This window comes from Canis lupus, chromosome 3 (genome assembly GCF_048164855.1).
Source record: "Canis lupus baileyi chromosome 3, mCanLup2.hap1, whole genome shotgun sequence".
Classification (NCBI taxonomy): Eukaryota; Metazoa; Chordata; class Mammalia; order Carnivora; family Canidae; genus Canis; species Canis lupus.
In genome coordinates this window covers 37,680,875-37,741,822 of record NC_132840.1, presented here as the reverse complement: position 1 = coordinate 37,741,822, position 60,948 = coordinate 37,680,875, and the positions used below count along the sequence as shown (strand labels likewise).

At 42.9% G+C, this 60,948-nt stretch overlaps 2 long non-coding RNA genes across 5 annotated transcripts; one reads left to right on the top strand and one right to left on the bottom strand.

Moving 5' to 3' along the window:
• Positions 1-1,372: 1,372 nt before the first annotated feature.
• Positions 1,373-52,985, top strand: LOC140630380 (uncharacterized). Its single transcript, XR_012028147.1, has 4 exons — positions 1,373-1,546; positions 39,467-39,571; positions 40,709-40,770; positions 52,786-52,985. It is a non-coding gene; the product is annotated as an uncharacterized lncRNA (long non-coding RNA).
• Positions 6,962-25,556, bottom strand: LOC140630378 (uncharacterized). Of its 4 annotated transcripts, XR_012028144.1 has the most exons (7): positions 25,417-25,556; positions 21,473-21,695; positions 13,669-13,800; positions 11,006-11,381; positions 10,323-10,413; positions 9,054-9,175; positions 6,962-7,254 (listed from the first exon to the last, which is right to left on the bottom strand). It is a non-coding gene; the product is annotated as an uncharacterized lncRNA (long non-coding RNA). The 4 variants fall into 4 exon arrangements; XR_012028143.1 differs by lacking the exon at positions 10,323-10,413; XR_012028145.1 differs by lacking the exon at positions 10,323-10,413 and having other exon boundaries at positions 21,539-21,695.
• Positions 52,986-60,948: the final 7,963 nt, after the last annotated feature.

Here is a 60,948-nt window from a genome sequence, read left to right as displayed (position 1 = left end):
GATTTGGTATTAGGGCAGTAGAATGATAAGTGACTTTTCTTCTATGGTCAAAACTTTCACACTCTTGTAACGTTAACTATAAGGGAATAGTTATTACATGAAGTCTCTCGCACCATGGGCGTTTGGTACTGTCTGGTGCAAATCAGATTGTAGATTAGAAAAGTCCTTCAATTATCTACTGGCCCCATGGAGTAAGGGAGAAGCATGTATGTTTGTGTTGGGGGAGCCAGGTGATAGGGAAGCTGAACCACCATCATTGTCACAAGAAGGAGGGAACAGAAAGGGGGAGGGGCTGGATGCTTTTAAATTCTGCTGGGGGAGGCGACGGGGGGCGGGGCATAATCCAGTGGTTGGTCAATCTAGGGGAGTGGCTTCAAAGGCTTTTTGGGTTTTGTTTGTCTTTTTTTTTTAATTTAAGCTTCTGCAATTCTTCAAACAAAAGTCTATTAATTATCTATAGTGTGGCAGTCCCTCTGTTGGCTGCTTTACCTACACTTTCCATACCTATACTCCTTTTTTTTTTTTATTGAAGTTCAATTTGCCAACATATATATAGCATAACACCCAGTGCTCATCCTGCCAAGTGCCCCCCTCAGTGCCCATCACCCAGTCACCCCAACCCCCCCGCCCATTTCCCCTTCCACTACTCCATACCTATACTCCTTAAAACAAGATGCTCTTATTCCCATTTTAAGGATCAAAAGGGTGGGGTCAGAGAGGCTAAGTGATTTTCCCAAAGACATAGTCTGTCAGTGTTTGGATTAGAACCCAGGTCTGTGTGACATTATTGTTCTTATGCCCTAAATTGTACTCCTTTGACATCCTCTTTAAAAAAAAAAAAGCCTCTTTGGAGTTTGGCATCAAAGGAGGAACCTTCTATTCTGCTGAGTATTTGGTTAAGAGGCCTGAAGGAATACCAGAAAGTTTAGTGGGATTGTGTGCATATGTGTTACCAGTGGGGTTGCTGGGTGTAAACCATTGCTTGAAGCAGAGATATCAACCTCTCCTTCCTCTTTTCCTCAATTGATCAATCACTAGGAATCTTGTGTCTGCTCTTGGTTAAAACTAGCATTTTGGAGGTTTTGGAAGCGGGCCAGCAGTGATGAATGAGTATGGCCCAGTCAGTGTCCAGATCCATCTGGGGTTCCCTTGGGACAGGCCAACTTGAGTTTTCTGGGCCAGATGCTTGGGAAACCTCCAACTTGGCTTTGGGGGTACACAAAACCAAAATAAATGAAGTGGAATAAAAAAGGCTGGAGGCACCCCAGCATGCCCTATTTACAAAGTGCTTTAGTTCCTTTTGGGTTGTATTTGATTTTCTCCTTCACTGAGAAATGGGGAGACATCACAATGACTTATGTGCCAAAGAGAGGACTCCCAACCATCCTTCAGCCTCCCTCACCCCCTCGGCCCCTTTTGTGTGACAGGATGCCCTCAATTACTCTCTTTAGGGGGGGGTCCCAGTCAGAAGAAGATGGAGCCAACCATCTGTTACCGACTCCAGTGAGCAATTTAATTTTCTCTTGTTCCCAACAAGGAGGATTTTGTAAGTACATAAATTACCGTCAGTCCTGGTTAATCAGGAGCTTGCTGTCTGAAGGGGCGGGGATGGTCAAGTTGGATACACCCACTGACCTGGACTTACCAAGAGGAAAGGCACCCTGCACTTTGGGGGAAAAGTCATTTGAAGGAAGTAAAGAATGTCAGACAGAGAAACTTCCTTAGAGATCATCCAATCTGACACTTCTTTTATAAATGAGGAAATCAGGGCCAGAGAGGGTAAATGATCTGTCTAGCTAGGCAGAGCACAGTTAGGGCTTGAACTAAGGAGCTCCAATTCCCAAACTCTATCTTTCCAACACAACACAAGGTAAAACAAATGACCTACTTGCCCCTGCCATTTAATCTCTAGAGGTGGGACCAAAGGATAATAATCATGACAATGACGACCACCACAGGAGCTACACCTCATGTGACCAGCAATGTAGGAGAGGCAGTTTAGTGCAGAGTTAACAGAATGGGCTCTGGAGCCAGATAGCCTGGTTCAAACCCCCAGTTCCATCACTTAATAGCTGTGTGATCTTGGGTAAGTTACTTAACCTCTGGAGCCTAGGCCAACAATGTCAGTTTTTGAGGCCTGTCCCTTCACATCCCCTTAGTGTCCTCACCCTTTCCAGCCCAACTTTCCATGTTCAGCATCTGCATCTTTGTTGGAGAGCTATCCTTGGGCCCCCAGAGTCTGCTCTGTCAATGACCATTGCAGGCCCAGAGTCTCCTAGGGATGGCCTTTGACCAACAACTGACAGATGTGGGGGGATAAATGCCCCAGCTTCCTTACTTCTTGCTCAGGATAGTTCCCAGGCATGGGTTTTATACCATTCTCCAGAGTTCCCTGCAGGATTAGGCTCTATTCACCCACCACAGTGGCTGGCTTAATAATGCCTGTGTTATTGCTCACTGGTACTGTGTCCTTTGCATCTCTTCATTAACTGTTTGCATTCAAATCCTTGTCTTAGCATCTGCAAATGGTTTGTTAATCCAAACTAAGACAGTGCCTCCACTTTCTCATTTATAAAATGATGTCAATGATAGTTTCTATATCAAAGAGTAGCTGTTAGGGGTAAATGGGCTGAAGTTGCAAAGAACAGTGCCTGATGCACAGTGAAAATTCAACAAATAGCTATGTAGCTGACACATGCTTATCTCATTATCTTATTAATTCCACACTGTATACACACAATTATTCCCATTATACAAATAAGATAATCCAAGCTCAGAGAGGCTAAGTAATTTTCCCAAAGTCATGAAGCTTAATAAGAAGTAATGTCAAGACCCAAACACAGATTCATCTTTGAAGTTCCTTCCATTTTTACCTCTGCCAAGCGGTTTTCCCTGATCCTTCCAATCTGGGCCAAGGTCAAGGGTCCTTCCTCTTGTGCTCCTACTACTTCAGTCACAGGACTTGTCCCAGTGTATTGCTTGTCAGACTTTCCCTCTAGGCTTCTAGCTCTGGGAAGCCCAGTACCTTCCCTCAGACATTTCTGGGAGCTCAGCTTTTAGCCTGGTGTCCTGTGCATAGTAGGCTTCCAGTGAGTGCTGAATAAATAAGCACACAACTTGAAACCAGAAGAGGCAGCCAGCAAGGTTGGCGGGGCGGGGGGGCGGCGCCCAGAGTAAACTCCAGGGCACAAGTCCATGTTTGTGTCTCACAGTCTTCAGATTTCAACTGGAAGCATCTTGGAAATCTTCCCAGGAAATACTCTTCTCCTCCCATTCCTGCTGCAGACAGGATTTATATATGTGGTTGATGGGCCTCTTGGGTATTCCAAAATTTCATCAAGGCATCTAGTCGCTCTTAAAATCTTGTCAGGGAGACAAGGATCTCACATGTTACCACATAGAGACACATGAGCATCCAATCCCAGTAATTGTTCCATTGTGAGGTAACACTGGAGCAGCAAAGCTTTCAAGGACTGTTAAGGAGTGTGAGAAAAAGCAGGAAGGAGATGAACTGTGGATCAACATGACTGGAAGGATGCCCACTGGAGCAGGAGGAGACCAAAATTAGGCTAGAAGTGCAAGGGTCTTATAACGATACTGATAACTGATAATCATACCCACCTCTTTAAAGCGTGTGCTATATATTGGCTTCAACACATTGTTTAAGAACCTAAGTTCCTCTTAGGAATCCTTGAGGATTGAATCCTCTGTCATTTATTAGCTGTATGATCTTGGGTGAACTATTTAGTCTCTCTGTGCCTCAGTCTGTTGTCGGATTTGTAAAATGGGGATAACACATACTTTCCTCACAGGACTGTCAGAAATAAAATAGCATGTGATGTGCTTGGGAAAGTGTTTTACCACATGGTAAGCAAGTAGGCAAATGCTAGTTTTTAGTAGGCACTGAATAAGACTTTAAGGAGTAAAAGGTAGACTATTTTTGTTCTCAGGAAGCTCAGAACATACAGTCAACGTTGCTAAGCTCACTTGCCCACGTATAGAGAAATGTTTGAGCAGGTTCCCCCAATTACCATTTGTTTGTTGAAAAGAGCTGAATGATAAAAAATAGGAAGAGGATGCTGGGGGAGCATAGAGAAGCAGCGTCTAGTTCAGAGCTGGGTAGGAGTGGTTACTGGTGGAAGTCAGGGAAGGCTTCCCCAAGAGGCAGTACTTGAAATAAGTCTCATGGACACATCAGAGTTATCTGAGAAGGTAGGAGAGGGCTTTCCAGGGAAAAGAACACCCTAGGTCAACACTGACAGATGGGCTTGGAAAAAAAAGTGAGCTATTTGAGAAATGTTGAAAAGTTTGGCTCTATAGCACTGAGTGGGAGAGTAGGGAAGCGTTCTGCTACTACTCAAAATCCTTCAGTGGTATCTCATGGCTCTTGGGCTCTAGACCAGGGTCCTATACATGACCCATTGAAGTCCAATGCGCTGTTCCCTACCGACCACCCTCAATCCCACCTTCTGCTGCTTTAGCCACATTGGCTGGCTTAGTGGGCTCTCTGCAAAACCGGCTCTGAGTCCAAGATTCAGATACAGATGGTTTCTTCTATGAGTATTCCCAAGAGGAACCCAGGAAGAAGTGGTGGAAGCCAAGAAAGAGTGTGATTTCAGGTGCAGTTTCAAACTGTTCCTGATTCCACAGGAAGCCGTAGACTTTCTCCACCTTCAATTCATCCATATCAATTGGTTATTGTCACTGGGCACCCGAGGAGGACATAAACTCCCAGGCACCTCTGGGGCTTGGTACAGGTGAGGTGCCTCCAGCCTGTGAAGATCACAGGGGTTAAGGTAAGTGGCTAGCCACAAAACACAGGAACAGAAGTGATCCCAGGGCATGAGGGCAGGCGTGGAGACCAACAGTGCCCATCACATTGGCCTGCTTTCGGTAACCTGAATGCTCCCAGCGCTCTCCCTTCCTTAATCTGGCTAACTTTTCTCATCCTGCGAGCTGCAGCTAAATGCTGTTCATCGAGGAGACAGTCTGACCCTTTAGACTGGATTAGGCCTGCCAACTGTTTTCAAGGCACCCTACATTTTTTCTTCCCAGCACTTCAAAACAAACTGTAACCAATTACATATCCAATCAGTTCTTCCGTATGGGGCAAAACTCCGTCAACTGCCAAAGACAGAAAAACAAGTCATATGAACTGAAGCAAAAACAGGGGAGTGCCTTCTGCAGCTGGAAAGGGTGTGAGGTGTGACTGGAGAACAGGACCCACACTGCCCACAGCCCACAAGACCGCCGGGCTTGGACCTGCAGCCTCCACATAGCTGGGCTCTTCTCTTTTCTAAACTCGGCTTCTTCCTCTGGGCCTCCTTTCTTTCTGCTATTGCAGATGTGGAGGGAATGTGGGCTCAGGCAGCTCCAAATTCTCATCCTAGTCACTACCGCAAGACACCCCACCTGACCCAAGAGAGCACAAGCCCACCTGTAGAACCATCACCGCAGCCCAAGTGGACATGGGCCAACGTGATTGGCCAGGCCTTGGTCATGTGCTTGCCCAGCTGCGGAGGGAGGACAGGGCAGTGCCCTGACAGGCCCCTCAGAGTCGCATGATTGGCAAGGGCCATGCTCACTTCTCGAAGAACGTGCAGGAGAGGAGCTGGGGGTGCCACGTCTCTGCCTCGTTGGATGGTGTGTCTCCCACAGATGTTTACAGCCATTGCCTTTCACGTGTCAGCCATTCTTATAGGTAATAAGAAATATAGGAAATAAATATATTAAGCCTTGCTTGCACCACAGCTTTTGCTCTTTTGGGGGAAGAAGGAAAATAAGCACGCTGATAATCAAAAACGTGTCAGGTAGTCAGATTTGTTCTGGGAAAAAAGCAGAGAGTACAGATGATAGCACATGCTGAGGAGACACTGTTTTCCTCGGGTGGTCAGAGAGGGCAACTTGGAAGACCGTGCAGGCAGGTGCCCGATGGTGACGAATCAACTACGCCATTCTGAGGGACATGAACTAAGTCCTCATGCCTCGTCTGCTTGTCTGCCTGCCCGCCTTTCTTCCTCCCTCCCTCCCTGAGTTCCTTCCTTCCTTTCTAGGTTTTCTTAAAATGTACTGTTCAGACTGCCCCAGCAGGGGTAGGGCATTTATTTAAAAATGCAGTTTTCCAGACTTCTCTGAAGACCCAGAGATTGAGAAGTCTCTAGGGTGATGCCTAAGCATCTAGATTTTTAATAAGCTCTCCAGGGGATTCTTATGCACATTCAAGTTTGAAAACTAATATTTGAGGCAGCGGAGAGATAAGAGAGGCTCTGAACAGGGAAGAAAGTGGACCTCAGTTGTGTTATGGAAGAGTAAGTCTTAGAGGCTACTGCATTGAGGATGGGCTGGAGGCTGGCCAGGTGTAAAGGTCTTGGAGACAGGGAGAGAACACATAGCCAGGTGGTAGATCAAAAAGTTTAGGTGGTGGTGGACAGACAGAGTTTGTGCCTGGTACAGTGTGTGGGTGAAGGAGAGGGAGCTGTTTAAAGGCTCCCTGTGCTCTGACTGGGGTGCTGGGGGGTACTGGGACCATTTACCTAGGAACAATTACCTATAGGCATCATTGGCATTGCATCTCTTTCTTTACCTATTCTGTATCCAGGGAGTGATTTTACTTACTTACTTACTTATTTATTTTAAAAAGATTTTATTTATTTATTTATTTATTTATTTATTTATTTATTTATTTATTTATTTATTCAAGCAGGGGGGAAAGTGCAGAGGGAGAGGGAGAAACAGACTCCCCGCTGAGCAGGGAGCCCAGCACTGGGCTTGATCCCAGGACCCCAGGATCATGACCTGAGCCGAAGGCAGATGCTTACCTGACTGAGCCACTCAGGCACCCCCCAAGGAGTGATTTTAGAGTCATATATTATAATGGTGTCATTTTATTATTCAACAAATGATTAAAGACTTTTTAATTGTTTCTTTTTCTTCTCTTCTAGTATTTCCTCCTTTTTTTTTTTTTTTTTTTGAGTTTCTGGAATTTTACTTGAAAGGGGTTGATAGTAACTGCTTGCCATTTTTAATTTTGTCTCTTGTATAATTCATTTGCCAAGGGAAACCATTAAGGAGCAAGCTTTATTTTGTGGCATGGGAAGGAGAGATAGTGAATGATATTGAGGAGCCAAGACATCTGACGGACTAAGAATACAGTGCCTAGGACTTTTGGTTGTTCCAGTTGGATGTCTTGGGTGAAGCCGGTCACTCCAGGGGGCGGGGGGGATGCTTCCCATTTGCTCACCCCTGTTCAGAATCCTAAGAGATAAATAATAAAGTTATCTCCACTTAACTACTCTTCTGCAAATCTTCAGTGGGTGTGCCCTAGGTCTAACTAGATGATTGGGTGTGAGGACCACATGAGATAATGTTGGTGAGATTCATGGCATTCAGTAGAATCCATAGTATTTTCTCAATGAAGGAGACTGGGCGGGTATTATTGGCCCAACTTATATGCTTAGAGAAGTAAAATGACTTACCTGATATCACACAACCAAAATGAAGATCTGGCTTTAAATCCTTGCCATTTGGATTCTACAGTTTGTGTATTTTTCACCCCCAGGCAGGTGAAGGCTGGGCAGGGTGCCAGGACCTCAGTTTAACTGCTAGAGTTGGGGATGTGCTCCATTCCGGGGTGGAGGACCATATTAGTTTGAGAAGCTGAGGTAGCAGTCTGATCTTCTCCCCCCATGGTGGCCCTGCCCAGGCCACAGATGGCAGATCCTGTGCTCGTCAGAGACCAGATCTAAATTCCCACTGATATTTGTTCAATAGCTCAGACATGCTAAGGCTAGCTGTCTTATAAATTATGGAACAGATTAACTGAGTTAGGCCTGAGACATAAATAACAAAGCCTCTCCACCCAGTGACAGGACACAAGGCTAAAGGCAAAAACACAGGAATTGTGGCAGAGAAGCAGACTGTTTTCCTCCTTTAGGGAAAGGCTGATGGAGAAGAGGGCCAGGATAAAAATAGAGGACAAGGGATGAGGTCAGAGGGAATTCTAGGCAGAAGGGATGACAGAACCAAGGAAAATAGGCCCCAGGGAGCAATCTCATTGACTCGTAAGGTTTTGTGGAGGAGAAAGCAGAGGAAAAAAACAAACTCTGACTTCTCTGTCCTTGTGCCCACCAATCTCCCATTGGATGAACCCAATCTGAAGTCCCAGCAAGGGGTCCTGAGTAATGCCATCCACAGGGGCAAACTCTCAAAGATAAGAGTCCTTGTGGCCATCTGTGATTACCTATATCTATTCTGGAGAGGAGAGCTTCGGGAAGGTAGGAGTGCTCATGAAACAGTGTCAGGTGATTCTGAGGTTCTGGTGGGTCATAATATAGTGAGTATAGGTGGAGAAAAGACTTTAGTTCTCCACGCTCAGCACCCTGGTCCTTCCTCTTGTTTTCTTCTGCGGCCATGGAGTCATCCATGGTATTTCCCCTTCTCTCAAAGCCTGTTTCCAATACCTCAGGGAGTCCTGTTGGCTCTACCCTCCATATCCAGAAGGCTACTACTTCTCACCGTCTTCACTTCTGTTACCCTCCTTCAAGCTGTCATCCTTGCTTGGATTAGTTCAATAGCCTTCTACACTACTGCTGCCTTTCCTTGCCCCCTTGTAGTCCATTACTGACACAGCAGCAAGATCGATCCTTCAATCCTTCAGAAATACAAGTCAGATTCTATCACTCCTCTGCTCAAAACCCTGCCATGGACCCTGTTCACGCAGTCAAAGCCAGAGTCCTTCAGGGGCCTGCATAATCTGCACCCCCAACTTTTTCTCTGAAATCACCTCTTACTACCCTTGCTTACACCCCCACTCTCCCTCCAACCTCACTGACCTCCTTGCTGTTCTTCAAAAACTCTAGAGAGCTCTCACCCTGGGGCTTTTGCATTGGCTCTCCCTTTTGCCTAGAATGCTTTTCCACCAGTTGTTTATGGGGTTGACACCCTCACTTCCTTAAAATCTCTTCTCGAATGTCACCTTCCCTGTGAGTACCCTGTTCACTCTATTTAAAATTGCAACCTATCCAAGCTTCCCCTTCCCTTTGCTCCTGACTCACCTTATCCTCCCTGCTTTGTTCTCATTGGGCTGTTTGTTAGGAGGAGTTGAGACCACCCCATGCGAGGTGCCGGCCAAATGTGCAATTCTGCACCTACTGCACCTTCCAGTCGGGTGGGCCCCCTGGGTGAGAATAGAAAAGGTGGGGATGTGGGAGGCCCCTTGTGACTGCTCAAGCTCTGCTTCTTCACACAGCCTACAACCTCATTATCCACACACAGGAGCACAGGCAATTGCCTCAGGGTATGAGAGTCAGCTTGCAAAGAGAAGTGCCTGTGCGGCAGACAGGATGCTGAGGCAGAGCTGGCAGCCAGCAGGAGGGGCCAGCCCTTCTTTCCTGATGTCCTCAACCAGAAGGGAGCTGAGGCCACAGAGCACTGGGTGGGAGGGGATGTGTGGGGTGAGGTGTGTTTGGAGGGACTCACAGAAAGTTCCTAACTTCCTCCTACTCCCCCGGAAAATGGTCCTGTTATTGGGAAAAGTCTCAGTTCAACCTATGCATGTGCCAGGTTCAGGGGGAGCTCTTGGTTGGGAGCTGTGGGGGGAGGAGAGCAGGCAAGTAAATGCTTTCAGTTCTGTGTTATCAAAAAGACCTGTGATGATGTAAACACAGGCACTAGGAAATGCACATGGCAAAGGGATACTCCTCTTCCAAACTGAGTCTTGACTCATTCATGCATTCATTCAAATGGTATTTGTGGAGGATCAGCTGTAGGCAAAGAGGCACTTCTTCAGCTGCAGGGGATACAGTAATGAATCAAAAAAAGCTTCCTCTGATTTCCAGGAACTTAGTTTAGAGTCCAGGCCAGAGGACAGATATAATAAGTAAACTAAAAAATAAATGTAACATTAAAATTGTGTTTTGGTGAAAGGCTATGAAGAAACGTAGGAGAAGCTTTAGAGGAAGTGTTAGTGGGAGGGTCTCTCCTGTCCCCAGGGAAGCCCTACAAAAAATGGGTAGGGAAGGAGAGACCCTGAGGCTTGAAGAGCCAGGGAATGGGAGGATCAGGTGAGGGCAGCCTGGAGGAGGCATTCTGGGCATGGCAGCGTTGTGAGCACCCAGTGCAGGCCCTTCTACTCCTATTCTGAACCCACCCATCCTGAGCTTGTGCAGACTCCATGTTTAAGCCACATTCAACTTGGCTCCTCTCCTCAGGCCACTGGCATATAGTCCCACATGTCACACCTCACTTGTCCTTCAGGGCTGTGCCCAAATAGCACCCCTCAAGGCTCTTCCCTAAAGCCTGCAGGCCAGGGTATTCATACTCACCTCCGAGTTTCTGGCCTGGGAGTGTAACTCATCTGTCCACATGTCTATCTCCCCAGCCAGGCTGTCAGACTTGAGAGCTGGGGTGCAGCCCCTGTGTGCAGAGCCCGTGGCTTAGACTAGGTAGGGGCTCAGTTAATGTGTATGAATAAGGGATGAGAGTAGGAAGAGAAAAAAGAAAAAAGGAAGGGAGGAAGGAAGGAGGAGGAGAGAAAGGAAGGTGTAAACTTAGAAAACAGTGTAAATATTTAACCCTCACAAAGGATAATTCAGAAACCCTTATAAATCCAGATATTTGCAAATGTCAATCTGGAATATATTATTTTTGCCACAAAACTTTTCCCAAGAGCCATTGCTTTCTAGTCTTTATTACTTTTTCTTCACTTCCATCACCAGCATTAGCTCTTGGCTTTCTGCTTTAGAACTACGATTCACAGAGAAATCATTTTTTTGTACATTTTTAGAATTCAGTTCATGAGCCTTGCCTTGTAAACCTCAAAAGCCATGCTGAGATATGAATGTTGGGGTTCTCAGACCTACTCACTGGCAAAGCAAATGACTCTCAGAAACCAAATTAATGATGCTGCAAAATGACAAATTACTACGTGTCATAGACCTCAGGGATCTCCAGAGAATAGTGCAAACAGAGAAAGTTAAAGCGGAATGCTAATGGTGACCGTGCTCACCTGGAAGGCATGGGGGGGCCCTCTGGAAAAGACTTGGCAACTAGTTCTCCTCTCCAGATGCGGCTGGCTCCCGCTCACACTGGGCCACAGGTTTAGCTAAGTACTCGGTTACTAAGGAAACCCAAGTTGTCAGTCCTGAGCCATATGGGAATAATGGTGATTTATTTAGGAAAAGCAAGGTTTGTCACTTTAAGCTTACTGCTACAAAATTGCTTTTTGATTACCTCCCTCCTTATTGCATTGTCTTGTCACAATAAACTACAGAAACAAGTGGCAAGGTTAATAATTATGGGCTTCGTTCTTGTCACTCTCAGGGCCCAGCAAGGTCACGGTTGCAGCCTGAGTGTGGCAGGCAGGCTTGTTCTTCAAACCCCTCCTGTGGAGAAGAGGAAAGCTGCTTGCGATGGTGGTTGTGTGTGTGTGTGTGTGTGTGTGTGTGTGGCGCGGGGGTGCTGTGAACACCCAGCTCTCTCCAGGAAGCTCTTACTGCCCACTCTCCCTGATGCCTGGGTGCTTCTGGAGCCACAGAGTTCCTAAAATTCAGTCCTCCCAGACTGTATTCAACCCATCTTTCAAACACAATCCAAAGACCATCTCCTCTGTGGCTGAAATCATTCATTCCTATCTTTGCCATTCAAAGCTCACAGTTTGTGCCCTCAGTCAGGAGAGCTTATTGAATAACTGCTAGGTGCCATGCACAGTGCTAGACTTTCCATGTGGCTTTTTTCATTTTGCTCTCACAACCACATACAAGATGGACATCATTACTGTATTAGTTATGCTTTGCCTTTCAGGTTGGCACCACTCTCTTAGGCTGGGTTCTCCATGATTTTCTGGATGCCCATATCTCTAGGCTCAACTTTTTTTAAAATAAAAATGGAATAAAGAGCCTCTCTTGACCTGGTTAGAAAGTCCTGGTGAAGAATCCAGATGGGCTTGCCTTGGTTCAGGGGCCTATCTCTTAATTTAGTCAGGCAAGCAGAATCTCAGACAAACATATCAGTTTCCATTCAGGTTGATTATTTAGAACAATATCTGTAAATAGGGAGGCTGCTGTTTCTGTCAGGAATAGGGTCTGGGATACGAAATTATAAATATTCATTACAGAGCTGTATACTTCATTATCTATTAGATACCAACTAAGAGTCCTCCAAAACTAGTCAGCTCTGGTTTTCTGATTACTGGGTGACCTCAACATCTGCGCAGCGCTCAAACCCCAGGTAGAACTTACTGTGTCTGTCTCTTCTTCTTCCCTCATGTTTAGTATGAGACTGCTGACCATGTCCTGCTATCCTATTTCTAAAATCCTTCCTGATTGTCATTCTCTCTCCTTCACCCTCACTGCTAATATAATAACCCCATCCTTCTATCTCAAGACACAAGCCATAGCTCCCAACTGGCCTCTTTATCTCCGTTTTTCCTCTCTAGGTCAGTCAGGGTCAGCTAGAAAACAGAAACTACTCTAGGTTTTTCTCTAGCTTCTGTGAACAAAAGGAATGTGATTGGGGAAATACATCCAATGGTAAAGATTGCATGTTTGCCTTAGAGCATCCTTGCCCCCATTTTTCTAGAGGATCTCATTATGCTGAGAAATTGCTAGATAGGGTGCATGCACAACAGAACACAGAGAATCCCAATAATGGGTAGTTATTCCACTTTAGACTGCTTACCCTCCTTTTAACTTCCTTCTCTGGGGCCTGGTGAAACATACACAATGTTACTCTTATGGTTTAGCAGCATTTTTCATTAAAAGCTTCCAGGATTTGCTCAATTGTGATGCACCAGGGGTGTGTCTTTGGGCTGTGCATAGATCCTATATGGTATCAAGAAGAATCTATTTCCCCCAAAAGGGAGATTAGAGACCTCTTCCATTGAGACTGAGGACACTGATGATGTAGGCAAAATATAACATATGTAGGAAATGAAGATCCAGAACCCAAAGTCATGGAGATAGGGAGTAGCTACCTTCCACTGTTGGCAAAAGTCAAGCCCCGAAGAGCTCAACAGATAGTAGATCTTGCATCTGAGGATTATACTTGGAGTGAGCCCATACACAAAGCCTATTTACCAGAAGGAATGTGAGGGAGAAATGTGTAAGGTGGTCTTCATAGACTTCACAATGGTTCTCTTGTTTGATCCTCTCGACAACCTATGATGAAGATATTATAGAATCTACTTTTTTTTTTAAATATGGGAGAACTGAGGGTTCCTGGTAGTTATGTAACTTAAGTAGGATAGTGGCTACCAAGTGGTAGACTGAGGTATAAGTCCAGGTCATCCTTGACCCTTTCCTTATTGAGGGGGAGAGAGTATTGAGGAGAGGGATACTGGTGTCCACTGTGTCTCCTTATATACACAGGTATGTAATTCTCTTTTCAGGCTGGGGGTTTATTATTTTCTTAGCTCATTCTTTTAGCATATTTTGAATGTTAAGGATTTAAAAAACCCTTCTAGGAATTGCTCTATAATTAATTCCTGGACTACGTGGACCCTTCTTTTCCATTAAAGGCAAAATTGTGTCTAGAGTATTAAAACCTGATAAATACCCTTCCCTTCCCCAGAATGTGGTTTCACAACCACTCTGGAAAACAGTGTGGAGGTTCCTCAAAGAGTTAAAAATAGAACTACTCTATGACCCAGCAATTGCACTACTGGGTACTTACCTCAAAGATACAGATGCAGTGAAATAACGAGACACCTGCACCCCAATGTTTATAGCAGCAAGTCCATAATAGCCAAATTGTGGAAGGAACCTCGGTGTCCATCAACAGACGAATGGATAAAGAAGATGTGCTCTATATATACAATGGAATATTTCTCAGCCATTAGAAAGGACGAATACCCACCATTTGCTTTGACATGGATGGAACTGAAGGGTATCATGCTGAGTGAAATAAGTCAATGGGAGGAGGACAATCATTATATGGTTTCACTCATATGTGGAATATAAGAAATAGTGAAAGCGACCAAAAGGGAAAGGAGGGAAACTGAGTGGGGAAAAATTAGAGGGTGACAAAATATGAGAGACTCCTCTCTGGGAAACAAACAAAGGGTAATGGAAGGAGAAGTGGGTGAGGGGATGGGGTAACTGGGTGACGAGAACTGAGGAGGGCACTTGATGGGATGAACACTGGATGTTATACTATATGTTGACAAATCGAACTTCAATAAAAAAAAAGACTGTGGTTTTAAAATGCTTTCTGTCTTATCACGCAAATTGTTCAAATTAAAATACCAATAATTTTTGAACACCCATTCTGTGTCAAATTCTTAATATGCATTTACTCATTTAATCCTTACAATGATCTTAAATACAGATATTACTATTATCACCATTATTTTTATTTAAAAATTTTTTAATTAAAAAAATTTTTTTTAATCATCATTATTTTTAGATGGGAAATTGAGGCATAGAGTGGTAATTGCCCATCATCACAGACTATAGAGCTAGGTTTTAGATTCAGGTCCTTTGTTTACAGAGTTCATTGTTTAATCATGTGCCATTCTGTCTATGATTGTCTGATTTCTGGATTGGGGGACAAGGGAAAAAATGAAAGGGTCAGGGAACTTCATTTACTGAATATTACTAGGTGTTAGAACTCTGTAAAAGATGCAACGTATGTTGTCTCACTTTATTTTTTTTTAATATTTTATTTATTTATTCCTGAGAGACACAGAGAGAGGCAGAGACACAGGCAGAAGGAGAAGCAGGCTCCCTGTGAGGCAACTTATGCAGGACTCCATCCAGGATCCCAGGATCACGACCTCAGCCGAAGGCAGACACTCAACCACTGAGCCACTCAGAAGCCCCTCACTTTATTCCTCTAACCACATGTTGCCTGAACACTCTAACTTCCAAGGAAAGCTAAGACATCTTCCTTCTGACCTCTCATTTCTCTGCTAAGAGAGAATACTTCTGATATGACTCAAGAACACATCAGAGCTCCTTTAGGAGGGAATGTGGAATCTAGTGGGTGGAATAAAGGGAATATAAATGAAATAAGTCTTGAAAAAAGGGTAAATGCTCTGCTTTAGATAGTCCTTCCTCAAGGCCAGTGTTAGTCAGGAGCCATACAGGAAATAGTGTTTCACCAAAGAGAATTTAATGATGGAATTGAATAGATGTATGGGCAGGGTTAAATGAACCAGCAAGTGATCTTGATGTACTTGGGGGCAGCAGATTCACCACTTTCCTTAGGATTTCAAGTGAAAAGGGAAGAAGATGTTACTGGAGTTTAGGAAGTAGGGTTTCCTGGCAGGAACTATAGTCATAGAGGGACACAGACACTGCCAGAACTTCAGGACTGAACTATGGAGGAAGTGAAGAAGAAATACCCTCCTCTCTTTCCTCTTGCTTTGCATTTTCAGCCAGTGCCCCTCATTGACCAAGCTCAACTGGAATCTTAAGGGTAGGGAGCTCTGGGATGCTGTCCTTGTGGCAGAATGATAGTGCATAATGGGTCTGTGTGAGTGTAATTGACCAATGGAGAATAACCTGCATGGGGCGGGGGTTATAAGATGGACCTAAGTCTGCCTCCACTGGGAGATTCCCTTTTCTCTTTCCCTCTCTTGGAGCACAAACAGATCACAAAAGGAGGAGCTGATGTTATGCTTAGGTGATCAGCTCAATGCTTTAGGGAGAAGTGCTCTCTCTTTTGGGGTCGAACTTGGCAAGGTTCTTCCCACTGTGGAAGTGATAAGACCTAGAGGTCTAAGATTGGGATGTGGTCAAGGAAAAGGCCCAAGGAGCAGTTATCTGCCCAAATTCCTATCTGGTTCTTAAGACAAAAGAACAGAAGAGATTTTATATAGACAGCCAGAGAGATCTCTGGGATTGAAGTCCTGGTTAGTAATGGACAGTATGTTTCCCTAGAAGGTTGCCTATTCACCTTGGAACAGGGCGGAGGTAGAATGACAGATAAGTTGAAAAAACTCTTAACGTCCAGAGGGGAGGTGGGTGAGGGATGGGTGAAATAGGTGAAGGAGATTAAGAGGTATAAACTTCCAGTTATAAAGTAAATAACTCATGGAGATGGAAAGCTATAACATAGGGAATATAGCAGAACAAACAAACAAAAAACCCAATATCCATTCCACCCTCCTTATAGTGTGCTTTCCTGTGTGGCAGCATTTTGAATGATGTCCTTAAACACTCCTTTCCCAGACTCCCTTGCAGTTGGGGTTCTAGATGCCTTTGGAGTCCAGCCAATCAGGATTGGCTCATATGAGATTTAGAAGTGAGGAGAGCCTTGCTTCTGCTACTTCTGGAAACCATGGTTGCAGAAGCTTATTTATTTATTTTTCTGAAGCAGCATTAGCAGAAGCCTCACTGTCCACGAACAAGCTTCATGGGTGTTAAGAAGCAGGGTGTCTGGCAGTGATGCAGATGGTAGAGATTGTAATAGGCACCACATGGCTCCACAGTAGCAGCAGTAGAAATAGCCACCACACAGTAGTAATGTCCTGATTACAGTGACTTCCTGATCATGGCCCTAAGGGTGGATTTGGAGCTGGTGGCTTCTGTATGGTGTAAGAGGCAGAAGCTCTCTTGGGGCATGTGGCATGATTTTGGGAGTTTATTCCTGAAAATTCAATTTTGAGCTTGTCCTTAGCACTCAGCAACTCTCTTAGACATTTAATCTCTGTAATAAATTCCATTTCTGCCTCAACTAGGTAGGGTGGATATTTTTCTTCTGAAGCTGAAACTTGAGCAAAATAGATGGTCTTAGTAATAATACTAACACTTAAGTGCTTACTATGCGCTGAGTACTCTAAACACTTTACATGAATTATTTTATTCATTCAATTCTCTTGACAATCCTATGAACTAGGTGTGATATTGATCCTCATCTTATAGGTGAGAAATCTGAGGACTCCAGGGACCCAATAACTTGCCCCATGTTACCAGATTTTAAGTGGTGAGAGGAGATATGCAGTGCAGTGACTGCTTCTCGTGTTTGGGCTATTGAACGTTTGTTTGATGAGACAGGCTGAGGATTCTGGGATATCAGATCTCAGGCATCATCTCCCATTTTGAAGATATAATTAAGACAACCCAAAGAGGCAACAGAGGCCTAGACACATTGTATATTTGGCCCAAGGTCACGTGAATAGTGGGCGGTCAAGCTGTGATTCAAACACATCTTCTTGACTTCAAAATCTATGCTATTGTCCACTTAAATTTATTCCTGCTGCCCCATGACAGCCCTTCAAATCTGAGAAGACAGCTCTCATATCTCAGCAAATCTTTGCTGCAAGTCAAACATGCTGAGTACTTTCAGCTGTACCTCTCTGAGCTCTCTCTCCACCTGGATCACCCTCCCCCAGTTTGTGACTGTCCCTCTTCAAGTCTGTCATCTTGGACAGATCACAGAGCTCTCTGTGTGGTCTGACAAGCACAGAAAAACCCCCAGCATGAAAGCTCTTAATCTCGGTCAGACTCTTGAAGTTGAGAGGAGCAAATCTCTCTCTTGCCACCATCTTCCCCCAAATGCCTTCCCGGTGGAACCAATTCACTTTGCCTTTGAGGAAGACGTGACATATGTATTTCCACACAAATTAAGAGCTTTTTTTTTTCACCAGGCCCTTCTAAGCAGGAGGGTGCATTCACTCTCCCTCTGCGGAACTGGAGTGGACTTTTGAGGAGTTATTTATGGGCAGAATGCTAATTACTTAACTACAAATATGTAAATACTTTGAGAATAAATTCATCACAATATATTAGGCATCACATTGTAATTAAGCTCAATTAGGTATTATTAGCAGTATTAATGTCATGTAGCTCGTGCCTGTTCCTAATGAATATATTAACCCAGCCTTGCTGCCACCATCCATGTGGGTGCATTATGATGATGACGATAATAGACACATAATTAGAGCATTATTGCTTTGCTTGCAAATTGTGGAGAGAAATGTCTGTCTTTGGAATCTGAATGATTGGCCTGACGAGATATGTTAGATGTGGCCAGGAGATTATGTAGTCTAGAAATGAGACTTAACATCTTGGCATCTCTGTTTGTAGCTCTTCAAAGAGAGAGGTTTCTGATTTTCTTTCAGAGATTAGAATAAATTCAATAGAAATGGAGTGTGGGATGGAAGCCACCAGAAAGACATTTGGTATACCAGAGTGGTGAGTTTATTGTTCCAAATCACAGCAGAGGAGAGGAGCGAAGTCTGGACATGGAAACAAGGAAGGGCTGAAGCTAAGGTCAGCATGAGTCTGCATGGAATTCAGGGTTCAAGGAAGTGGGAAGAAAGTGGCCCTCAACTCCATCTATCCTTAGAACAACCCCCCGGGGAAGATACTAGTTCCCTAAATTTGCAGAAGAGGCAACATCTCAAAGACATCAACTAAAGTTGTCCAAGGTCATATAAAAATAAGTGGCAGAATCAGGATTTGAACTCAGTTTGTCTGACAGTAGTTAATAAAAGAATTCAAGGTAGGCCACTCTAAAAATTTAGGGCCAAGCAGACCATAATGTAGCAAGTACTTATTTACCAAACTTTAGTTAGTACCTTCTGTGAGCCCCTGCTCTGGGCTAGATCATTTCGATAGATTCTACAAACACACTTATCTGAGCTGCTTACCATCAGCCTTAGGAGGATGAGAGAAAGATCAGATGGGCCAACACAGAACAAAGGGAATGATACAGTTAAGTCTTTTACTCAAAAGACTGCGGTGGGAGCACGTTGGTGTTATACAGCCAAGTTTTTAATATTGGCAGGAAGGTTGGATATTAACTCTGATTTGGAGCAGGTTGATGAAGCCAGAGATATGGCTGTAGATGGAGAGAAAGAAACTTTCAGGAGATTCAGGTGTGTTCAATTGTGAAATTCTTTGACAAAAAAATTACTTGAATGTCAAAAGTGGAAGATGTCTTAGAGATCATCCCGAGGCTTCATTTTACTGCTGAAATAACTTACCCAGGGTCTCAGTCAGGATCCAGATAGTCAAACCACTGTAGGAATGTCTTTCAATACAGCAAACAGTCTCATGGGAAAGAACCCAGAAGCCGGATCCCTGGGTGGCGCAGCGGTTTGGCGCCTGCCTTTGGCCCAGGGCGCGATCCTGGAGACCCGGGATCGAATCCCACATCGGGCTCCCGGTGCATGGAGCCTGCTTCTCCCTCTGCCTATGTCTCTGCCTCTCTCTCTCTCTCTCTCTCTGTGACTATCACAAATAAATAAAAATAAAATAAAAAATAAATAAATAAATCAAATTTAAAAAAAAAAAAAAAAAAAAAAGAACCCAGAAGCCAATTGAGATAGAGAGGCAATCTAGAGACTGTCAAAAGCTGCTACTTTCCTTAGGGTGGAAGGACCAATAGGAAGAGGTGGAGTTATCAGAGGTCAGAAGCCAGGCCCATCTGGTAGGAGCTAGAACATTAGGACTCTGGGAATCTTAGAAGTACTGGAACCCAGTGAGATGTGTGGCTAGGCTGGTTATACAGCATCTGTAAGATACAGCACCTGAGGTAAGTTGAGAGAAGAAATACCTGGCTTTCTCCTCTTTCCCACCCTCCTGTCTTCTATGAGAGCATCTCAATGGCTACACTAACCAGGAAGCCAGTAGTTTAAAAAAAGCCAGGAAAATGTAATTCCAGACATAGAGAAAGGAGCAGAAAAAGGGCTGGGGAGGGAGTCTGAGGCAGAAGCAGGAATAGAATCCAGGAATAGAATCCAGGTTTTCTGATTTCCAGTATGGTGTGTTTCATATTGAAATGAGAGTGTGGTTTATTTATGGGAGATTCTTACCAACTAAGAGGGAAATATGGGTGGTGATGAAGATGACCTTAGAAATATTTGCTTATTTCCCATAGTATTTTATGACTAGGTTTTTCAAGACCTTTCTCATAAAATATTTCATCTAATCCTTACAAATTTTGTGAGATAGACATTGCTAATCCTACTTTATAGATGAAGAAATAGAATTTAGGAGAGACTAAGAGAGTCTTACAGTTTCACACCTGATAAACACCAGACCAGCATTTGGCCCTGGTTAGATCTTACTCTCAACCCAAGGAGCTCATGGAAAGGATGGAGGAGATGCTGAAATACAGAGGCTCCTGGATTTGCATAAGCATAGAGACACAGAGCTCGTAAAGATGAAAGCACACCGCCTGCTCTTCTTCCAAAGGAAGCTCTCTGCATGGCTGACGAGCTCCTCTTCTTTACATGGGGCCACTAGGGCACTCTATGAACTCACTATAACACCAGTATCCATGATTCACTACAGTTTTCAAAGGATGCTTGCAAAGAATTGTATTTCATTTTTCCAACCATTCTCAGAGGTAGTAATGTTGGGGACAAATGGTAAGAGAGAGTCACGAAAGATGAAGTAACTTAACTTGGAGCTTACCACCCCATCATGCAGTTTATGCTTCAGCCAAATGTAGTTCTACTCTCCGAGCAGATAATGTACATTATGACTTTGCATTTACTATTTCATCTGTCTGGAATGATCTCCTTCCACATAGAACTTTACTTGATTGAATTAGTTGGCTCCTTCTCTAGCTCTTGAAACAATTTGATCTTGCCTCTGTTGTATTGCTTTGTGATTATTTGCTCACTCACCCATCTCTAGTAGACACTAGTAGATTATGAGCTCCTGGGTTACAAAGAGTATGTCTTAATCACTTCTGTTTCCCTACATTGTGCTGAATAAATGAATGCATGCATGGATGCATAACTGAGACTCAAACCCAGGTCTCCTGGGTCCTTCTTGCCACTGGTCTCTTTACCAAAGCGGCACTTTTGCACAGTGGAAGGAAGAAGCTGCTGACCAGAGAGCATAATTGGGGCTGATATAATGGGTCTGTGTAAAGCTCTAAGCCATCTTTTCCTTGTTTTTAACAGGAGAGTTCATGCAAAGAATTAAGTTCTCTTTCTGAGACTAGTTTTGCTGAATTAGCAATCCCTGATCAATTAGACTAAAGGGTTTTCTCTGAGCATGCCAGCTCTTGATTTTTTATTTTGCTGCAAAACAAAAAGGGGGTAAGAGAGCAAGGAGGTGGCAGAGGGTCACAGGCACGCAAGGGAGAGAGGCAGAATTACAGTGCCCTGTGGGGGCTGGAGGCAGATGGGAGGGTGGACTGCAGCCCAAACTGAGTCTTCCTTCCCCTTCCAACAGGGTGCAAAGCTCAGTTAGTTTCTTCAGGTGAGGTCCACCTCAGAGACAAGCAGGATTGAAGCAACTGGGACAGTTTCACAGTGGGAGGGAATCCAGCATGTACACACTTCTCCCATTTTCTGGCTTAGCAAATGGGGCCTAAAGAGGCAGAGTAACTCATCCAAGGTGCCAGTGACTCAGTATCAGAGCAGAGATTCTCCCATTTACCTTTCTTTTGTTTGTTTCAGGTGTAGTTTTCAACAATTTATCTGTTGCATATAACACCCAGTGCTCATCACACCATGTGTCCTCCTTAATGCCCCTCACCCAGTTACCCCATTTACCTCTTAAGCATTTACCTGCATGCAGGCCTCTGTGCTAAGTGGCATCTGTGGTTCTTGCCTGCCCAGGATCCATTTTCTCACCTCTCACAGCAGCGCCCCAATCTCCTCTGAGGGGCTGGTCATTCTGCACTAAGTACCATCTTAGTTGGTCTGTCATTCCAAGGGCTCTTCCATCCCCCAGCCATCCCCAGCCAAGGAGTTGACAAGTGAATCAAACAGGCAACTGGATTTCTTTTCCCTAGAATGTGGAGTATTGTGATATGATGATTAAAAAGAGTTAGAGATCTGCATCCAGGAGGCAGGGACCATCTTTGCATCCTACACCCTAGGTCTGCCCTGGGTCCTTTCCTAGGCCTGTTGCTTAAGTTTTTCTATAGAGCCTGTGAGTATTCTCATATCCTTCTTTATTTGGTTACTATAACCAGGCCTGATTCCTACTAGTTGTGACCAAAGAATCCTAAATGGTCCATTTTCCCAACCAGTATTTTTAAGAACAGCCAGAAGGCAAGGAGAGGAAGAAGGATAATAATCCTGCCAAGTGTGTGGACCGTTCTTCATGTTGTCCAGTAGGTATATCATGTGAGCTAATAGGACATTTAAACTGTCCTAGTAACCACATTAAGAAAGTACAAAGAAACAGATGAAATTCATCTTAAAAATAAATTTTATTTAACTTAATATAATCAAAGGATTATCGTTTGCACATGTTACTAGGATAAAAATTGAAATACTTTATATTCTTTTTTACACTAAGTCTTTGAAATCCTGCCTGTATTTTATACTTTTACATTTCAATTTGAATGCTAATTTTTCATCAGAAACATTTGATCTGTATTAAGATTTCATAAAATAGTTGAAAAAAATAGATTCACACAACCAAATTGTGAATACTTGGATGCTTTCCAATAACTGAATTGAGTATTAGCTTTTAAATTTAAGTTGAATTTAACTAAAATTTAAGGTTTTCTTCCTCAGCCACATTAGCCACATTTCAAGTGCTCATGGACGCTAGGTAGTGGCTACTGTCTTGGACAGAGTAGCCCTTTACAGTTACTACACCCATATCACACTTATAGTAAACTCCTCCAACTGCGGGGGAATAATTGTTACTATAATTAACACTATCATCATCAACATCATTATCCTCCTCATTGGTAGCATTATCATGCCCATTCTCCAGATGGGAAAAACAGAGATTCAGAGATTAAATAACCTGCCTAGGGTAACAGAACTGGGAAGAACTAGGTTTAGGGCTTGAATTCAGGTCTGTGTGACTAGCAGTGCTAGCCCAGGGTCTCTGAGTCCTCCACATTAGGGATGGCCTTAAATCAGAGTACAAATGAAGTTGACACCAATATGCTGTGACCTGGAACACATTGCTTGTCTTCTCTGAGATGACATTTCCCTGTCTGTAAAACAAGAGCATGGGACTGCCTCCTCTCTGACTTCTAGCTTTATCATTCTGTCTCTGAGGGCATGCAGGTAGAAAATAGAAGCTAGTGTTTATTGAGGCTAAGCACATGCCACCCATGGTTCTAGGCACTTATATTGCTTCATTTAGTCCTCACAATAACACTATGAGGAGGAATCTAATTGTACCCCCATTTAATACACCAAGACGTCAAGCTACTTGCCCAAATTCAACAGGAAGTTGGTGGCAGAGTTGATATTGGAACCCAGGCTATCTGGCTGCAGTGGCAGGTATTTAATCAATGGCAACATGGCATTTGAAATGGACTCTCAATGAGTACGGGAGTTCTGCTATAGTCACCACTGGGATTCTAGTCCCTAGAATGTAGTTGGTACTCGATTAATAATTGTTGAATGAAGAAATGAATGAATAAATGGGAGGAAGAGAGAGCCCAATGTTGCATGAATTTAGTTCTTGAATTTTTTGGTGTCTGGGGTGTTTCACAAGCGCAAGCAGGTATTTGGTATTCTAAATAAACAAATTCCTGAATACATTCATCTTTTCAGATGAATTGGAGATGTGATTTCTGTAGCTACTCCCTTCATTTTTGCCTTTTCTCTAGCTTATGTTTGTGCCTCTTGGGCAACCAGTGACTGTGAGAAAGCCTAGTAGAGCCCATACCTAAGTGGAAAATGGATCTTTTTTCTTTTATTAGAACCTAGATGAGGAAAATCATAAAAGTTGTGATGTCAAATATTACAACCCGGGCAACTTTGAGACAAAATTTTTACCCAAATTATTTCTGATATTAACATATAAAATTTTTTGACAGCCATTTCCCATAGCCTAGATCTTTGCCTATAAATCGGTAAATATTTTACCATATTATGTAACAGTGCTTCACGTGGGATTGAAAGACCTCTTTTCTTTCCTAAACTTTCATATACTTGCTGTATGGGCTTGGGCAAGTTTCCTCACTTCTTTGGTGCTCTTTTTTTCCTTACTTTTTAAAATGAAAAGAAAGTCTAAAAGGTGTCTCCTCCATAATTGTGACCCTCCATAATTCTGTGGAATTATAGCTAGTCATAGAAATAAAATCTTACTAAAAAAAAAAAAAATAAAATCTTACTGCTTGTAGACAATTCTTTGAATATGTCTTCCTTCCTTCCGTCCATCCATCCATCCATCCACCCATCCATCCATCCACCCATCCATTTATATAAGAAACACGGAATACTCTATACAGGCATCATTCTAGGCATTGGAGACATAGAAATAAAAACAACAACAAAAAAAGAAAACAAAACAGAGTCCTTGCCCTTAAGTGTTCCTAATTTTTATGGGGAGACTGAGAAGAAAATAAATTAGGACACAGTGGGGTGAATTTTCTGCTAGAAGATGCTGAAGAAGCACTAATTAGTAGTAACCAGCCCAGTTTGGGGGTCAGGGAAGTCTTTTGGGGGATGATGGCATATGAGCTGCTCCTGAAGGACGCATGTGAGTTAAGGAAGATGTGAAAGGAAAGCATTTCAGGTAGAGAGGGCAGCATGCACAAATGTGGAGAGAAATGAGAGATTCCAGAATCTGCACAGATACTTCAGAATGCCTGGAACATGGGGACATGGAACAAGCATCAGGAGGTGAGGTCAGGATAAAGAGCGAAGGCCAGATTGCCAAGGTTCAGTGTGCTGAGCAAAGGTGCTTGCATTCAGCAATGAGCAGCCACTGAAAGATTTTAAGCAAGGATAGAACATGGTCAGATTTGCATCCCGGGATGATTCCTTCAACTATAGTGTAGAGGATGACCCACAGAGTATCTTGGGAGGCCAAGAGACCAGTTGGAAAGTTGTAAAAATAGAGTAGGGGAGAGATGATAGTTTCTGAAATAGGAAAGAAGCAGTGCAATTGGAGTGGTTGGGGCAGCTCTGAGAGGTAAGGTCTGCAGGATGTGGGGATAAGGGCTGGAGAGCATCAAGTTCAGGTGTGGACTATGGGTGGACAATATATTTTCCACTAAGATGGGAAACGTGATGTTGAGGTTTTATGATTCCATAATGTCAAGAGACAGGTTCTTAGCAGCTCTGACTGTTCTGTTTGAGGGGTGTTTCCATTCCGTTTAGCTCCAGAATATGTTCTATATTAAATACTGTCAGTGTAATTACAGAATGCGATACACTGTAATTATGCTCTATAATTACATTTTCTTCCATTAGCACCATGGCATTCTGGCTCAGTGTAGGCCCCCGGCACCCTGGACTGTCAGCATGGCCCAGACTGCAGGGGCCGCCTGAAGCAGATACAGAATTTTCCTTCTCAGCCTTTTTCAGGTGATACGATGGCAATCACAGGGAGACCGTGCAAAACAATGGTTAAGAACATGGGCTTTGGAAGAGGCTTCCCAGGATTGAATGACAGCATTAACTCTTATCAGCTTTGGGGCTCAGGCAAGTCACTTAATATTTCTGTGCCTCAGTTTCTATGTTTTTAGAAAGGAGAGAATAGATTCTATCTCACAATTTTTAAGAATAAATGAGATAATGGTAATTACCTTTCCTGGTTTTTGTCAAATTTAAGCCCTCAATACAATATTACACTGATGAGAAGTAATGACAAAAGGGGATCCTGCTCATCTTCAGATTCCTGGAATAGTATCTAGCCTCCTTGGGGAAGTTTTAAGATGCCAAGTGTTAAGGTGTTAGGAATGACATTATTACATCATAGAATTGTAGAATGTTCCTGAAACTAACCTAGTCCTCTCCTTTCTGACATCATTATATAAATGACTAAATAGAGGTCCAGAAAAGATAACCAACTTGTCACATAATTCATTAGTCTCCGAGATGTCTTGAACTCAGAATCCAGAACACTTTATTCCTTGACTGAAGTTTTGACTTTCTTAAGTGTGCCTCTACATTTTACAAAGCATGTGACATGCATTCCTTTTTAAAAATCTTTGAATAGCATTTAACATTTTATTATTTTTAAGATGTTATTTATTTTTCTAAGAGATATTTGAGGTTTACAATGAAATTGAGAGGAGAGTAAAGAGATTTCCCATTACCCTTGCCCCCACACATGCATAGCCTCTACAATTGTCAACATTACTCACCAGAATGGTCTATTTTTTTGTTTTGTTTTGTTTTGTTTTACTGAGGATGAACCTACATTGACACATCATAATCACCTAAAGTCCATAATTTATATTAGGGTTCATTCTTGGTGTTGTACATTTATGGGTTGGGACAAATGTCTAACGACATATATCCATCATTATAATACCATGCAGAGTATTTTCACTGCCCTGAAAATCCTGTGTTACACCTATTCATCTCTCCACTCTCCACACCTGCTTAGAATCACTAATCTTTTTAAGGTCTCTATAGTTTTGCCTTTTTCAGAATGCCATATAATTGGAATCATGCAGTCTACAGCCTTTCAGATTGGCTTTTTTCACTTAGTAATCTGTATTTAAGTTTCCTCTATGTCTTTTCATGGCTTGATAATTCATTTATTTTTAACATTAGATAATATTCATTCTCTGGATGGACCACAGTTTTTATATTCACCTACTGCAGGACATCTTGGTTGCTTCTAATTTTTGGCAGTTATGAATATGTAACATGCATTCTTTTAGTCTATCCTGAAATGACTTTAAAATATCTCATTTTATATGTGAATTAAAGAGGTGTAGAAACTGAGTCTAAAGGAGATAAATGGCTTCTTCAAGGATACCCATTTAGGAGAGAATAGACCTGGAGCTTGAATCACCATGTCAGTGGTCCTCCTTCATATTTCTTTTCCTTTTCTCCACAAACATGCACTGAGCATCTCTGTAGTGGATACTGTAATTCCCTCCATGGGGATACAAGGCTACTTGCCTACAGGTGCTAGTAAATAGGATATATGTACCTAATTCTAACAGGGAAGGTAGGATATAATAAAGGCCAATTGGTTACTGCAAATCTGAGTGTCTATGAGTAAAAAGAACATGGTGAGGTGGAGAGGAAGATGGACATTGCTCCTGGATGAGATAATTATGGAAAAGTTGGTGACTATGCTAAGGTATGACAGGTAACAAAGGGGCCAGATAGTGAATTAGTCAGAACCCTTCTTGGTTTGAAGTGACAAAAACCTAATACAAAGGAGTTTAAGAAAAAAGATAATTTATTGGATCACACGACCTGGAAGTCCAGTGATGCAGCTGGTTCTAGGCAGTTGTCCATCCAGTGGCTCAGATGAACTTACCTCTCCCTCTATTGCCATCTTATGACCCTGTGTTTCCCTATTCAACATTATTCATGAGAATCATTTCTTTTCTAAAAAGTTTTTTTTATTTAAATTCAATTAGCCAACATATAGTAGTACATCATTAGTTCCAGATATAGTGTTCCATAATTTATTGGTTGCATGTTACACCTGGTTTTCATCACATCATGTGCCCTCCTTAATGCCCATCGACCAGTTATTCCATCCCCCACCCACTTCCCATCCAGCAACCCTCAGTTTAGAATGATTCCTTTTGAGGGGCAGGCAAGATGGCCTGGCAGCCCCAAACTCATGTCCTCCCAGTTGAGCAACACCAAGAGAATAGCAACCCCAGTGGAAAACTCAAGGGAAAACTCTTGATAGTTTCACCTGGGTTATTGCCCATCTCTGAAGCCACTGCTGTGGCCAGACAGTGGGTCATTCTTTGTGGACAAGCCTAGAGATAGAGGTAGATTAAGGTGAGCTCACCTTAATCACATGGAATGGGTGCCCTATAAGAAAGAAATATTCTATAAGTAAAAGATAAGACGGTGTGAAGGGAGCTTGAGAAAATCTGGATCCCAAATGCCCACTTCTTGGGAAGGGAAAAAGCATAAGCAAAGGCCTATATGTGGAAAGGTGTAATTCTTGTTGATAGACATGTGAACAGAACATAACTGAGAGATAAATTTGCAAAAGTAAATTGAGGCCAAACTGCAGAAGTCTTTTAAGTGCTATGCCAGGGATCCAGTCATTGAGGATTTTCCCATGATCAAGCTCTCCCAAGAGGAAATGGTTAGCTCATATCCCTGTCTTGCTCTCTCTGCTCCAGATATGCTGAACTCATAATTCTTTGAATACTCTGTGTTTTCTATTCCAGGACAGTGTCTGCAGTTCCATTTCCTCTTCCTGAAATCCTTTTCTTCTTTTTTCTTCTCCTTCTCTTCTTCAACTCCTGCTTGGCTATACTGTGTTATTTAGAGGTCACTGCCTTTAGGAAGCCTTCCCAGGCTATCACCCCAATGGATGCTCCCACAGCTTTCTGCCTACATACTTCATCGTGGATGCTTATTTACATATCTATGTTGCTAGTTCCCATGTATTCAGTGCTTACAAGGTGCTTATCCTCCTTTTACATACAAGGGAATTGAACCAAAGAGAAGTTAAGTAATTACCCAGGGTATGTAGCAACAAAGTGACAGAGCTGGAATTTGAACCCAGGCAGTCTGCCTTCAGAACTTTTTGCTTATCCGCAAAAAGTTTGAGTATGTCCTATTCAGGATTAATGCCATGCCTGTCCAGGAAATATCTGTTATTTGGATAAAAGAAGGCAAGTAAATGAAAGACTGAATGGAATAGGAAGGGGTGATGAGATCCCTATCAGTAGAGTTATTCTAGCAGAGGCCTGGGGGATATAGGTGTGTTTAGTAGAGCACATTATTGCATAATTTGGCGTGTAGGATTAGACGGTTCTCAAGTTTCCTTTCAACTCTGTACATTTTCCCTTAAAGCAAAAAGAAACTGAAGGCTTTTGTGCAATCAAGTGACTCAATCACACTCATCCTTGGAAGAAATAACTCTGGCAGTGGCATGTAAGGTGGATTAAAGAAGATTGCAAATGTTTGGTTAATAGGTTATCACCTCAATCTTCTCCTGGCTGTAGGATTGGGAAGGAGGACAATTCTTCCCTATCATCAAAGACAATTAGTCTTTGATTCTTGGCCTATCATTTGGGAAGTTCAGTCCTTCCCCTTCTGAACTCAGGAATAGAAATGAGGCCACATGGCAGTTAGGAGGTCATCAGGTTGTGTCGGAAAGGGTCTTGGACTTGGAATCAGAAGAAGTGAGTTTGATTCCTGTCTATATTGGGAACCTCAGTGTTCTTATCTGGAAAATGGGACCAGGAATATCCGTTCAGCCTATTTTCAGCCTCTTCATGAGGATGAAACAACATGAGTGATGTTAAAGTACTTCTAGGATACAAAGCACAATATGTGTAGAGGAGTTGCACACAAAGGTGGTGGCAGTAATCAGCTCAGATTCCTCTCCTCCTGCCCACCACCGCTTTCCTGGATCTTCCAAGAAGAGGGTAGGGGCAGAGGAAGACAGAAGAAAGGGCCATATCAGAATGAAGGAGCAATGCCCCAGAATCATAAAATCTACCTCAGGCCCTTAACAGACTGTAAAATTGTTATCTGAAGACTGAAAGTGATTTATCGAAAAATAAAAACTCCCCCTCCACTGCAGAAAGCATCCTTAAAGATCTTATATATGATTTCATAAAGCTGCATGGCATCTTTTCAATTCCTTCCCAGGGCCGGGTAGGCCCAGAGCCCAGCATGCTGATGAAGTGGAGGGGCGGCTGAGGCTTAGGAGGAGAAAAATCCAATTACTCTTGCCCTGGGATAAAGGAATTCTGGGGATTTGAGATCACTGGAGCATAATTGGAATTCTAATAAAGTGAATTTTTTGGGGGGTGATGTGGGGATGGAGGTGGTGTGTGGGGAAGTACAAGTTCCCAATCCAGCTGTGGGAATGATTCCAAAACACTTTGTCATCAGACCTGTATTTTGCTGCCTGGAATCTTCCACAATATGGATTTGCTTGTGGGCAGCTGGAGGCAAAATTGGGAAGGAAGGAATGATTCAAAGCTCCCAGCTCCCTTGGCTGGGCAGGACTCTCCCTGAAGGTTGCCAAAAACCTGGCCAGAGTTCAGTGAACCTGGCCTCCATGTCTGGTTTTTAAAACCAAGAACCTTTGAATGCCTTTGAAGGTCTGGAAGGAGTCTGAATCGTCATATAATCTCATGAGAGGAAAATGAGATCTATGGAGAAGGACTGTCCCAAAGCCGTGTATATAAGAATAGAATCATGGGATCTTACATCCAGAAGCTTAGAAGTCATAGGTGTAATATCCCTCTATTCACAGCAAACACTACATTATCCCAGACAAATTAATGTCTAGTTTCTGTTTGGATGCGTATACCAAAAAAGAGCTCACTATCTCATAAGCTAACCCACTGCATCATCAGATAGCCATAGTATTTGGCAATTTCTTCCTTGTATAAAGCTGAAAATGGTCTCTGCAGGACATGCATTGGGAATAGGAGTCCATAGTTTTTTTTTTTGCTTTTTTTTTTTTTTTCTTTTGAGCAGAGGTGTTCTATCACCTTGTGCAAATCACTTCGGCTCTCTGAGGCTTAATTTTCTTGTCGGTGCAAAGGAGACCATGATATAAATACTTCCTAGGAGAGCAGTGAGAATTCAATGAAACTTCCTAGAAAGCATTTAGCTTAAAACTGACCTGAAGCTCAATGAATGTTATTCTTTTTACGAGCATCTGTAGAATGGGGATACTTACATTTTGTGGGTATCACATGAAATACTTTACATAAAGCACCAAGGAGATGCTTTCTCTTTTCCTACCATTTCCTCTGTGCATGTTTTGGCCCCATATTACACTTTAAGCTTCTTGAAGACAGGGTTCATGTCTAATTCTTTTCTGTGTTGTCCCTCCCAGGACTTGGCTTTTGGAGAGATTTCTCTGATGTGTGGAATGAGTGCAGGAGGTTCATGAATAAACCCCTTCAAGTCCCAAGGCCCTTCCTCACCTCTGTGTGGGGCCACATTCCACAGCGTACAGGGTACAGGTGGGAGGCTACTCAGGAGCTGAGTCTTTGTGTGTGTCTTGCAGCATCTGCAGCAAGATTTCTCAAAACTCCCTTTTCTCCATGTCCCTACTCCTTCCACCTCTCCAGAACCAAAATTCTTAAATGTCCTAGTTTGAATATTGTTTCTCTGTTCTCCACTTCTCATTACAATATAAACTGGTAGCTTCAAAAAAAAAATACATTGGTAGCTTCTTTTGTTTCTCTTTGAGTTTCTCTTCTGCTCAGCATAACTAGATCTTCCACTTACTTATTCATTCCTTTAATAAACATTTTGACAGGCACTGCTTGGAGCACTAGAGATGGAGCAAAGAACAAGACAAAGTTCCTGCTCTCCAATGGAGCCTGCTTTTAGTGAGGGAGAGAGAGAAATAAATAGAAATAAATGACCATTACAATTTAATAAAGTAATGCCCATAATGAAGTAATGTAATATTCATTTGGGTTTGAGGCCAACTCTTTATAGAATGTTCAGGGAAGTCTTATGTTAGGAAGTATCAATTGAATTGAGACCTGAATGACAAAGATTTAATCACATGAAGATATGGGGGAAGAACATTCTAGATAAAGAGAGGAGCAAGAGCAAAGGTCCTGAGGTAGGGGTAATCCTCTCTGTTAGGTCATTGGATCTGAGACTGAAGAATGCATCAGAATCACCTGGAGGACTATCCCTGGAGTTTCTGATCAGGTGGTAGGTATGAGGGGAGGACTGGAGACATTGCACATATGACCACTTTCTGGTGCTTCTGCTGCTGCTAGACTGAGGGTCCATACTTTGAGAACCACCAGTCAGAGAGAAGAACATCAGTGTGGATGGACCTGAGTGAGGAGGCGAATAGTAGAATTTAGGACTGAGAAGCAGGTGGAGGCCAGATCATGCAGGGTTTCATAAAACACAGTAAGGAGTTTGGATTTTCTTCACAGGGCAATGAGAAGCCAAAGGTTTCTTGGGAAATTGACTTGATTTTTAAAACATTACTTTGGCTGCTCTGTGGAGAGCAGAGTGGATTTCGGTGGACAAGAGTAGAAATGGAGATGTGACAGGATAACTAGTGGAAAATAACAGTGTCTTGGCCTAGGGTGGTTACCAAGGATGTTGGATAGATTTCTGGCTGGACTTGGGGTGGGGCAGGCTTCTCAACGGTGACACTATGGACATTGGGGCTGCGTAATTCTTCACTGTAGGGGCTGTCCTGTGTACTGTCTGTGCTTAGTAGCATCCCTGGCCTCTACCCACTAGATGCCCCCTTCCAGATGTGACATCCAAAAATATTTTCAAACAAGGCCAAATATCCCTTGGAGAAAGGGGCAAAACTATCCCTGGTTGAGAGCCACTGGTGTTAGGGATTCATTCACCTTTCTTTCATTTATTTAACAAACATCTATTGATGCTAACAAATAGGTACGTGATGAGATTGTAGTAGGTGTCAGTATCTGGCTGTGAACAAAGCAGACCATATCCCTATCATGCTTCTGGAGTCAGAAAAGAGGTGTGTGTGTGTCAGGAGGGTGGGGATGGTGAGTAAAGGCCACCAGGGGTGGGGGGCATTGGGGGGGGTGGAGCCAGGGAGAAGTTAAATGTACAAAGACAACATCATCTTTAGCTGGTAGGAGATGCGGCTGGGGGAGGTGGGAGAGGACAGGAGGAAGAACATTTACATATTAATAATTTTGTCATGCAGGCAGGCGTGAATGAATTTCTGGAGACCAGAAATATATAATAGCACTAGGTCAAAATGTCACATCTCTCTTGCTCTGCCGCTAGCAGTGATAACATTAGCTCACCTGCCCTGCGCCAGGCACTGTCACCGGCATTCTAGATGGACCATCAGATAGCTCTCATTTGATATTTTTTTGCTCCAGCTGAGAACATGGGTCCAGAGAGGTTAAGTAACTTGTTGAAGGTCACACAGCTGGTGAGGAGCATGGTCAATCTTCCCACTCCTGAACCCATTGTATTTTCATGAAACTTGGCCACTAAGAATCATTTTTCTTCGGCAGCTTCATTGTGGTGGGTGGTAGGGATCTGTGAGATGGTGGTGAGGGGGATTATACTATCTTTCATAATTATCTTGGAGCAGAGAGTCAGAGAGAATCAGAGCAGGTGTTAGAGGAGCTGACCTCGAAGGCCACGTCTCCTGAAGAGCCCAGGGCCAGTGGGCCATTGTCGTCGGTGGTGTATATTTCTAGTGCAATTATCCCGTCCTCCTCTTACAACTCTCTCAGAAGTTCCTTCCGTGATCATTAAAACTGGCTCTGGGCTGCAGCTTTGAAAGCGGCCGGAACCGCCCAGGGCTGGATCGTGTCCTCGTTAAGCAGGGACGGCCTTCCAGGGACTTCAACGGGATTTCTGCCTTGTTACAAATTGAGGGAGATGCGACCGGGCTGTGCCAATTACAGGTGGGCACCTCTCCAAAGCGGTTGTTCTCCTTTGCTTTCAGAGATTCTAAGATTTCTGGCTCCATTTAACTCAAAGACAATCCTGTGTCTCCTCTGGTATGTCGCTAGCCTGCAGGTCACAGGAGCCAGAGCTGGGAGAGGACAAAGGAGAGAGCAGGCTTGGAGAGAGGAGGCGGCACCACACAGTGGTTCACTGGCTTAGGTCTTGATGGTCTTGGGTCTGCAGAGCTGCTCTGCCATGACTTTGCACGGGCACTTGACCTCTCTGTTCCTCTGTTTCCTTTTCTGAGACGAATGGCACAGTACCTGGCACTTGGTAGCACTAAAAGTACTGTCTGTGTTCCTGGGGCTCTGGGCTAGGGATGCTCTCCTGAGATGTGATCTATTCTTTCTCAGAGTCATGGTCAGTCAGCAGCCTCCTAGAGCAAAGCAAGAGGGACACAGGGTGATTAGAAGAGAGCTACACAGTCCTATGAGAGATGGCGCAAGTCTCCCCTGAGCCTCAGTTTCCTCATCCATAAAGTGGGATAATAATGACAGCATTCATGCATTCCCTCATTCACCATCCTCTAAGTGTGCTCACTCTGCTAGGCTCTGGAAAACAGCAATTAGCAAGTGATGGCCCTTCTTTCAGGGAGTTTATACTCTGAAAGGGTGCCTTACAATAAACAAACAAGTAGACACAGAATAGATTTATAAATTATGCTTAGTGCTCTGAGAGACTTAACATAGCATGATGCAACAAAGACTACTTGGGAGGAATCTTCTTTAACTAGAGTGGTCAGGGAAGGCCCCTTGGAGGTGACATGTGAGTGAGCTCCCATGATGACAAGGAGCCAGCTACAAGGAGAAAGGGGGGTTAGGGAGAGTATCCTGAACAAAGAGAACAACAAGTATAAAGACTTGAGATGATGGAAGGGCCTGGCATGTTGGAGAGTAGAGGGCAGTGGGTATTACCAGGAGTGCAGTAAGTGCAAGAGGCAGTGGTGTGAAATGATCCTGTAGGACTAAATGTGGCCAAGTGTGTGAATGGGGCTTTATAGGTGGTTAGGATGACCAATATGGCAAGCGAGCCTGCTAGGCCTAGCTGGGACCACCAACCCAATAGGAACTGGAGGAAGAGGGAAAAACAAGCAAAAACAGATGAGGAGAAGGGTGGGTGGGGATGCAGGGTGGATGGGCAGCTGCTCCCTGGGCATCCACTATCCTCCAGGCATCGTGCTAAAGGGTGTTTCTTTACACTTCATCCACCCAGCCACTCTGGGTGCTGCAGATGAGGAACTTAACAGTGGAGAGCTTTAATGACTTGGCTTGGATCATAGACAAAATTCAATTTGAAACCAGATTCTTAAGATCCCTGAGATCCTAAGGGATCCTAAGAGGTTTGCAACTTTCACAATATACTGTTACCTACTCAAAGCTATAGCTCTTGGTCAAAAGGAGGGAGGCTGTCTCTTTCTGACAGTCTGCTTGGGCCAGGTACTCTTCTAGGAGGCCTGTGGAGGAGACAAATCAATCCAGGTGGCCCTCGGGGCTATCAAGGGACATTGGTCATGCTTGTCCCCAGCTACTTTGGGGGACCATGTAATGATCATACAGTTGGTCTCAGTTATTAGAAAGATGAGGCATGAGGAATCCAGGACTCAAGTCAAATACAACAAATGGCCCAACCTCCCCACTTCATCTTGGAACAGTCCAGTAAAGCCTTGTTCTTTCCACAGGAACCTACTGCTTGTGAGATTTGATCCCCGAGACATGGTGTCTTGTTATGCAATCTCAATGGTACACCTTGTACCCAAAGAGGCTCTTAGAATCTCAAGGCCTGGGGGACTTTATGTCTCATGCATGCATTCTGTTGACATACCTTCCAAGTAGGTCACTCCACCAACTCACTCAGTGCCAGTGATGGGGATCTCACCACCTCTCTGGGAGGCTGCCTGTGTTGGCCCTGAGAAAGTTCTTTATATTAAGCAGAAATCTGGTAATATCACCTGTTGGCCCTAGTTCTGTTTCTGAGAATTCACAGACCAAGTCTGGTTGCTGTTCCCTGTGATGACCCTTCAAATGTTCTTTTAAGTCTTCTCTAGACTAGATAAGTCCAAGTTTTTTTTGTTTTTATTTTTTATTTTTTTTTTATTTTTTATAATGTAGACAAACTTGGGTGTAGTAAAAGGAGTGGAGATTCTGGAGTCAGAAAACCAAGATTCAAAACCCTGTTTAGTCACTTGTGCCTATTCAAGTCATTGAAGTGTGTGTGTGTCTCTGTCTGTGTGTGTGTGTGGCGTGCATGCACGCACATATGTACATGTGAATGCACATTTGCAAACATACATGGAGTGTATGAGGGTAGTGACAGCAGATTCTGAGCATCTGGGCAGCTATCAAAGGCCAAGTCTATGTTCAGAGGTTCACATCCACAATCTGATTTCATCCTCACAACTCTGCAGAAGTGATATAACTGCCTCTCCCTATTTTACCCTTGAGGAAACAGAGACCCACAGAGTTTAAACATCTTGCTCAAATCATACATCCAGTGACAGCACTTGAGTTTAAAATGAAGCCCCTCTACTCTCAAACCTCTAAAATAATAGTTAACATTACCAAGGGTAGGATTCTGTATCTGTAGATGAGAGTAAATAATGATGCCTTCTTCCTATTTTATGTTCTTTCTTTTGTTTCTGTTGGTCTCAATTCTCCAGAGAGTTGAGAAAAAATTTTTGCTTTAGTGAAGCCTCTTTTGGTTACAAAAATAGATCCCCATTTTGGTTAGCTCAAGCAAAATTGGAAATGTACTTAGGGGTTCAGGGGAAGTTTACAGAATCCAAAAGAATCAACCAGCCAAGCCTCAGAATGGACAAGGATCAGGGACAGTCTTTGGACCTCAGCAGTGAGAATTCTTAAAGTTTGTTCTAAAAGTTTGACTTTGACACAACTCAACCGCAGTGAATCCCAGTCTGTGTCTAAGGTCAAAATTCCCAGTTCCTGCTGGAGAGAGATGGAATGTCTCAGCATAGGCCAAAGTGTGGGCTCACATGGAATAGACATCATCACTGGAAACTGGAGACAGGTTGCATGGCTAAGCAATAATTGTGAACTGGGGAACTTGTGCCCAAGAGGCCCAGGACATGAGTGGTCTCATTGTCTTCCAAGGCCTTCCTCATGGAAGAATTTGACTTACGGTAAGCCTGAATTATTTTGTTTGTTGTTTACCTTCTCCACTAGCATATAAGCTCCTTTAGGACAGGAAACATGCCAGTCTGTTCACTATTTTCGTATCAGCTCCCAGCAGAGTGTGTAGCATGTGGTGCTGACTCCATAAATAAATGCAGAACAAAATGAGTAAGTGTTTGAATCTGGACACAAATGAAGTCACCAGTTCTCTTTCTCTCCTCCTCCTCTTCAATAGTCCATTTGACAAATATTTATTGAGCACTTTCTGTGTGTCAGTAGGTGTTCTAAGTTTTGAGATACAGGAGGTTTTGCTTTTGTTCACACACTCTCTATTTCTCTCTCTCTGAGTTTTTCTTCTTCCATTGCAGATAGACTTTCTTTGTGCTGCAGAAAAGATGGCTATTTGTGGCCATTGGTACAAATTTTTTTATTTCATTGCTAAAAGAAACCCAAATAACAACAACAAAAGTAGAAACCCCTCCCCAAAACCCTAGGCCCCTACCTGCCAGTTAAATATATATATATTTTTTTAGGGGGCAAAGGACTTTGATTGGGCAACCACAGTATCACTCACTGGGCCAGAGGAAAGGAACACTGTAATTGGCTGATTAAGGTATCAAAGTAGAGGGCAGGAGGCAGAGCTGGTCCAAAATTGACAGCTCTGCTGGAATGATATGACTGCGGTGGGGAGTAGTAGCTCTTTTAAGGGAGCTGACAGACCAAAACAACAGATGTCCACTCCAGGAACATATGAATACAGGGTCTTTCTCATGCCTGATGCCAGAGTATATGCTCATCTTCATTCTTTCTCAGTATACGGATTCCTCAGTGTAATCAAGACTCCATCAAGAATTGATCATTACAAGTGTTGCCAGCTGTGGGCAGAACATTTATTTCCTTTTCTAGGGCTTAGATATGTGAGTCAATTCAGCAGATATTTATGGAGCACCTTCTATGTCCATGCAACATGTAAAAAAAAAAAGCAAGGATGGAAATACGGAAGAGAGAAAAACCCCTGTCATACTGGTAGCCTGAATATGGGATATGCTATATGGGTTTAAAGAAAACGTCAGTTACTGTCTTACTAAGACTGGAGGAAAAGCAATCATTTTAGAAGATGTGGAAGGAAAGAAGGAAGTGATCATTGAGTACCTACTCTGTGCTGGGTTTTGTTCTAGGTGCTTTCATGTATTCATTCCCTCACTGAATGAATCTCTTGAGTTGCCTACTATGTGCTAGGCACTGTTTCAGATGCTGAGATACTCTAGGCAGTGAACTGAACAGATTAGAAATCCATGCTTTTATAAAGACTGCAGACTGGTGGGGAAAGCCAGGCAGTAAGTAAAATAAATAAGGAAACCACCTGGTCAATTAAAGGCCACACATACCAGAGAAAAAGCCAGCAAGGGAGATAGGACATGCTGGGGGGAGGGGTTGCAGTTTTAAACAGGGTGGTCAGAGAAGGTGATGTTTGAGCGAAGAGTTGGGGAATGTGAGGGGTGAGTCTTCAAGATGTCAAGGGGAAGGGCTTCCAGGCAGAGGGAACAGCAGGTGTCAGCCCATGGAGTGTTTGAGAGACAGTATGGAAGTGATTGTCACTGTAGGGGACTCAAAGAGGGAATGAGGTGGAGCAGAGAATGAGGGCAGATATAGAATGGCACAGGGTGGGCAGTGGGAAGATCATGCTGGGATTTCCAGGACATGGGAAGCCTTGGAGGCTTCTGAGCAGAGGAGTGACATGTGCTGACTCCCACTGATCATGCCATTCAGTAATCTCAAGGACCCTACAAGTGGTATCACTGGCCGCGATTTATGATGAGGAATGAGGAGTAGAGAGGGTATATAACTTCCACAGCATCACACTGATAATACATTTCAGAGATGGGCTTCAAGGCACATGTTTCTGATAAAAGCAGTCTTTCCATGAGATCACACTGCCTCCCTAATCCTGGCAGCCTTGCAACCTTATTTTATCATAGTTACAAAATTAAAAATCTACCTGGCCTGTCTTCATTTTGAATTTTACACATTAATTTTGCATAGCAAAATTTTATTATTCTCTCAACTGTATCTGAATAATATTCCTCAATTGTGAATATCAAAGAATTATACCTCTATTTCATAATATAAAATTATAATTAAGAGCTTAAAGGCTTTGCTATATATATATATATACACACACACACACACAAATACATATACATATATAAATTATACATATATACATACATACATACAATATGTATCATTTAAAACTACCTCTGAGGTTCAAGGGAACCTGGGTGGTGGTTCAGTTGGTGAAGTCTGCCTTCAGCTCTGGTCATGATCCCGGGATCCTGGAATCGAGTCCCATATAGGGCTCCCTGCTCAGTGGGGAATCTGCTTCTCCCTCTGCTCTCTCCCTATGCTTGTGTTTTCTCTCTCAAATAAAAAAATAAAATTAAAAAAATAATTGTTAGAGCTTGGGTTCCAGCACCTGACTACAAGAGAGCTTGGTTCTCCGACGGACCATTACCAGCTACACAAGGCTGGGCAAGTTACTTGACTCATAAAAAGTCTTGGTTTCCCCATCTGCAAATGGAGACAGTTACCCTTTTCTCATCTTTGGCACTGAAAGCACATAGACCTTAACCCATTCTGACTCTCAAATGGTCAAATTGGCCTAAGAGGTAGAAAGCCCTGGTTTCATCACTGGCTGTGTAAACCTGAGCAAGTCATAGGATCTCTGTGGACCTGAGGTAGGAAAGTGCTTATCTGAAAAACATATTGAATCTCTGTTCTGCCTGCCTCACGAGGTTATTAAGGATCAAAAGGAATCTATACCATTTTGTGTACTGTAAAGCATTTTATGAATGCAAATGAAATTTTAAGTATTTAGATGCATGTCTGTCTTCCATGCCAACCTTACTTTCCTCATCTGTAAAATGGTACTAATAATGCCAATGCTGCGCGGTTGTGATTATTTAAGACAATGTATGAAAACACAATCCCAGTGCCTGGCACTTAATTGTGAACCAACACATGACCATCCTCCTTTCTTCTTGGTTTTACAAAACAGCTCACTACCTTTCTTTTCCTACTTGGTCTTTAGCCTGCTCTTGGAATTATTTCACAGGTGAGAAGGTTGAGGCTTGGAGATACCGAGTGACTCAGCACAGTTTTGCAAGCAGTGGCAGAGACAGACCTGGAAACCTGCTCTCCGATCATCCCTTCACAGCAGGTCAGGAAGTCTGCTTGGAAGCTGGCCTGCCTATGTTTTCTATCCTTGCTTCCTGCATGGTAACTTGTATGAGTCACTCAACCTCTCTGTGCCTTGGTTGCTTGATTGAAAAGGAGAGTAATTATCTCTACAAAATAGCACCTGCTTCATAGGGTAATTGGGAGGATTCACTAAGGTAATGCATGTGGCGCTTAGCAGGTGGCTAAGACATGGTACTTGTTCTATGAGTGTGGGCTGTTCTTTTTTTACTACCTGCTGACAATGTGGCACAGTGAGTACAGACATGAGGTCAGAGGGCCCTGGGGTTAAAACAAGGCTCCACCCCTCTTACAGCAGCTGTGTGACTTACTCCGTGGAGCCTCCCTGCCTTCTATACAGAAGAGTGACAATGCCTATCTTGGGAAGAGTAGAAATTATAAACATATATAAAGTGCTCAGCATATGTGGATACTTAAATGGATCAAGTAGGGAGCTGGGAGGAGGAGAGATTTTCCAGGAGGCAGCAGCAGCAAGAACAATAGCAGGGAGGTTGAGACCAGCCTGGTGTGCTCAAATGTGTCTTTAGGAGGGCAAGGTATGGCGGGAATGACAAGGAGAGATGTAGAAAGGTCCAAATCACAAAGGACCCTGATCCCCATCCTGTGTCTGTGTGGAGCCCCAGAATGCTCTTACGCAGGGAAGGTGGGAACAGAGTTGTCTTGTTGCACTGTCATCCTGGTGGCTGTGGAGGATGGGATGGCATCTGCACGCCTAGAGGCAGGGCTCAGCTAGGGAGAGCTACGGGTGAGAGTTGATGGTGGGTGATGGAGGCCAATGCAGTGGAATGGGAAGAATGGAATGACTTCTTTTTTTTTTTTTTTTCCTTTTTTTCCTCACTTTATTTAGATATAGATATTTGACATTGTGTGAGTCGAAGGTATACAACAAAATGACTTGATACATATATATATTGTAACACAATGACCCCTGACCCCAAATATGGTTAATAGCTTCTGTGACCACTAACCACTAGCTGATATTTCCTGAGGGTTTACTGTAGGCCGGGATCTTACTGCTTCGTGGGCTTTGCATATATTAGCTCATTTAACTATCTAACAACCCAGTACAGTAGAGAATAGTATTATCTCTCTATTATAGGTGCAGAGATGGAGGCACAGAGAGGCTAAGGAAGCCTCAGGAGACAGACTTCATGGGACAAGGTGCAGGATCTGACATGGAGTGAAGGAGTCGGTGGCCTGCAGAGCTCTGGCTGGGATGACGGGCTGGAGCCAAAGGGTCTGGGAGAAAGAGCGGGCTAGAGAAGGGGGCAGGAGCTGTGTCTGTGTTGAAGGCACCAGGGGCCTGTATGGGAGGCTGTGGGGTATTGGGGGGAGGCGGGGACCAGCATGTGGGAGCACAGGTGTGTGAAACTCAGAGGGCTCTGGTGCTTGTGGAGGTTACTTGGGGAGTCCTGAAGCTGCGGGAGGGAGAGAAATGTCTCTGGGAAATCTGAGAGGTGGTGAGAGAAGTAAGGCCTGCATTCCGGGGCATGGGACCTTCACAGGTCTTTTCTGTCTCCCACGTCCAAGGTGTGCATGGGTCCCATTGCTGGGACCTAGAGTGCCAGGAAGGGTGTGGCTGCAGGCAGTTTGTGTATGCTTCTCAGAAGCTCTGATTTCCTCTTGACAGGGGTTAGCACAGGTTCACAGGTGAGATGGCCAAACAACCAGCCCAGCAATTCACATACATGTTGTGGCCGGGCTGTGTCTGGGGCACCCCGCCAGTGGCTCCTCTCTACCCCTGAACCTTGGATGCTGCTGCTGGTGGCTCAATCTCTCAGCCCCTCCTCTCCTCCCTCCCTCCCTCCTGTTCTCTTTCCCTATTTCTCTCATTTACACTTTCTCTGTTTCTGTGCTGCTTTGTTTTGGCCTTTGTCCTACTGTTGTCTCTCCTCCTCCCTCTCTCTCTACTTCTCTCTCTTCTCCCTGTCTCTGTCTCTCTGTCTCTGTCTCTGTCTCTCTCTCTCTATCCCCCCTCTCTCTTTCCCTCTCACTGGATCTGCTGCTGTCTCCTTCTCAACTCTTTTTCTGCCTCTATTTGCCTTCCTCTATCTCTCCCTCAGTCTCTTGAGTCTCTCTGCTCCTTCTATTTGTCTCTGTGTGCTGGTTTTCTTCTCTCTCTGTCTCTATATCCCTTTTTCTTTACATCTGTGTCTCTCCCTTTGTCTGTCTCAATCTCTGTGCTTTGTTGTCTGTGCCTCTCCCCCTCCTCACTACCTCCATGTTTTCTTTCTCTCCTTTCCCTCTCCCTCCCCCTCTCCTGCCTCTAGGAAGAGGGCAGAGATCACTGGGTAGGATTGGAAGTCATTAAAAGCAAAAAAAGGAGAAAGGGCTCCTTTTCTCCTGCTTGCCCCTGGGGAATGCCTAACAATGAGAGACACTTTGGTGGGTAATCGATAGGAACAAGATGCAACTAGATGTCTTTGTTGGGCAGTGGCAGCCGGCAGTTTCCTTTGACCGGAGCCCCTGGGAATGGCTGGCCCCTCGACCAGGCTCAAACAGAGTGTATCACAGTGGAGCGGACCTGAAGTGTGAGCCCAGCACACCCTGACCCCTGGGGCGCCTCATTTCCATCACCTCCTCTCCCTCCCTCCCTGGCCCTCCTCCCCTTTGGTACTACTTCTGGAATATCATTAATAGAAAGAATCTCCAGAATGGACAGGGGAGAGATTGTAGCCAGCACACGTGTGGGGTTGGCTAATAATCAGTCTTGAGCTGGAGCAAGAATCTTCATCCTGCTAAGCCCAAATTTCCTCATGGGTAAATGAGGGAGACTCATACCTGAAATCCATTCTGAGCAAGGCAGCCAGTTTTCTTTTTCAACAACAAATCTGATCAGTGCTTCCTGCACTTAAACTCCCACAGCAAGGATCACATGTTTTTCTCACTGCTGCATCCTAGCACCAAGCTCATGGGAGGTGCTTAATAAACATATGTAGCATCACACACAGTGGGTAACCTATACGTGTTTGTCAAATGAATGGACCTGACTGCTTCTACACCTGAAGTACCTGGCTGACTTCTTTCTTTCTCTGCCTTCCCAAGGTGCCAGCTCTGGTTAAGATTCCAGATCTTCCTGCCCAGCTCTGTCATCCTTTCCTTGTTTCTTTCCCCTTGTTTCCCTGTGTGTGACCCTCAGATGTTAGGGGGATAAAGAGAAAAGGCGGGAAGTCACAGGGAGGAAAAATAGAACACTGACCTCTGGGACATAACAAAACCAGCAGAAGAATGCACATAACAGCAGCAGCCTGGACTTGGGCTGGAATGTTAAGGAAGGACCTCAGAGATCCTCAGGTCTGCTCCTCTACCTCCCATTTCACAGATGACAAACTTCTAGAGAAAGGGAATGCTTGCCCAGAGTAGCATGTCCCTGTGGTGGAGATGGGCAGAAAGATGGGTTCTGCAATCTCTCAAAGCTTTTCAAACATTATCTTTGGTCTTTATATCTACATACCCCTATGCCTCGGTCAGTATAAGCCCCACAGAACCCCATTCTCCATTCCAGTCTTTTTTTTTTTTAATTTATTTATTCAGAGAGAGAGAGAGAGAGAGAGAGAGAGAGAGACTGAGAGGCAGAGACACAGGCAGAGGGAGAAGCAGGCTCCATGCAGGGAGCCCGACGTGGGACTTAATCCTGGGTCTCCAGGATCAGACCCCAGACCCCGAGCTGCAGGCGGTGCTAAACCGCTGCGCCACCGGGGGTGCCCTCCATTCCAGTCTTAAGAACAGAGAACCAAATCTTCCCCATCCTTCTAAATACAGTCTAATGGTGGGACGCACTCCTAATCCTTGGCCGACAGGCAAACAGGCTCTCACTTTTGCAGAATCAGCCACAAGGAACTGCTTGCTGCCTGGTTCATGCCTACTTATTCTTCAAGAGTCAACCTTCCCTGAAGCCTCCCATTCTAAGGCATGCCCCCTGTTTTCTGCTTCCTCCATATTTTATACATATCTCTTCTTTGGACTTCTCATATTGTTTCCTTTTAATCAGGCTTATGATGTATAATTTATATGTAATAAAGTTAATCAATTTTGTGTATATAACTCAATGAGTTTTGACAGATGTGTGCAGGAGTATGACTACCACCACAATCAAGATACAGAATACTTTCATTCCTGCCCCTAAATTAAGCCCATATCCTGCACTTAATTCTCTACCATAGCCAGCGCTAGGCAACCGTCAATTTGATTTCAGCTGCTATAGTTTTGCCTTTTCTAGAAGCTCTTATTATTAAGAATTATTTTGTATCTGGTTGCTTTCACTTAGCATAATGTTTTTGTGATTTATTAATGGTGTTACATATATCAGCAATTCTTTCCATTTTATTTCATTAAAATGAAATTTTATTTATAAAATTATATATAAAATGAAATTTATTTCATTCTAGCAATACTTAATTAAGATAGCATTCTGTCCCTGTTGTGTGGATACACTACAATTTGTTTAACCATCAGATGATGGGCATTTGGATTGTTTACATTTTTTGACTTGTAAATACTCTTATTCTGCTATTGACTCTTACTTTGCTATGCATTTATGTTTAGTTCTTGTTTTATTTCCATATGTTCTCATTTCTCTTGAGAAAATTCTCAGGGGTAAGATTACTAGATCTTTTTTTTTTTTTTTTTTTTTAGATTACTAGATCTTATGATAAGTGCACGTTTAGTTTTCTAAGAAACTCTCAAATAGTTTCCTAAAGTGCTGGACCATTCATTCTCCACTAGCACCAGTAATGCACGAGAGTTATAGTTTTTCTACATCTCTGCCAACACTTGATATTATTAATCTTTTTATTTTTAATCATAGTAGGGTGAGTACTCATTGTAGTTTTAATTTGCATTTCACTAATGATGTTGAGAATCTTTTCCTTGGTGCTATATCTATTCAAATATTTTGCCCACTTTCATTAGGTTGTTTTTATTCTTATTATTGAGTTGCAGGTATGCTTTTCATATTTCCAATGCAAGAGTTTAATGATAAGTATGTTTTACAAATATTTTCTCCCACCCTATGGTTAGTTTTTTTGAGACATGTCCAATACCATTTACTTCATCATGGCTGGACCTGAGGTTCATTTATTATCCCTCTGAGCCTTAGTTTTCTTACCTGAATATGCTTATTATCTAAATATTCTTATCTGAATACTTGTAAGAGTAAAATGCTCCTAAAATGTATCTGCTTCTTAAAAGTTTTGAGGATTCAAAGAGAGAGTGAATATATAACTCTTAGCATAATGCCTAGAGCTTGAAAACCCTCAGCTAATTATTATTTGATTTTTATTCATTCCATCTTTGCTCACTCAAATAGTCCTTTTTGGATATTACCTTATAGTATTGACAACTGGTAGCTGGAAATAACTGTGTAGAGCTCAGGAAAGCAGTTGGGACTAGAAAGAAATCTTTTGAAGTACTTAGCATGTAGATGTCATTTGAAGTCCTGGGTCTGTTGGGGCTGACTGAGTCTCGGTATAGTGAGATGACCACAGCTGGAATTCTGGCCAATTCTAACATCTAACGGATGGGCAAAAGAGGAGAGATTTATGAAGAATAATGCCTGGGTGGAGGAGGAAAGCCAAGACAGAACAAAGTCATAGAAGCTGAGGAAGGAGTGAGATCTAAAACACAAGGAATCACTAACAATGTCAAATGCTATAGAGGAGGTGAGCCCTAAAGAAGGGACAAAACCAGGGCATCATTACCTACTGAGCCTTGCTTTCAGTGGAGGCAAGGCAGGAAGTCCAATGATGGCGGGGAGCAGGGGTTGAGAAGTAAGCAAATGATCAGGTTTTAGGAGTATCAAGCATGTATTTCATCCCCCCAACACCAGATTAATTTTCATAGAAATGAGGGAAGAGATGGTGATAACAGCTTTCCTCAGAGGGTAGCAGTTGTAGAGGAAATTTTCTTTTTATAGTATGGAACAGAATAAGCATATTCTTAGACAGTAGGGTAAAAGAAGAAAACAATGGAGAGCAAATACTTGAAAGGACCCAAAAGAGGACGCCTGGGTGGCTCAGTTGGTTAAGTGTCTGCCTTTGGCTCAGGTGCCTGGGATTGAGCCCCACATGGGCCTCCTTGCTTCTCCCCCTTCCTCTACCACTCCCTCTGCTTGTGTGTGCTCACTCTTAAATAAATAAATAAATAAATAAATAAATAAATAAATAAATAAATAAATTTTAAAAAAGAAAACACAAAAGAGAGGGGTTAATGGAGAACATGAGTCCCTTGAGGAAGGTATGGCATCCAGATGACAGGATTAGTCTGGAATAGGGGAGTCAGGTGGCTTTATACTGTGTCAGCCAGCTGAGCTGGAAAAGGTGACCCTTTACAATTCTGTTAGAGTTGACTAGGAGAGAGATTTGCATGTAATTTGGAAGATACAAGCTCTGAAAGTCACTGTGGTTAAATGGGTCAAGGGGTAGGTACCTGTGGAGGTGTAGGGGGACACCAGCTTATCTTGGCAATTTCCTGGTGCGATTCAAATGCAGAAACATCAGAAAATTTCAGCTTGTCTTTATTACCCTCAACTCTGTGCTGCTTCTGCCTGCCTGCCTTGCTCTCCAATACCAATCCCAGACCCACAGCCAGAAGCAGTGGCATCTTCTAAACAGTCTTCCAAAGACTTTTCCATCAGCTTTCCTTTGCAGACCCTCTCTAGCAGCTAGGTGTGCCTGGCTCTCCATATTCCTTTATGAGCTCCAACATCCCCACTCATTCCCGTATTTCAGGAAGGTTGGGTAGTGACTTTTATTTGATTGTCCAACTCCCACTTTTGGGGACCTTACTTCCTAGATTCTCTCACAGTTATAGAATGTGCTTTCCTACAGTAAATCTTTTATTCCATAATACTCATAGAATTTCAGCTTCCCTTATTGAGCCCTGACGGATATGGGGTGGATGGGGTGCTACTATTCAGATCAACAGAAGGCACTAAGAGTGGGTGCAGAAAAGGAGTAAAGGAGTAGATGTCAAAGGAATTTAGGTCACATGAAGTTGTAGGGACCAGGCCAACTGCAGAAGGGATAAAGGTTGAGGGATAAAGGTTGAGCCTTGAAAAGTTTGGAAAAGCTCTAGAAAATAGTGTATAATAAGCAGAATAACAAGTAGAGAGAACTCTACTGGACAAGTCAAGGGGTTGGGAGGTGGCTGGGAGGAATGCCAAAGGTAGGAGGCTTGAATTCTCATCCTGGACCTATCCTTCATCAGCCTGATAGCCTTGGATAAGTCACATATTTTCCCCTCTGTGGCTCTCATTTGCCTATTTGTTCTACTTCTTCCTCTACTCTATATTCCAGGAAACTGCATTCCCCAATTCTTGGGGCAAGTTCCAAATAGTCCGGGCCCATGTATGGTGGTAGTAGAAGACCAGATGGGGAGAAGGGAGAAAGCTAGGGTATCTGCCACCTGTAGTCCCATAGAGTCCTCTCTATAGCTCTGACTCCAAATAGCCTCTTCCCTAAGGGTCCCCGCTTCTGATTAGCCAGCAGCTGTTCCCTTCATGGTCCTTGGTCTAGCCAGAAGGTCTGAAAACGGCAGCAATCTGGGTTACCACTTCAGCTTTTCTATCACCCATGTAATGAGGCTCCTGTAAGAAATCTTTTCTGTTTGAAATACTAGAGTGGATTCTGTTTTTCTGATTGATATATTCATCTGTACAATGGCATTGATACTGCCCACCTCCCAGGGTTATTGTGAGATGATGGATGTATTATACGGCATTTGAAGAAAAGTAGTAAGAGCTACTCTATTAATTTAGGCACACCTCTCTGGGATAACTACTACTGAGTGAATCCCAGTATGCAGACGCTTCTCGTTCGTTAATGCATTTACTGCATAAGTGTGACCCTGGGTGACTTAGCTCACTCTACGTACCTTGGTTTCCTCATCTATAAAATGGGAAACTCTACCTCATAGAATTATTGGGGTGAGGTCTTACACATGAAATGCTTAGAACAGAGTCTGGCACATATTAACTACACTGTGAACATTAGGTATAATTATTACAAATTTTAGCCACTATTTTTGCTTTTTAAAAATTATTTCACAGAAAGCTCAAGGAAACTGAAAATCAGTGAGGTTACATAATTTGTTCAGGGTCTCAGAGATAGTAGATTATAAAACTTGATCTTAGGTCCCTCTGACCCCCAGATTGTGCTCTTTCCTTTGCTCCCTTTCCAATGCTGGTTATGTCTAACTGGGCAGATAGAGGGCCACAGCAGCAGCAGCTGCTACATGGAGCAGCTCTTGGCTTCTCTGCTCCCCTTCCCTTCCTTTGTATAGCTTCTATATTTAAACCCTAGTGCAACCAAGCCTCAGCCCTAAGAACAGGATGGACTTGATCCTGGTAATAAGTCCCCCGAGAGGCCCTGGCTAGCAGAAGGGCAGCCAGAGATTCACAGATGAGGAGGACAGCTGCTGGCCAGGGAGGGGGTGTCTCTGCCTAGGCAGATTCCCTCCACCAGTGCTCGAGGAGCTATTTGCATTCTGGAGGCTTTTATTACCAACAGGCAGCACTCAGCTTGGGTCTCTCCTCCCCCAATCTCTCCTCAGCCCAAAATATATTGAGCTGTGTTGGAGGCAAAGTGTATTTTCAGCCCTGCTGGGTCTTCAGGGAAATGCTACCATGGAGAAGAGCCAGGGAGCTATGAGGGACTTTGAATCCCTCCTCTAGCACCTGCCCCCACATCTGCCCAAGTGCTGCTGCCTGGCAGGCAGCTGCTACCTCACAAACTTAGTGGTCAGGTCTGCTTCAAGGCTGGCATTGACCTAAACAACCTCCTCTGTGGTTCTCTGCAGACCAGTCATTTTGTATCTTTGGAATTCAGTTTATACCTGTAACCCATTCTTCCCTCCCCTGCCCTCTTCTCCCTCCCTTGCCAACACTGGACTTACTACCAGACTGGAGAATACAAATAACAATAATAATAAGCCTGTGCAGATTCACATCTGTTATCTCATTTGAGGCTCTTCTATGAGGTAAATGCACCAGATAGACAAGGAAGAAATTGAACCTCAGAGTGATGAAGTAATCCATCCCAGGTTATGTAAGGTGAAAGAGGGGGAGCCAGGGTACAAACCCCTTGAGACTGGCTCCAAACCCAGAACTCTTACTCCTGTGCTATGCTGCCTCTGAAATGGCTGATACTAATTTAGTTGTTGAAGTTCTGGCTTGCTGGCTTAATAAGCAGTTCTTATTGTCTTCTAGTACTGCATTAAAACAAGAGTTGACCAAACAACCTGAAAGCTCATGTTTTCATTAAGGGCTCATGGCCTCTAGTTGAAATCTGAACCTTGAAATGCTGTTCGGGTCTCCTCTGCCCCCATCGAAAGTACCATAAACATTTGTTGATTGCTTAGTATGCATCATGCCCTTTTCATGTACAACTCATTGTGAAATGGAGATTACTGTTGTCATTTTACAGTTAAGATCCTGTTTGGGATTACCCAGTTAGTTAATAGCAGTTGCAGAATCCACACTAGGGCTTCTCCAGGTGTAAAAGTCATTTTAAAAATATCTGGCTCTTCCTCCTGTGTCATATTGCATCACATTCTTTAATGATTCTGAAGGAAAAATTGTAGTGAAGAACTTGAGAATGCATTTTAACACTTCTCTTGTTGCTATAATTAACACTTGTTGTCAACTGGGATTGTACTTCATAGTAATCTGACCACAGAGGCATAAACAAATAGAGTCATATTTTCAGGGAGTAGGGGTCAGATAGATGATCTAGAACTAGTGAAACTCCTCTAGCAAATATTCAAGGACCCAGGCTCCTTCCAGCTTTCTGCTCTGACATTTTAAGTACAGTTGACCCTGAACAACATGGGAGTTAGGTGCCCCCAGGCCTCCTGTGAGTTGAAAATACATGCACAACTTATGATCCCCTCCAAATTAACTTCTAATGCCCTGTTGATGAAATGGGCAAAAGACATGAACAGAAATCTCACAGAGGAAGACATAGACATGGCCAACAAGCACATGAGAAAATGCTCCGCATCACTTGCCGTCAGGGAAATACAAATCAAAACCACAATGAGATACCACCTCACACTAGTGAGAATAGTGAAAATTAACGAGACAGGAAACAACAAATGTTGGAGAGGATGTGGAGAAAAGGGAACCCTCTTGCACTGTTGGTGGGAATGTGAACTGGTGCAGCCACTCTGGAAAACAGTGTGGAGGTTCCTCAAAGAGTTAAAAATAGACCTGCCCTACGACCCAGCAATTGTACTGCTGGGGATTTACCCCAAAGATACAGATGCAATGAAACGCCGGGACACCTGCACCCCGATGTTTATAGCAGCAACGTCCACAATAGCCAAACTGTGGAAAGAGCCTCGGAGTCCATCGAAAGATGAATGGATAAAGAAGATGTGGTTTATGTATACAATGGAATACTACTCAGCCATTAGAAATGACAAATATGGGCAGCCCAGGTGGCTCAGCGGTTTAGCGCCGCCTTCCGCCCGGGGTGTGATGCTGTAGACCCGGGATCCGGTCCCCACACGGAGCCTGTTTCTCCCTCTGCCTGTGTCTCTGCTTCTCTCTCTCTCTCTGTTTCTCTCATGAATAAATAATAATAATAATAAAAAGACACTGCAAATATCCACCATTTGCTTCAACATGGATGGAACTGGAGGGTATTATGTTGAGTGAAGTAAGTCAATCGGAGAAGGACAAACATTATATGGTCTCATTCATTTGGGGAATATAAAAAATAGTGAAAGGGAATAAAGGGGAAAGGAGAGAAAATGAGTGAAAAATATCAGTGAGGGTGACAAAACATGAGAGACACCTAACTCTGGGAAACGAACAAGGGGAAATGGAAAGGGAGGTGGGCGGGAGGTTGGGGTAACTGGGTGACGGGCACTGAGGGGGGCACTTGACGGGATGGGCACTGGGTGTTATGCTATATGTTGGTAAATCGAACTCCAATAAAAAAAATATATATACAAAAAAAAATCAAGTGGGCAAAAAACAAAAAACAAACAAACAAAAAAAACAAAAAAACCCCCACAAAACCCTGTTGACCAGAAGCCTTACTGATAATAAACAATTGGATTAACATATTTTACTGATAATAAACAGTTGATTAAACATATTTTGTATGTTCTATGTATTTTGTACTCCATTCTTATAATAAAGTAAGCTGGAGAAAAGGAAATGTTATTAAGAAAATCATAAGGAAGAGAAAATACATTTATAGTACTATGCTGTAAAAAATTTGCATTTAGTAGACCTGTGCAATTTAAACCCATGCTGTTCAAGGGTCAACAGTATGTAACTTTTGTCTTTCTGCTTGCAAGATGGGTGTCTTGGCTGTAAGCATCAGGTCTGCATTCCAGGCAGGAAGAAAGGTAAAGGATAAAACAAACAAACAAACAAACAAACAAAAAACTACATGACATTGGAGTCTTTTGGTCTCTATCAGAGACACAGTAAATTCCCTGGAAACTCTACCCCATAGACTTTTGCTTACATGGAATTGTGTGGAAAAGGTCATGTGGCTGGCTACCTATGGCCATAAGGGTGTCTGGGATGTGAATAGTTCTAACTAGGTACATGGAATCTTGAAACAGAATCAGAGTTCTGTTGATATGATAAAGAAAGATGAGGAGAGAACTCAATGACCCCCTGTCCCTGTATATTTGAAGTGGTCGGTAAAAACGACAGTGAGCATTCTATGGACTTTAATACATTTCCCTGATCATCTCCAAAGCAAGTTACCATCTTTTCTTGAACTTCTCATTTTCATTAATCTTGAGTCTAAAATTTAGCAAACTATTTACATATTTTCCCCTTGCACAAGGGATACATAATGTCCACTAAACTGAGAGATCCCTGAGGACATGTATTAGGAGAACTTATTTCTTAGGGCTCACATGTCACTAAGGGACATCCACGCCATTTCTTGGAGTAAAGAATACTTGAATAACTCTTCTATCCCAGCCCTTTATCCCTTACTCATCCCACCTTATGGAAGGAGAATTTCCTTCTTTCTTTTTTTGTTCCTTGATATGAAAAAAATTCTAGATTGGAGGAAGTAATGTTATAAATTGGGCTTTTGGGTGCAAGACAGGTGCTATTTCCCACATAGTTGACTGAGTGAATATCTGTTTCATGGACCCTTTCCTCAGCTAGATCTCAAGGACTATATACCTGGTGGTAGGGGCAGGGGGTAGCCTGGAAGGAAGCCTGATTCTGACATTTGACTCAAGCAGTATACATCATGCAGTTCTGCAAGCAATAATGTTGGTATCTTGATCTCCATTTGATTCCCTTGATTTTTTCCTCCATTCGTTTAAGATTGAGCAGTGGGAAGGTTTGATTATCATCTCAGAGCAACACACAGTAGCAGTGGTGGCTATTTTCCTTCTTTGCTTCCTAGCCACATGGGGACAAAATTTGGTCAAAAAAACATGATTGATCAAATGGATAATGGAAGTGAAAGCAACTTATAAAGTGCTGCTATCAGATAGAAATTATTAGTATTACTATATTTTTAAAAGTTTATTTTTTTTTAAAATAATCTTTACACCCAGCATGGGGCTTGAACTCATGACCCTGAGATGAAGAGTTGTATGCCCTACTGACTGAGCCAGCCAAGTGCAGCCCCCGCCCCCCCCCCCCCCACAGTATTGCCATGTGAGGATTTAATAAAATCCTCCTGTCCTGAGAGGAAGAATGTTGGCTTTGGATGGAACATGGTCTTTTCAGGAGCTTGTAGCAGTGTGGTGAGGGTAACGAATGAACAAAAAGAAAAGGAAAAAACATGTGATCTCAAAATGATCAACCAATACATGCTTTTGTGGGGATGAATAAAATCTTGTCCATGGGAGTCTAGTAGGGAGGCATACATATGCAGGAGTAACTCTAAGGTAAGATGTTAAGGAAGTTCTGTACACTAATTACAATGAAAGCAGAGAAAAGGGGAATATTACTTTTGACTTGGAGGTAATTGTGAATATGGATTTAGGGAAGGCTTGGAAAAGACAGTTGAGCTGAGTTTTAAAAATGAATAGGTACTTTAAAAGGTAGTACTTGTTAATAACAATGTTATTGAGTCTCTGTACTAAAAGATCATATATGAAATTTGGTAATGAACCCAGCAACTGTGTTTGGTGGGTGGGTATTATTTTCATTATTTCATTATTTATTTCATTATTTTTTTTTAGATGAAGAAAATGGTATTGGCAGAGAACAGTCAAAGAGGAAGGACATCATCCAAGGCATGCAAGACAGAAAATGATGTAATTCTGGTATGATGACTCATATAAGGCCCACAATATATTAAACACCTACTTTGTGTTCACTATTTTGTGGCCACTAGGAGACCAGTGTGAGTGTTAGGAAGAATTGAGGGAAATAAAGAACTATCAGCAGAATTTAAAAATCTAGGTGTTAAAATCAATCAAATTTGGTGTTGTCTTTGTTTTGGTTTCCCCAGAAGTAAACCCTGAGACCAAAATGCAGATGCTAATACTTTATTTGGGAGGCAGTACAGGACTCAGTGGTAGAGGAGAGGGAATGTGAAGCAAGAAAGGAAAGAAAGCCAGTAAAGGGGCTTTATCCAATATATTACTTTTGTGAATAAATGGAACAATATCCCATTGGGAGATCCAGTGTTGAACACTCACTTCAGAGTTATTTTACCCAAGGTGCAAGGGAGCTATGATATTTATGCACTAACTTCTGTTAGTCCTTGCTTGAGGGCTACTTTTGAGGGCTGCTAACTTTCTGATATTTCCTCCTGTCCACATGTGGACAGAGAAATTTTCAGTGGCCAAAGAGAACCATGGAGTAGAGTTTCATGCTGGCAGTTGGATGGTGGACTGGGCTCAGTGAAAATGATAAGGGTGAGGCAATAGGACTATGCACTATATAGTCTACCCTTGGACTGTTTCGGTCCACTTCTGCCCAAGTTCACTGCATCTTCTCGATGATTCTTCAAGAGTGTGGCCTATTATAATTCTAAAAGCAAACAACTGAATGAAAATCCTACAACCTAAGAGTCAATGGGATATAGAGTCTCTGCCACCACAGCTGTCATTAAGGTTATATTGATAATCATCTCCCTCCTCTCTACACATTCAAATTTGACTTATCCTTGGCTATCACTTCTGCTCCTCTACATCACTTCACCAGTGGGTAACCCAGCTTCTCTGCACTGAGGTGTCAGAACCCTTGGTTATCACTTTTCTCAGGCTAGTGTTTCTGTGATTGCTCATTTATTGTTATCTCTGGTGATAGAAATACTAAGAGATGTCCCAGTAAATTTTCTGAGTTCCAGATCTACTCCTCCATGACCCTGATAGGTAGTAGCAGCAATCCTAGCTCCTCATGATAACCATAATCAATCATTGCTACCAGCATTGTAACTCCTTTTTAAAATCTGCTTATCTACTGGCACAAGGGGTTCAAAATACCAAGAGAGCAAACATTTTGCACAAGTTCCTTAGGTGTGTCACTGAGAGTGATGGCTCTAGAAGCCTTCCCTCTATACTTTTATTATTGGATCCAAGTATTCACCTATGAGGCATGCAGCTCCTCGTAATGATTATTGGCTCCAAGTATAAAGTGCATCTAGGATGACAGCACTTTAACACTGTAAGGTGTCTTAGCTGTGCCTTTAAGAGCCATACCAACATTTTATCAAACCAGCAGCTTTGGTTGCTGTCATATATAGTAGTGTCAGTGAAGCAGATATATATATCTTAATACCAACTATGGTCTTTGCTCACTTAAAGAAACAAGGATGGTAGCATTTATGAAGATTTTCTCCCTTGTTTGTTATAAATACGCACACACACACTCATAAACACACCCACATATATTTATATTCACATATTGTTGTCTTTTTTTTTCTCTCTCTCTCCTTCTTCTCCCTTATTTTATATCAGAATTGATGCTGGCAATTAACATAGTGTTTGCTTTACAGAATATTAAGGAGTAACTGACTGAGTTTGAGATATCATTAAGTTCAGATATGTGGAGCAAGGTGGGTATGGATGCTGAGTAGCCAAAGGGGTGGACTGTCTGGTTATTAAGGCATTATGGTCTCTTAGTTCCACACCTGTCATTTTTGGCTCCATTTTAAGATACTGGGACTGGGACTATGAAAATATATTTCTCTGTTATTAGCTAGCTTTCTGTTAGTCTCTGCCAGACTGGAAGACTGAAAGAGGGAGAAGGACTTCCTGCTCCCAGTTTGTTTGCTATTTCCGTTGCTGCCAGCCTAGTGATAGCTTATTACCCTGGAAGCAGTAGTTGGTTCCCATAGCAGTTGGTTTCAGCTTTCAACCCTGTTTCAAGCTCTTAGACCCAGCCTCTTCATCCCTTCCCAGAGGTACCAGGCCCAGAAAGGCCATGCTTCCCTCCTCAGGGGTTTGAATCTCTGTGCCAGAATCATAGAGTATTAAAGGTATGTTTGGAGGTTGGAGGCACTACCTTAATAACCTAGGGATCCTACTTTTGAAAACATGCCCCACATGTTTGTACTTCAGAAATGACTCCTTCCTCCAGGGTCATAAAGTGATTCCAGAAAGAGGGCAGACTTCTGCCTCTAGGAGAATAGCTATCTACCTCTGCTCTTATTGGAGGCAGAGAACACTCTGTCTCAGCACAGTTCAGTGGGAAGCCCCAGAGTCCTCCCAGACCTATGAAGGAGACAAGGTCTAGCCCTGAGGCTCTCCAGTGAAGCAGCAGAAGAGAATAAAAGGGCAGGAGGAAGCCAGATGCTATTACCCTCAACCCACACGCAGTCTGAAACAAGAAGGTGAGGTGGTGGTCTATGCTGACCTTTCTTTCCAGCTTCCTGGCAGGCTCTCCCCTGGAAAATGAAACTTTCCACAGTGTCTTCTTAATTATGCATGGACACAGTTGATTTGCATATCCAAATACTCAGGGCGGTGGAGCGAACAAATAACTGCTATCTGGTGGTTGGCTGCAGAAGAATGAAAAAAAAGGGGAAGACTTCCAAAATCCTCTTGCCTGTGTGCTAACCTGCGATGACCAACTTCCCCCTAACAAAACTGTGAGGTTTCCAAAATTGACTGAAAAAACTTGTCTAATTTTTATCATTACTCTGACCCCATTACCGGGCCATACCAACAGTCTCCCTGTGGCTTCACGTACTCCTTTTTACCCGTTTTCTTAGCCTATCAGAGAATAATCTACTGGATTAAGGCACTAGCTTAATAACCTATATGTATTCATGATAAGTCATGATAGGCCCTTGGAAAATCTTTGTATTGCTTGGACCTTAATTTCTCCATTGGTGAATAAGGAATTTGGACCAAGTGATCTTTTTTTTTTTTTTAAGATTTTATTTATTTATTCATGAGAGACACATACAGAGAGAGAGGCCAGAGACACTAGCAGAGGGAGAAGCAGGCTTCATGAAGGGAGCCCGATGTGGGACTCGATCTTGGGTCTCCAGGATCACACCTTGGGCCGTCGGCGGCACTAAACCACTGAGCCACTGGGGCTGCCCCCAAGTGATCTTTAAAGACATTTCCAGCCCCATAAGTTATCAAGTTGTATGTTATGAACCAAATTTTGTGTCCCCTCAAAATTCATATGTTGAATCTCTAACCCCCATGTTATCATCTTTAGAGATGAGGCTGTAAGAGTTAATAGGGTTAGATGAAATCATAAAGGTGGTGCTCTAGTCTGATGGGATTAGTCTTTGTAGGAAGAGACAGACATCAGAGAACTCTCTTTCTCTGCCATGTGAGGACAGAGCAAGAAGGTAAACAAGTAAAGAAGAGAGCCCTCACATGAAATTAAACCTCAGTGGATCTTGATCTTGGGCTTCCTAAGAAGAGAGTCTTGGTATTAAAGATGCAGGCAGGAGGGCCGAGGCTGCAGTCTGTCAGAGGGGCATGGCCTGCCGCCTTGCAGATTAGTTGCCATGGCAATCATGATGGACACTAGGGCTTTAACAGTGTCTACACCATATCACTTTTTAGGTTGGGTGATAGGTACATGGGCATTTATTATGTGTTCTAAATCATTTTTTATACCTGAAATATTTCAAAATTAAAAAAAAAATCATGCTGCAGAAGAATTTCATGACACAGGAGAACACTCCCAAAAAAGTTCTAGTTAAAATAAGTCTGATTACAAAGCAATTTATTTAGAATAATTCCAGTTTTAGGAAAAAAAAAGTAAAAATATCAAAGTTATTGCTTAAGTGATAAGATTTAAGTATTCTTTGTATTTTGCTATATTTTAAATTTCCTGTAAGGAATATGTATTATTTTTATAATTAGAAAATAAATCATGATAGTTCCTAATGTGATTACTCCTAAGTTTGAAGTCCTCTCAGTATAGTGTTTGACTTTCCACAATGTACTCGATTGCTCCTGTGGGCTATTTGAGCAGTCCACCTTCTTGCAGCGTGTCTCTGCATCCTTTCACAAAATTCCTCTAACTCCTTTCACAAAATCCGTGTTCTCTGTCTTCTTTGCTTGAAGGAGTCCAGCCCTGTGGCTGTGGAAGGGAGGCTATGTTTTTCTAGAAACTGTAGTGGAAAGCAGAGTAAGGCATCTATAAAGATGAAAAAGCTGCAAGACCAGATGTAGCCTCAGTGCTTCATGCTGATTGTGGATCCACATGAATGTAATGTGCTCCTATGTGTGCAGAGATGGTGCTTTATGGCTTTATGGCCATCACATTCACAAAATTATTTTGTAGTCCTAACCACAGCTTGCTGTTGCAACAATAAGACACTATTTCAAGGTCCTCTGCCTTTGCATTCACATTCTCTCTTTTCCAACTGTAAAAATTTTACAAGGTCCATCTGAAATGTCTCCTTCTAAAAGCTTTTCCTCAAATCTAGGAAGAACTAATCACATCTTCTGTGATCCCCAAGCACATTGTACATACCTGTCATTTTCATAGGTAGTTTATAGTAGGTATTAGATAATGCTCTGTTTTCCTCACTAGAACGTGACCTTCTCTATGGTGGGAGCAGAGTCTTACTCATGTCTGTGTACTCAGCATTTTGCATCAAGTCTGGCACAGAGTAGGTGGCTAACTTGGTTGACATGATGCAAAGACAAGCAAAGTGGTTAATATCACTTCCATTCAAGATAGGTATAAATGAAAGTCAAAGATGGATGAGTCACCTTGCCAAAAATCTCTCCACTAGTAAATGATGAAGTTGGGATTTGAACCTAGATTGGTTTGACTCCCAAATCTGTGCTCTTATAGCAGCATGATTAACAATCATTTCCATTATCATCATCATCATCATCCTCCTCCTCATCATCATCATATCATCATCATCATCATCATCATCATCATCATCATCTTTTCAGTGATAGCGTTGGGCCAAGAACATAAGAAATACTATAGTTGAATTAATAGGGCAGCCTAGGTGGCGTGGTTTAGCACCACCTTCGGTCCAGGGCATGATCCTGGAGACCTGGGATTGAGTCCCACGTCGGGTTCCCAGCATGGAGCCTGCTTCTCCTCTGCCTATGTCTCTGCCTTTCTCTCTCTCTCTCTCTTTCTCTATGCGTATCTCTCATGAATAAATAAATAAAATCTTAAAAAAAAATAAATGTACTCCTATCATTTATATTATCATTACTCTCCTCCTCTTCCTATGTGACAGAATTCCTCTCTCATACCTCTGGACATGAGCACCGGTGACTACTAAAGCATTCCAGCACATTTTAAATTCCTTTGTATCTCTTGTGGCAGCTAGAACAATTCTGACATATCAACACTCATTAATGGACGTATTGACTTGTTGTCCTTCATGTTCTAGAATGCAGAAATGTCCCCCAGCTGAGAATTCAGTGAACATCAGGGAAGTGGGTGCACAGCTTGTCCTAAGGATGAAGCTGTGTCTTTCTACATCTACAACTGAATGCTAAAAGTTAGTATGGTATAGTGGAAAGAACCCTGAACTTGAAAGTCAAAGCTCTTGCCTTATGCCCTTTTTCACTGACTTGTAAAGTAAATTTAGATATATCTCATTATATTTGTGAATCTCTTAGTTTCTTTAGCTATGAAAACAGGACAGGTAATATTTCTGACTTCCTTCACGGGTGTGGTGTGAAGACTTACATAGGATCATGTGTGTGAAGTCGATTTTCTCTCTGAGAAGTCCTTCACATGGGCAAGGCATTCATATTATTAAACATAGAGAACAGAGTCATGGGCTAATGAAACAACCTGTCTTCTCTTTACTCGACCTGGCATTTTGCTAAATCATAGATCTTAAGCTCACTTTCCTCTTTTAGAGCCATCCTAGATTCCAGTATCATATATGTGTGTCTTTGTGTGTATGTGTGTCAGAGAAAGAGAGAAAGAAACAGAGCAAGAGAGGGAGAGACAGAGAGACAAAGAAAAAGACAAGGAGGGATCCCTGGGTGGCGCAGCGGTTTGGCGCCTGCCTTTGGCCCAGGGCGCGATCCCGGAGACCCGGGATCGAGTCCCACATCGGGCTCCTGGTGCATGGAGCCTGCTTCTCCCTCTGCCTGTGTCTCTGCCTCTCTCTCTCTGACTATCATAAATAAATAAAAAATTAAAAAAAAAAGATTAAGAATGAAAAAGACAAGGAGACAGAGCCATATTATTCTAGAATTCTGGAAAGCATGTCCAAAGGGGAGCTTAGGATTTGACTCCTATATATGCAGCTCTTGTTTGATGGTGCTATTTTAAACAGTTCTCAGTTGGGAGGCTGGCAGCTCTGATTGCTTTTCAAAGCCCTTTCTTTTATCACTGTTTTCTTCATGCATAAATCGAGGCTGTGTCCCCACCTTCTGTTTCCTTTCTGTCTTTGAGTTGAGAAGTAAGCAAAATGCAATTTAGTAGCTGGGCTAGAGGGGGACCGAGTTGCTTCAGAGACATCATTGGTTTAATTGACTTGTTTGCTTTTGGAGGAGTTATGTTCAATCTGAGTTGTTTTCCCTTAACTAAATGTTAGTCGTGCTTTTTTCCCCCTTCTTATTGTGTTTCTTTCTCTTTTTTTTCCTTGTCAAACAAAATCATTATTGGTTCTGATGGAGTAGGCCTGGCTTTGAAGGAAACAGTCTTTCTTCTCTTTTCTGAAATTAGTAGGAGGTACTCCACACTTGGCTGCATTTGGTTGATGGCTAAACTTCTAAATTTCCAACTGTTCTCATCCCCAAGGTCAAGCATAGCCAAAGCTTCTATTCTCACATTTTCATGCTCCCTCTGCCTCATCTGCACAGAGATAGTTAAGGCTCCTGAGGGGATCTTTTCAAACAGGTGTTTATATGCTTAAATTTCTAATCTGGATATTTCTGGAAACAAGTAAACAGAGGCTTTGAGTTCAGCTGAAAGGTCTTAGCAGCAGGGAGTGGGAAATTTACCTGCAGAATAAAAGACTGAATTAAGGTTTGGCAACTTTTAGTCAAGGAGGAACATAAGATACTGTTCAACACAGTCCCTGACATCTAATTGGTCTCATAAAAGTTTATGGGTAGAAGGAAAGGAGGGAGACTGGAAAGGATTGAGGGAGGGGAAGGAGGACATCTCTTTTTCTGGCTCCTTCTTTACCTATCTTTGCACTTTGTTGAGTTTCAAAGGTCCCAGTCCTGAGCCACCTTCCCTACCTACCTTTCTCCCAAAGCACAGCACAAAATATCACCTTCTTAGAACAATCTTTCCTGATCATATAACCTAATTTGTTTCAGTTACTTTCTATGATAATAATCTACATACTTGTCATTGATTTTTGTATTATTGGTTATGTTTTGTATTTCTCTCCTAGAAAATACCTAGAAATACCTCCTAGAATGTCAGTAGCTCCTTTTGAGAAGGACTTGCCTGTCTTATAACAGCTATAGTGTTGCATACAAACAGGCAGATGCCTGCTGATTTTAGGCAATATGTGGGACAATACTATTATTTTACATATAGATTATTGCATAGAACTTTTCCAGTTGCCTAGAAGTGGCAACTAGAACTCAAACCTGAGGCCAAAGGGAAATCAAGTTCTAAATGAATGAGAGCAGATGCTAATTTGAGGACTCTGGAAACCTCAACCATCATCTCAGTTCTTCCCCATCTCCATCTATTTATATAAAACTTGCATATATAAAAGACTGAGAAGGAGTATGGCCATGGTCAGAAGTTACTGACTTAGGAAGATGCTGTGGCTTTTTCATTCTCTCTTAATTGGATGTTCCCTCCAGGCAAGTGAGGGGATTTCCAAAGGAATTGCAGAGACTGGGGTACTTTCAAGAAGGGAAGATTGGTATTTCACTTTAGGATGTGCTATTCATTATTATAGTGGAATGGATGATCTGACCCTTACTTGTCTAAGCACGGTGCCCTTAAGACTGCATGGTCTATGA